Source organism: Panicum virgatum, chromosome 7K (assembly GCF_016808335.1).
Source record: "Panicum virgatum strain AP13 chromosome 7K, P.virgatum_v5, whole genome shotgun sequence".
NCBI lineage: Eukaryota > Viridiplantae > Streptophyta > Magnoliopsida > Poales > Poaceae > Panicum > Panicum virgatum.
Window position 1 is genome coordinate 22,121,603 of NC_053142.1, and position 72,089 is coordinate 22,193,691.

The 72,089-nt window shown below is 44.7% G+C and overlaps 1 protein-coding gene across 2 annotated transcripts; it reads left to right on the plus strand.

Moving 5' to 3' along the window:
- The first annotated feature begins 29,842 nt into the window (after positions 1 to 29,842).
- LOC120640537 (serine carboxypeptidase-like 51) lies at positions 29,843 to 34,637 on the plus strand. Of its 2 annotated transcripts, none has more exons than XM_039916404.1 (11): positions 29,843 to 30,083; positions 30,186 to 30,388; positions 30,500 to 30,743; positions 30,885 to 30,928; positions 31,027 to 31,094; positions 31,518 to 31,623; positions 32,132 to 32,313; positions 32,395 to 32,515; positions 33,884 to 33,936; positions 34,033 to 34,180; positions 34,270 to 34,637. In XM_039916404.1, the coding sequence occupies exons 1-11, from the start codon at positions 29,969 to 29,971 to the stop codon at positions 34,339 to 34,341; spliced, it is 1,356 nt and encodes a 451-aa protein (XP_039772338.1). In that variant the 5' UTR covers positions 29,843 to 29,968; the 3' UTR covers positions 34,342 to 34,637. The 2 variants fall into 2 exon arrangements, with proteins under 2 accessions (XP_039772338.1, XP_039772339.1); XM_039916405.1 differs by having other exon boundaries at positions 34,273 to 34,637.
- Positions 34,638 to 72,089: the final 37,452 nt, after the last annotated feature.

Here is a 72,089-nt window from a genome sequence, read left to right on the forward strand (position 1 = left end):
ATTTATTGGAGAAATATATGAGAAGTGGAATAGGTGTTTATTATTTAAATACACATATGCCTATCATATGCAGTACGCTCTTTTACATAGGTGTGTTACTAATTGGCTAACCAAATTAGGCATAGAGCTGTGGAGTATAATGATCATATTTATTGGTTCTTGTGAATGTGCTGCTAAATCTCTCTGATTGTGCTTGCAGAAAAGGGAAAAAAAAGAAGCAGAGTTATTTTCCAGGGGCATTCACCGTTCACCAATGAAATCAGTGTGTGGATATTCATCCTATGTGAAGACTGTCAAGTCATTATACAAATAATACTGTAAAAATTTAAAATTACTTCCTTGCTGATATTGTGGATATTACATTTTCTGTTGGAAAATTGCATCTTTGAACAATGATAATGCCAAACCATGATAAAGATAAATGCACTAAATTTCACTTACTTCATTAAATTTCAAAGTATGCTTCTCAGAATAATTCCAGCACTTACCCACACAAAAAAATCTCTAGTACTTAACAATAAAATGAAAATTACTTCTAGGGGTTGTGAGTACTTACAGTGGTTCTGAGTTCAAATATTTTCTTGTTCTCGGATTGATGGAAATTACTTGTTTAAGATTTGTAAAAATAGATCTAAAAATGCTAAGAGTTGAAGACAGCAAAAGAAACTGAATAAGGGCAGGCTGATTGAGCTAAAATTGTAGTGTTACTCAAAGTCTAAACTACGAAAAAAATTTGTAACTTGAATTCAGATTTCTACCTTGTTCAACCCTCATAGTTTAGAATACCTTTTCTTTTTTGCATTTGCATTTTCCCCCTTGTTTTTGACTGCCTTACGTGATGGAAAATATGTATGTGGAATGTAGAAAGGTGTACAATGATCAGTGTAGTTACTAAATAACTATTCATATACTAGATAAGCAAGCATGGGTTTGTTCTGATTACTTGCAGTGGCTTCACTAATTAGTACTTTCTCCTGCTTTGTTGTCTGAATTTAATACATGATTTAGGATGATTTAATTTCTCTGCTCTCAGTTTACGTCTCACTTGTGTGCAGTGTGAGGACACAAGGAGCTGATGGGCAAGCTGGTTTGTAACAGCTTACACCTTGAGCTCCAATAATGGTGTCTCCGTGAAGATCATGGAGACCATTGTTTGAGCCATGGTCGAGTCATTGATGTTCATCAGCTGGGGGCTGGGGAGGTGCGCCCCATGATCTTTTGTGGCATCTCCTCTATCCAATTGCTCGTGGACCTCGACAAGTTTGGCCATTGGAATCAGAGGTTACTACTCCTAAAGGATGCATTTGGACCTTCTTGGATTTTTGCAAGAATAATTTTCCATGATTATATCGTCTCACCACCAGTTTCTTAAATGCTAGTTTATTTTGATCTACTGTTCTTGATGCTCTATTTCGTATTTCCAACCGGATTGTTGAAGTGCATAATGGAGAATGGATAACATAAAGTAGAATTGATTCTTTTACTTACTGTAATTTCAACTGTAAGATATTCGTATGTGGAACTCCATGTATGCTGCCCCTGATTGAGTTCAGATTTTCCTAGATCTAAAAAAGACCAGGGCTAGGGATGGCGGGTTCTATTTTACAAAATAATAGGGACTGAAACAAAAGAAAAATGACTTTTCTGTAATTACTTTCGAACTAGCATGGACAGTAGGTTGATTTCCAGGAAACTGGGGGCTACATTGCAAAACTTAGTAGGGTTGACCGTTATAGGGCTGCTGACTAAGGTTAGATTGGATGTTGGCCCTTAGAAAACGATCGGACGGCTCAGAGCGGATCGGGGGTTTGGGAGGCGGCGTTGTGTGCGACCGGCGGCGGCGCACGGCGGCTCGCCGGAGAATCACATAAACACGATCTCGGCCACGGTTTTGGGTGCGGGTTGGCCTGGAAGAGAGAGGGCGCAATGGGGAACGCATCTACAGAATCCGGAAGGTGAGCTAGAGGCCGAGCAGGGGGCTTCGACAGTGAGCACTTCCGCACAAGGGAGAGTGAAAGAGAGGGAAAAGAAGGTGGAGCAGCGTTTCTCACCCCGCGGCAGATCACTGGGGACGGGCGGATGTCGAAGGGAGGCGGCGAAGGAGCGGGTCAACGACAGCCCTAGCTCAAGCAGAGCTCCAATGGCAGCCCGCTAGGGTTTGTGGGGGTGGCGGCCGCAGTTTCGGCAGGGTTTGGGAATAGGACGACGCATTATATATATAGGGGAGAGGGGCCGGCATCGCCGTGCGGGTGAAGGCGTGGGGCGACGGGGCACGGCCGGACTCTGGTTCGAGTCTGAGCCAAACACATGGAGGGAGAAGGGTCCAACCGGTGGGGCCCGCATGGCATAGAGGGAGAGGAGTGAGGCGTCAGTCTGGGCCGGGAGAAGTGGGCCAGAAGGTCTAGTATGGCAGGGAAGAAAAAGGAAAGGGAGAGGGAAATTTGGGCCGGGATAAAAAGAGAGAAAGGGGAGAGTGGAAAAAGGAATTAGGTTTTGAAATAAAGATCAAGTAAATTCAATTCAAATTTAAATTCAAGAAATTCAAATTCAAATTGCAACTCAAACAAATAAACAATGCAATGCACCATGACACAAGACAAATAGAAAGATTTTTTAAATTTAGAAGACAACAAATTATTTTTTATACTAAATTCCCCGTGAAGAAAACAAATGTTGGAACTTTTTTAAAATTAATATAAAATCGTTGTTTTTTTAGTTTTAGTTTTAGTCAGATCCTGGAATCCAACAATTTCAGAGTATGACACACATAAACCTAGCAAAGCATTTGGGGGTGTCAGTGATTTAATCTGTTTCTTATTCATTTTAAACATTCTGTCTTTCGTCTGATTCAGACATCTTGACCTTTCACATATGTTGAGGTTGGTGCAAAAGGTATCAATGCACGTGTAATTTTTGGTGATGGTTGGTGCATATAAATCATCCAACATCAAAATCCAGCAGTCTTGAGTTTATGGGTGGGCATTCGGGTAACCCAAAAATTTCAGGTCAGGTTTTTCAGATTTTGAAAATTATTACCCGAAATTTGTTCGAAAAAATGAAAATACGACATTTCGGGTACCCAAAAATTTGGGTTCGGGTTCGGGTAACCCCGAACTACCCGATTTCAATGAACTGATCCACCAGGACATGAGATCAGTGGCGGCTCTGCCAGGGCGCCCCGCGGCGGCAGCTCGGCCAGCGACGCGGTGACTGGCAGGGACGGGGGCGTTGGCGGCGCAGAGACCGGCGAGGGTGTTGGAGGCTCGGAGACCGGCAGGGGCGGGGGCGTTCGGCCGTCGGGGTTGGGGACGCAGAGACTGGCGATGGCGGGGGCAGCGGCACAGGCTGCACCCGCGGGGGCGGAGGAGTCAGGACTCGGGTGCCGGGGGACCAGGTCGCAAGGAGGCAGGCGCGTCGGGACTCGGGCGCTGGTGGGTGAGGTCGCGAACTCACGAGGAGGCGGCGGCCAGCAACCTGCGTGGGTGCTAGGGTTAGTAGGATGGGAAGATAAGGTTGTTTGGTGGTTTGAAACCCGAATTACCCATAATAATTTCGGGTACCGGGGGTTGGAACCCGAATTACGGTTCGGGTTATTCGAGTTCGGGTTTTTTGAGTACGGGTTCAAGTTTTTCTGGTTCGGACTTTGGGTTTCGGGTAATCTGCCCACCCATACTTGAGTTATAGGTCAGCATTGCATTTGCGCTGAGAGCAGTGGAGCCCCGGCGCCGCCGTCCCCGAGTGGAGCCGCCATCTGTGAGCCCCGGCGCCGTCCCCAGTCCCGGCACCGCCCCTGCGAGGATGGTAGTTGACTCTGCATCTTAGCCGGTTAATCTCCATTGGAACATTGTGCTAGCAGAAATTTGAGCTTTGCGAGTGCATACACGTGAAATGCCATCACATTGTGCTAGCAGAAATCTGCATGCAGAAATCATCAAGCGCTAGCAGATCACCTGAGCCTCTCAAGTTTTTCATTGCTGATTCCTTCTATTGTTCTGTATTTCCGTCCAACTTGCAGGTATGTGTCTGCTGGAACAAGCTGGCTGAATGGTGCTTTTAGCAAGGTCGCCAAGGCTGGTCATATTGCTGGCTCAAGAACCAGAGAGAAGTTCCAATTAGCGGTGACAAACCTAACAGCCAAAGTAAGTGGTAACTGATAATTAGGACTGTTGCTTACTAAGTCAGTATATACATTATAGTAAAGCATGCCGTATAGATTCAGATTATGGAAATATGTAATTTTGGTAGCTAAGCATCATTGTTTCACAGTCATGGCTAGTGTTGCATAATTCATTCAATCAGTTGACGTCCACTTTGTACATATGTAGTAGACCCAATCCTGATTTAGAGTTATTGCCAGGTGACCAGGTCACTGGCTCTTAATAAGCTAAATAAAATGTGACCTTGAAATGTCAATGTATAATATCTTATAGTACATGAAAACACTTCTCTTAGTCATATTCTTCTAGCTACAAAATCTAATTTATCACATTAGTATTCCTCACCATTATAGGGCATGAGTTATCATAGCAATATAATACCATTTTACTGATAGTCTGAACTTTAAGTGGCTCATATTGTTTCCTGAATATATTTCAGGAATGGTTGGTTACCTAACTTCTTTGGTTCTATGACTTCAGTTAATTCTTGAAATACCAAGGTAACTGAACTTATATTCAATTTTCCCTTTTTGCCTAGCTCAAGCTTTCAAAGCTGCAGGTAGAGAGCATAACGCTTAGGATCATTATTAATGCATGGTGAGCTTGGCAGTCCGGAAGATCGAATATTTCATTCTTTCTATAGGTAAATGGGATAAAGATAAATCTGGTTGCATGGTGAGCTTGGCAGTCCTACTTAAACCATCCTTCTTTCTTGCATATTCATATAGGTACTACATCACCAATAGGATAGTTGTAAGCCTACCAAGGATGCTACTTGCAAATCACTTAATAATGAACAAGGATAAATACAGTTGTAGTGGTTTCAGACCTTCACAGTGATAAACCATATCGAAGTAGCGAATAAAATGGATTTAGCTGTTGCTGCTGCTCTCTTGCAATTTTGCTTTGTAATTGCTCAACTGTTGAAAGATAAAATTTTCAAAGAGGAAGCTTTTTGTTAAACTTTATTTTAGTAGTTCATGTCATTTCTCTTTGCTGATTTAAGGTTATGAATTCACAAGTATAGTGTTCAAATTATATCTACGAAATGCTACCTTTGTGTCATCTATGATGTCATCTGAAATAGATACCCAAATGACTAATTACATGTCTGCACTATTGCACACATCAAAGCATTATGTGCCATGGCAGCCATAGGCCATAAGCTGTTCCTTTTTATGTTATTATGCCAGCAACTAGATACCTGAAAATTATTTTTACTTATCCTTTTGAGAAAACCAAGCTTCTTTACTTAGATGCAGGAATAATTGAGTGATTTTCACGATTCAAGTCTTGTCGTGGGAAACAAGCTGAGAACAATGCGGGGAATGATAGAGGGACCCCTGGTAATGTCGAGTACATCATATTTGTAATGCATAGATCATATCATTCTTATCAAACATTGTAATATATTTTGTGCATGGACTCTTTGTTTTAATTTCGATGTATATGAACTCTTTGTTTTAATCTTGATGTATGGACTCTTTCATTTAATCTCGATGTATGATCTGATATAGTTGAATTCTGCTACTGTAATTATATATTATATATGTTGTACAAATGATGCAATATTATTATATGAAAATATTTTTTTTGATAGGAAAAAGGTCTTCACCGCCGGTTCCAAACACAAACCGGCGGTGATGGGTGCACATCACCAACGGTTGGCGCATGCATCACCGCCGGTTTATGAATCGGCGGTGATGAACCCCTCCATCACGGCGGTGATGGCCCCGCTATCACCATCGACTTAAATCCAACGGTACCCAAAACTGTTGGTGATGCACTTTTAGAACCGGCGGTGATAGGGGTGGCTGTAGTAGTGCCATTAATAATTTGGTGGATGGCAGAGCAGTACACCAACGATATCGTGTTGTTTCACATTTGCACTATTGGCAAGCTTTGTAGCTTTCATGCATCCTAGACCGCTCAAAGAGGGCAGGCGAGAGAGGAGATTTGATACAAAGTTTCCATGTGTCCAAGCCCTGGAAAAATCGCACATGGAGGTCGGGAAAGCACAATTGTTATTTTCCACGGGAGATGACCACTGTTACAAGTGGAAATAAGTTGCCCAAGTGATATCACCGCTTCCTGTTACCGGCGTGTAAATTTAATCTATACTATTAATTGAAACTCTTTTTTACCAAGATTAGGCCCATCGTACCTCTCACAGAGATCTCACTTTTCAGGCCAAAAGGTTGACGAAAAGGGGAACACACTGCTAATACTTTTTACATCAGAAACTTCATATACCCACCTCTTGTACCCATCTATTACATTCCTTTGGTACACACTTTACTTTTCTTTGCACATGCATTCATCCATAATTCACATCATTACTTATTTTCGAAGGATAATAATTGACACATTGTTTTATGATACGAAAAGACGTGTATTACTTCTGGAACAAAAATAAATGACAGCGTTGCTTGATGCAAGCAAAACTAAATATGTGCCTTATGTATGTAAACCAAATCAGGCTCGATCAGGCTGCAATCATGCAAGATACACTCGACGTTGTAAGCATCACTTCTTCCACGACCTCGTGATGCATGGATCGACAGCTAGCGGCGACATGGAAGGAGGCGGCGGCATCAAGGCAAGTGCCAACATGTGGAATCTCCTCTCCGATCCCTAACACAGCGAGGTGGCAGCGGTCAAGAAGAGGCTTGACCATGGGATGCCCAAAGACAAGGGACCTGCTGCCGGAATAAGCGGCAGGCTATGGCCAGCAGCGAGCCGGAGCGCATCGTGGTTGGTGGCGATGCTGAAAGGCACGATCGCGAGGACAAGAAGCAGAACAAGCCGTAGGCGGCGGCCAATGGCGAGGCGAGTACGGTCGTGAGTCGTGACAGCCAAGGAGCACCAGAACAAGGACCAAGAAAGGGCTGGTGTCGGCACCGGCGATGACGAGCACAAATGGGGAGGCCGAGAATGGAGACAACAACTACAACTTGGGCCAATCCGATAGCGATGAGGAAGACGAGGGCGGAGCTGCGGTGGCGGGTGGCAGCTATTGCCAGGAGCTGCTCGGCCGGCTGTTCCATGCAGCTGTTGTGATGGTTCTCATGGCCATCTTGTCAATGTCGTTGCGCCTGCGGGCACCGACGGCCCTCCAACTCGACCGCTGGTGCTGTCGGTGCATTCGATGGATTAAGAAGGATAATAATTGATATCATTATTTTACAGAAGGAAAAAGAGAAAGATGTATATTACTTTTAGAAGGAAACTAAATGACATCATTGCTTGATGGATGGAAAAATAAATAAATACGTGCATATGGCATGTACATCTCTACTAGTAAAACAAAAGCTTATGCAAGATGCTTGGTTAGCATGTATTGGATCACTAGGGTAAATTTCTTGTATGGACCTAAAAGATATGGCAGTCCCTTCTTTGGCCCTGAGAAGTTCAAACTCCCTATTGTGTGCTCCATTAGGGCGGTAGGCCACACTATCCTTCCTACGCGGCCACGATGCTCTTGGAGCCCACCTGGCAGGTGGAGTTCAGCCCCGTGCACCATGCCAAGCACCGGCCCAGCCGCGCCCCATGTCCCCGCGAGGTCAGTCCCACTTGGCTCGTGTGCACCCGCTTTGCACTAGTGCCCGGCCAACCGCCACACCTGCGTCCTCCACCAAGCGTCCGCGCGGGCAGCCGTGATGCTTAGCAGTCCCTCACTGATGAAGACATGACCTCCATGCCTACGACCATATTTAGAGGATGGAATTAACCCTACAACCTCTCCAGTCCCCTCCATGACTAATGCAAAGTGGTCTTGACTTGTTGAGAAGTGGTCAAATCCACACAATAGGGTAATTTCTCTTGTTGTTCTTTGAAATATGTACTTATGATGGAGACTAGCTAACGCATACATCTCATGCAGGGAGTCTCTTACCAGAACATGCAAATCGTAGTAGTCATGTGGCCTCAAGCAATAGGATCTCGCTCCTACGTTGCCTAGTTTCATGAATATGTAAGTGCCAACACTCTTGTAATGTAACCTTTTCATTTTTCTGCTTCCTTAATTAAATGAGTACATACATACACACTTGCGCTTTGGTTGTGTCATATAGCAAGTTTCATTCACTACTAGAAAACAAGCCTTAGGTTCACCCTAAAAGTATCAGTATGGAGATGAACCGGTACCTATGGTAGGATGGAATCTTTGAATGGGCCTTAGGCACCGGTTGGTATTATCAACCGGTACCTAAGCCTCTCCATAGATACCGGGTGGTAATTTTTATATTAGTACCGGGTGGTACCACCAACCGGTACCTATAGACGAGGCTTAGGTACCGGTTGGTGTTACCAACCGGTACCTTAGGAGCCTTTGGTACCGGTTGGTAACACAAATCGGTACCTTAGCCTCATCCATGAGTTACTTTAAAAAGAATATATCTCCTTCTCAATTAGAACAACTGTGTAGCTGAGATGGTAAAGGAGCAACGCACTAGGCTAGAGGTCACGAGTTCGAATCCCAACCAAAGAGAATATTTTGCATGAATTTTGGAGGCTTAGGTACCGGTTATTTTACCCGGTACCAAAGGCTCCAGGGGCGGAGCCAGGAAGTGTTTTTTTTCATTGTTAGGGGGGGCCAACCATATAAATTTCTATAAAAATTTAATCTAAATTCAAATTTGTAGTGTTAATTTAGAGATCATGGGGGGGGGGGCAGGCCCCTGTCCGCCCCCCCCCCCTCCCTCCGCCCCTGAAAGGCTCGAGCCATTGGTACCACTTTCGGGGTACCGGTTAAAAAAACCGGTACCAAAGGGCACATGCAACCGGTGCCATTAGACATTTTTCCAGTAGTGATTGTTAGTTTTCCTGTTTGATCATCATGATTTCGCTATTTGTGTGTCCACCATCACTACTAGGATTCGGGGCAATAGCAACCCCCCTTGCAACGGCACACCTGTGGATGCAATAGGGATTACTTTTGCATCGAAACCTTAAAATGGTGGTAATATGTTGCCATAATGCTACGACTTTTTTGTGTTGCCATATGTAGGGATTTCGGTTGCAAACGATTGTGGTTACTGCAACCATTCTGCTATGTGTGTTGCAATTGGTTGGGTGTATTGCCACAGCATTTGGACGTTGCGTTAGTGATTCTTGGCGTTGCAAAAGAGATGTGATATTGCAACCTCGTAACCTTGCGTCGCTTTAGTTGGCCACTCTCACAACCATTTTCTTGCGTTGCATTACTCTTGGGTGGGGTTGCAAGAGGGAGTTGGTTGTTGCATCCATGGATGCCACTGGATGCAACAACACGATAATAAGAATAATGACACCGAAGCTAGTGAAGTCAATGGGGAGGAACCCCAGCAGCCAGTTAGAGAATCTGTTGAAAAAATCGATGTTGTGGAAGCCTTCAAAGTCTGCCATACCAGCCGCAAGAAGGATACAAGTGATGCTGCTAGAGAAGAACTTGTAAGTTGCTCTTCTAGAATTTGGCTAATTTTGTTGAAATTTACAATTTCTATTTCTGTTTGTTGCCATGCTGAACAAGTTAGTAGCAGCAGCTAGACTTCCATGATTTAGTAGCAGCTATCAGTTAATTCTGTAAGGCTTTTATTCTTATTTTCCCAACACTCTGTACATGCTGCATCATATAATTTTAACATGCATGGCTACCCCTGTCATATGGTGGTGTGTTATATTAACACTATCTAGTAGCAGCTATCCAATCTGCCTTTGTTTCCAGTATGTTTAATACACTACTTTCGTTTACTATAATCAATAAAGTAATAGTTAATATATGCATTTTGTAGATGTCAAAGGAAACTATCCATGCAGAAGCTGCTGCTGATGGGCAGCAACCATTGAGTATGGCTCTATGCTATATCCGAACGTGAAGGATTAAGGACTGACAGGGCTGTCACCACCTACGCCCTACCTCTAACAACCGTGCGATATAAGGCAAACGAAGGTAACCTTTAGCTTAGAAACCACATCTATGCTACTAATTACTACTGTAGTCTAACTATGTCTATCGACCTGTAGCAAACTACAACACTCCATATAAATACGAAGCGATGAACCCGTGAGTAAGAGAACTGATCTCACTCATACAAAAGTACTATGCAAGACAGGAATCATAAATACCAACTTACTCATACTAGAGGAAGCCAGCATCCGTAGAGGTACAAGATTAGAGAAGTCAGCCGACAGGCCCAGCGCTTTCTCGAACTACTCCTCACCCTCCTACTCTAAGAGCTAGCCTAGGCAGGGTCTCACCTTTGCATTGGAGCACTACATCTTCAAGTGAAGGTGTTGGAGAACATGGTGGTGTGTCTTGAATGAGTAGGGGGAGGCCCCCTTTTATAGCCCAAGGAGGAGTGGCCGCCAAGGAATCACATACGGAAGTTGAAGAGGTGGAGTAGGGGCTACTCTTCCCCGAGGTGCACTTGGACGGGAGGCCGTCTAACAGGTCGGGCAACCCCACTTGGCAGCCTCCCTGGTAGATCCTTCGTCAGGAAGTAGGTGTCAGACTGCACGAGAAAGATGGGCCTGGTTGGGCTCAGTAGGGGTTCGGCTACACCCTTGTTGACACTATTTGGGCCTATCTTTGGTCGGTATACTCCTTGTGGGTTTCTGATGGGACCGTGGGGTGCACAGGATGAAGTTGAGTTGTTTTGGCATGTCATGTGGGCTCCCAATCATTGTGTAATGCAAGATGCAATCTTCTATATGTTTCTGTTGTGTTCTCTGCGTATTTTCTTCGTATTCCGGACTTTTCTACCTGCAATCAACAATTCACCAAAACTTGAGGAAATAGATAGAATTAAAACTCCTATTTTTTAGTTTTGGTATTTATTGTGCCATTATTATACACAATAGTTAACGCTGAGGTTTGACTTAAGATCTGTCAACAGTATCGTCCTCATCAGCGTAGAACCATGCCGGGTGGGGGCGGGCCTACAACGGCGCGAGCCGGCGCACGTAAGAACTCCGCAGCACCATCGCGGTGGAAATCCCGGCTTGACAAAGCGATTCAAATCACTCTAGCACTGGCCTCCACGCCGCTCCCAGCACCGGCACCTCGGTGCACCGCGAATTGGACAACGGCGGACCTTGGGGAAGGTGGAGGAGCTCAGACTCGTTGGTCACCTCCATGTATAGCCGCTGCCGCTCCTAGTTCTCCCACTTCTCCCGTGGGGCCATCTAGATGAAGCTCAAGCCGCGTCGCCTGAAGAAGACCCCACCCACGGTGCAGGGTTGATGGGCGATGCCCAGGCCAAGAGAAGCCGACGTGGATCAGCGGATGCTGAGAAGTGGTGGAAAAGCTCCACCGACAGCCGCACCACCATGAACATCTCGCAGGCATGGGCGAAGAGTGCCAGCATGAGGAAGGTGTTGGGGGTGAGGTGCACCAGATGGATGCTGAACTCCTCCAGTGCCACCACCAAGAACGGCAAGAATGGTGACATGAGGCCCGCCAGCACGAAGGGGAGGAAGATGACCACCTCCTGGAGATGGCGAGGCGTGGGGAACTCCTCCCCCAAGAGAAGCACGATGCCAAATGGCACCAGCTTCATGGCGGCGGACACCCCGTCGTCGTCCACCATCGACGGCACGAAGTCTAGGACTCGGTGGCCACTCGCTTGGGCACCCCGACGAGCCATGGCGAATGCGGCTAAGTGCAAGAGATGGGAAGAAGGAGGCGAGAAAGAAGAACACTGGTAGGAAGGTGAGTGAGTGTGGCCGCGAGCCGTGCCTCCCTCTTCCATTATATACTTATGGTAGGGAAGAGGACGAACCGCTAAGAGGTATGGCTGTTGCAACGCCTAGTTTCTCCCGGTCAGCCCAGCATGATCTCCCACGATAGCGACGTGGGGAGATTGACCGTCGCAAAGGTGGCGGATTAATTCTTGGCCCCACCACCAACCCGAACTCTCGGGTTCGCGGTGGGCCTGGGGGCTACTGTCAGCGTACCATAACCCTAGACAAAAACAATATTAGTTGGGCTTAGGCCCACTAACCCAAACAAGAGTGGAAAGCCCATTCCACCAAGGAACACTAGAGCGCGGGCCACTCCACCTAGCGGAGCCTGCGATGTAGCGTCTGCAAGGACCCCAGGAGGAGGACTTTCCTTCTCCTGGAAGCAAGTCGCCTAGTAAAAATCATTTTTACCAAGCTGGAACCCATAGCGCCACACTGCCACACAGGCGTGGGGCTCGACAAGGGCGCGGCTTCCCCATAAGAATATCATGATTACAGGAGAGCCGTGTTAGCAGAAGGCGGAGGAACAAACTTGGCGGGACGGACCTCTGAGTCGCGTCCCATCAGATGGCAATGGATGGTGGCGAGGGGCCCACCCCTGTCACTTCACGTCACATCAAGGTCATCCCGAGATGGCTAAAGTTGCCACCCAGGGTTGACTCAGGGCATCCCGGGCGGGAGTCCCCACTACACGAAGACAGAGAACATCCCGGGGCACCCCCTGGAACCAGCGGGATGGGCCCGACATGCTATCCCCCTCCCTCCCCCCCCCCCCCCACCTAACAGGATTCAGTTCAGTAACTGCAGGACGACGCCCCCGTTTGGGGCGAGCGTTCACTCCAATGGAAGAATATTCTATAGGCCTTCGATCGGCTATAAATAGAAAGGGACTAACATATGTAATAAAGCGATTGGATCCCGATCTTGGATAATAAACCACCACAACATACAGGTCGTAGGGTGTTATACCTCAGAGCGGCCTGAACTTGTCAAAACCACTATCTCAATCCTCTCCACCACAAGGTGGGATCTTGCTGCGTGTTACACCCTGGCCGAATCTCTAAATGTGGTTTCCCACGAATCTATGCTTGCAGCACTCGTCCACCGTCACATACTTATTGCAACAATTTATATGTTGTTGCAATAATTTTGGTGGCAAAAGCCTATTTTTCTAGTAGTACACATGGTAACATGGGAAGATGACACGCCACCCAACACAGAAATTACATGAGGCCTTCACTCGTCTAGCCACGTGGCCTTGTACCAGCTCGCCAAGTTGCTATCCTCTTTGCGACTCGTGCTTCTCAACATATCACCTGCCAGAGTGGACAAGCCACATGAAGCGCTAGTGTGTCCTGACCATGTCGCTTAACGGCGTTGACGGCATGCTATGGCGCTTGCCAGCGCGGACATGTACACGTGGATTCGGGTGTCCTGTGACATTTCAGCGACACGTAAACGAACCAAAAATGCTTCTGTGACAAAAGCAGGTTCGTCAACGTAAAACCAATTCTACGATGTTTGCGGCCATTTCGTCATGGGAAACCAAACTAGATGCTCCATTTTGACGAAATGAAATTTGTGACAGGTTCGTTACATAACTTTCTTTATGACCAATTTAAGATCTACAGTGACGAATACCGTTCGTCACCGATACATCAATTTCCACAAGTGTTTTTATCGCACTGGGTGACCATGCACATGGAACCAATGCAAGTCATGGGTGCTTATTGATCTCCTCACTTATTGAAGAATTTTGATCGTTCAGTATGTCTTTTTAATTTGTATGACATATATATCTTTAGTTTTCACATATATGGGATCTTTATTTTCGTGGACACATATAACAGATCTTGAGATCACATGTGTTTGTAGATAGTGGTTTAGTGGAATATATGTAACACTTTGTATATCTGATTGTCCTACTGCTAACATTATTGGAATATCAGGTTTTAAGGAAAATAATCTGTGTTACCATCATGCAAAATGGAATAATTAAACCATGCTATATATGTCATGTTGCACGTGTGCATCCATGCATGCATATCAAACAATTCCTTTGTTTAGTGCTTCTTTCGCCTGTAATAATTGGATTATCAACGTAACCATCCCACTTGAAAAGGTTCGTACAAATATCATTTTCCGTACATGCATGCTCAAGTGCATTCAGGCCACCTTTCCGTGTTATTATAGCATCTCTTTTTTCTTCTCCAGTGCATGTACAGGCAGACCAAAGTAGGAAAGTAAACAGGGAGATCATCATTTTAAAATCGAATGTTTCCGTACCTTTTATGAATCATTTTTCCATCATGGGACAGGCACATGACATAATGAATTATATTTGTCTTTCTCGTGTCAAATTAATCTAATGAAAGGCAAGTTTCTCGACTAAAGCTGACATGCTTACTTTCGAAAGTAAGCATGAACATGTAAATTAGAATATATCCAGAAACATTGTTCTTAGATAGAAGTGCATGGAAATCAACTATGGATGAACTTTGTTTGGGACTGAATGGCTTTACTAGATGTTGTCCTCCACTGCAGGCCACTACTACAAAACAGGCCTTTGTTCCTGGCCATTTGTCCCGGCAGCCTTTGGGCCCGGGACAATAGGTGGCTTTTGTCCTGGGTCCAACGGCTAGCCGGGCCAGCGGGGGGACGGGGGCCTTTTGTCCCGGTTGGAGACACCAACCGGGACAAAATGGGAGCCTTTTGTCCCGGTTGGTGGTTCCAACCGGGACAAAAGGCCCGCGTAGCCTTTTGTCCCGGTTGGAACCACCAACCGGGACAAAAGTCCCCCCTTTTGTCCCGGTTCGTGCCTCCAACCGGGACAAAAGGCCTTGCGCCCCTTATCCCCTTCCCTCTCCCCCCGCCCGAGCCATTCAGCTCACTTGTTTTCTTGCTGTTCTTGGCTCGGGATAGAGGAGTTCTTGCTCATTTCTTCACCACATTTGTGAAGATCTTTGATTCCCCGTCCATCCATCTGCTCTAAAGGTTTGGGGCTTGTTTTTCTCTTCTTCCTTGGCTTGTATAGCTCATTTCATACTTTAGAAATAGAGAAAATGTGTAGCTAGCTCATTTCTTGGACATTTAGCTAGCTAGATTGCATATGTAGGTGTAATTTTCTTTTAGATTTAGATGAGTATATGGATAGTAGAAATTTTTAGAATGAGTGTAGATACTTCATGTGATGTACTTGTATATATGACCATATTGTGGATAGTTGATTTTTTTATTCGTGAATGAATTAATGAAATGAGTATATTATAGAATTTTTTGTATTATGAATGGATTATTTTGACACTCTAGTGATGTATTTAATCAGGCTCACATTGAAACCATCTAGAAGCTAAAAAAATCTTTATTTCGAAACAAGTATACGTCGTTAATCTCCATCCAACGGTGATGGCACTACCTTTCAGGGATACACGATGCGCTATAAGGACGTCGCAAATCGGTTGGTCGCATCACCAGCACTTCCGATTGATAAGAAGACAGCATTTGACGCAGTCAGCATGCCCGTTGTTGTACTGAGAGCATATCAACGAGCATGCTGCCTGTGCCAAGTGCTGTGCCTATTAATCGTAAATGTTGGTGCTGCGACTAGCCGATTGGTGACATCCTTGTACCGCACCGTGTCCCCCCGAAAGGCAGTGTCATCACCGCAGGGTTGAGGTTACTGACATATACATTTTCAGAAATAAAGGTTTGTTTTTCTTCTAGAGGGTTTCTGGATATTGAAAAGAGTGTACTCCTGGAACTGAAGGGTGTCAAAGTAATTAGAAGTTATAGAGATTTCTTTCAATTAATTAGAGATTTCTTGAGGATTAATGATACATTTCGTCTTTTTTATATAATTTCATTGTTATTTGCAAGAGTTATTAATCTGATCATTGTAATTGTAAAAGTAAATAATTTTTACTTTGTAATGGTAAGAATTTATAATTTTGTGGAAAATAAAGGTATTTTTCAGTAAAATATGGCTTCAGCAGCTGGAGGGAGTGGCGCTGGTGGGGGTGATCGTTGTCCTTCTGGAGAGAAGGGCACAACTCGAGTAGGTCGTCGGTCCAAAAAACCTAGTGCTTTTCATAGGGCAGCGCTCCGTTATTTGGAAAAAGAATATAGAGAATGCATGGCAAGGGGCGAGGAACCTCCGTTTGATCTTGAGGATTTATTGCGGCGTTACGGTTTGTCACCACCAAACTCGGAGGTTTCAGCTCCGCCATCTTCTTCTGCGCCAGCAAGAAATCCGTTAGAACATTCTGCGTTCCAACGCAAGGACGGTTAAAAACCTATGTGTTGTTGACCGAATTTTTAAATTTCATGTATAGTACTCCTTTGTTAAGTTCTGTAATGGATTAAGTACCCCTTTTAATTAATCAAGATGTATGATGGATATTGCATATCTTTTAATTATTCATGTTATGTTACATTTAGTTTAATTTAGGTTTGATATATTTTATTTATTCGATACGTGTAAAGAATTCAAATCGATTTATTTAAAATGCAGATGGACCGGCAATGGATGTACAATGCTGACCGACGTTCAAAAGAATTCATTGATGGCCTGCATTATTTTTTGTCTGTGGCTGAGGCAAACATGAAGAATGGTTTTATGTGCTGCCCGTGTGTTCATTGCAACAATAACAAGGATTACTCATCTTCAAGAATCCTACACAGCCACATTTTCGCAAATGGTTTCATGAAAAAGTATGTTTGTTGGACGAAGCACGGAGAACAGGGGGTTACCATGGAAGACAATGAAGAAGAAGATTTTGACGACCACTTTCCCGGGAATGCTGAAATCGGTGCATTCGATGACGATATTCCCATGGAAGAGCCCGAAGTAGATGTAGCAGAAAATGATCCCAGCGACGATCTGGGGCAAGCATTGCACAATGTGCAGGCAGACTGTGAGAGTGAAACGGAGAGGTTGAAGTTCCAGAAGTTGTTAGAGGACCACCATAAGTTGTTATACCCAGATTGTCAAAATGGATTTAAGTAACTTGGCACCACCTTGGAGTTGCTGCAATGGAAGGCGACAAATGGTGTATCCGACAAGGGATTTGGTGAATTACTCAAACTTGTTAAAAAAATGCTTCCTAAGGACAATGAATTGCCTGCCACAACGTATGAAGCCAAACAACTTGTTTGCCCTTTGGGACTGGAAGTGCAAAAGATACATGCATGCCCCAACGACTGCATCCTCTACCGAGGCGAGTACGAGAATTTGGATGCATGTCCCGTATGCAGTGCATTGCGTTACAAGATTAGAAAAGATGATCCTAGAGATGTCGAGGGGGAGCCTCCCCGGAAGAGAGTTCCTGCGAAGGTCATGTGGTATTTGCCTATAATACCACGTTTGAAGCGTCTGTTTAGAAATAAAGATAATGCTAAGTTGATGCGATGGCACAAAGAGGAATGCAAGAAAGACTCGATGTTGAGACACCCCGCTGATGGGTCACAGTGGAGAAAAATAGATAGAACGTACCCTAAATTTGATTTGGATGCGAGAAACATAAGGTTCGGTTTGAGTACGGATGGCATGAATCCTTTTGGTTAGATGAGCAGTGGTCATAGCACTTGGCCTGTGACTCTTTGTCTGTACAATCTTCCACCATGGCTCTGCATGAAACGAAAGTTCATCATGATGCCAGTGCTTATCCCGGGTCCAAAGCAGCCCGGAAATGACATTGATGTGTACCTAAGACCATTGGTCGAAGAACTCTTATTGCTCTGGGGCGATGAAGGTGTACGGATGTGGGATGAATACAAACAGGAAAACTTCAACCTACGAGCATTGCTGTTCGTAACGATCAATGACTGGCCTGCTCTTAGTAACTTGTCAGGACATTCGAACAAGGGATACAAAGCATGCACACATTGTTTAGATGATACCGATAATATATGGTTGACTCACTGTAAGAAGGTTGTATACATGGGTCATCGTCGGTTTCTTCCCATCAGGCATGCGGTACGAAAGAAGGGCAAGCATTTCAAAGGCCAAGCGGACCACCGAACAAAACCGATGCACCGTAGTGGTAAAGACGTCTTCAACATGGTAAAAGATCTAGAAGTTGTTTTTGGAAAGGGATCTGGTAGCCAACCTGTTCCGAACGAAAACGGAATAGCGCCCATGTGGAAGAAGAAATCTATATTTTGGGAGCTACCATATTGGGAAGTCTTAGATGTTCGTCATGCAATTGATGTGATGCACCTCACGAAGAATTTTTGTGTCAACCTGATAGCATTCTTGGGAGTGTACGGAAAGACAAAAGATACAGTAGAAGCACGTCAAGAATTGCAACGTATGGAAGAACGAGATGCCTTACATCCACAACAGCGAGATAATGGACGACAATACTTAAGTCCTGCCAGCTATACTCTTAGCAAGGAAGAGAAAGAAACCATGTTTGACTGCTTGAGCAGTATAAAGGTTCCATCTGGATACTCATCCAATATAAAAGGAATCTTAAATTTGGCAGAGAAGAAATTTACAAATCTCAAGTCCCATGACTGCCATGTGCTTATGACCGAACTTCTTCCGGTTGTGCTGCGGGGGATTCTGCCTGATAACGTCCGGTTAACCATCGTGAAGATATGTGCCTTCCTCAACGCAGTTTCTCAGAAGATAATTGACCCGGAGAATTTGATAAAGCTGCAAAATGATGTGGTACAATGTCTTGTTGGCTTTGAGCTAATATTTCCACCATCTTTCTTCAACATCATGACACATCTTCTAGTGCACCTTGTCAAAGAGATTGATATTCTCGGACCAGTATTTCTACACAACATGTTCCCATTCGAAAGGTTCATGGGGGTACTCAAGAAATGTGTTCGTAATAGAGCTCGTCTAGAAGGAAGCATCGCCAGTGCCTACGGAACTGAGGAGGTCATTGACTTTTGTGTTGACTTTATTGATGACCTTAAACCGATTGGAGTCCCTGAATCGCGATATGAGGGGAGACTAACTGGAAAGGGTACATTAGGAAAGAAATCTTATGTCTGCACAGATGATTTCTCATTCAAGAAAGCGCATTATACGGTTCTTCAACAATCATCCTTGGTTGACCCATATATCGAGGAACACAAGAAAATTCTGCTCTCCAATTTCCCGGAAAAGTCTGAGGCATGGATTACACGTGAGCACATGAACACTTTCTGCAGCTGGTTGCGGAAGCATCTAATGCATAACATGGATATAAGTGAACAACTGTTCTTATTGGCTAGGGGACCATCTTGGAATATCTTAACATACCAAGGGTACGAGATAAATGGAAACACATTTTATACGATAGCCCAAGATAAAAAGAGTACCAACCAAAACAGCGGTGTTCGTATGGATGCCACGGACAATAATGGAAAAAAAGACACATATTACGGCTATATTGAAGAGATATGGGAGCTGGATTACGGTCCCAATTTCAAGGTGCCTCTATTTCGTTGCCAATGGGTTAAGCTATCTGGAGGAGGGGTAACAAAAGATGAGTATGGGATGACAATAGTTGATCTCAACAATCTTGGGTATAGAGACGAGCCATTTGTCCTAGCCCAGGATGTCGCTCAGGTTTTCTACATTAAGGACATGTCCAGCAAGCCAAAGAAGGGGATCAACAAGCAAAAGGATGAGCCTAAGCGACACATAGTTCTATCAGGAAAGAGAAACATCGTTGGAGTGGAGGACAAGACAGACTTTTCAGAAGAATATAATAATTTTGTTGCCATTCCACCTTTCGAAGTAAATGTTGATCGATGCATCCTGCTAGCCAATGATGATGCTCCATACTTGCGCCGTGATCATAATCAAGGGACATTTGTGAAGAGAAAGTCTGTTACCGCTAATCCTTCATGTACTTGAATCATTTTATATTATTGTATAAAAACATAATCGCAATTCGAATACTTTTATTATATATGTACTGTACAATTATACTTTATCTGTTATTTATATTATTTTATATATTTTTCAGTTAATTACTAGACTCAATTATAATTTTCATTCAATAATGGATTACTCAACTAATTTTATTTATTTCATGAAATTACATTCACATTAACACACTATACTCTCTCACTAACACACACTATCTCTCAAACTCACACACTACTCATTAATATCATGAAATTGCTTAATTTTATCTAAAATTCACTTTTTAAACGTTAATATCGTGATAGAATCCACTTTCTATCGAAAAGCAACAGTTTGAAAAAAAAAATCACCTAATATATTTTTGCATGGTCAAAATAACAAATATGATTTCAAAAAAGTTAGATATTTCATTGACCCAATCACTTGAATGAAAATTAATTATTTTTGTTGCGTGTATCAAGTTTATATAGAGATAAGAAATTTTGTTCCATAATTTTTGGAATCATAATTTTATTAACTGAATTAACAAATGAAAGCCAATTTTAAAAGAGAAGTAAAAAAGAAACAAAAACAAACATAACATTAGGCGGGAACGAGGGAAAACAGGCCCCTTTTGTCCCGGGTGGTAGATCCACCCGAGACTAAAGGTGGGCCGTGGGCTGGGAATTTTCCCGGCCCGCCCAAAAACCCCTTTTGTCCCGGGTGAAGCCACCACCCGGGACAAAAGGTCCTTTTGTCCCGGGTCGTGGCTTCACCCGGGACAAAAGGCCCCCCCATATATTTCCTTCCTCCTTCGCCCTTCTCCTAACACTTCTCATCTGCGCCCGTCCTGCTCCCCCCACCGCGCGAGCCGAGCACCGCCGCCATCGACGTCGCCGCCGCCCAGAGCCCGCCCCGACCTCACGCCGCCGCCCAGAGCCACCGCCGCCGCCGTAACGCCCTCGCCACCATCCCCTGCTCGCCGTCGACCCGCCGCTACAGGCCATCCCAGCCCACGCCGCGTACCCAAAGGTAGAGCTCGATCTCGTCCCCTCCAACACTAACAGAATCACCATGCATGCTTGTCTCTGCTGCTCTCAAATGTAGGTGCGTTGATGCTTGGTCATCAAATAGGAAATGAGGCTTCACAAAACTATTATAGTGTTCACCCTGAATCTGACTTAAATCATCTGTCACAAATAGGAAATGGAAGGAAATAAGCTCACGGATCGACACAAATGCACCGTGTAAATCATCTGTCAAACTTACAGTACCACAACAATGACTAACATAACTTTCTAATTATGATCTGCATGAGAGAAAAATTATTGATAAGTAATTGACATGAATCTATGAATTTACTATAATAACATTCAGGGTCCAACTTAATTGACGTAAATTGCTGACTTCGATTTACTAGAAAGAAAACTCTTGGCAAGTAAGTAACATGGATCCATAAATTTTCTATAACATTTACTAATAAAAAACTTTTAGTTTCGTGCTACTTAGACCTAAGTCCATAAAATCAACCACAACAAAAGAACCTGATGAAATCGGCACAATTCAAAGAAAGTAGCAAATTATATGGTTAATTTAGCATTGTACAGGATCAATGAAGGTCTAGAAAATTACGAGAATTGTGTACTAAGAAGCATGGTAAACTAGTATAAGAGCGATCAATCATTCAACAATACATTTGTTATACCTAAAAGGTAAAAGTAATGCAGCAGCCTGGTAAATAAACTACTAAAGCTGCCTATACCTAAAAATAGATGGAATCATACTGGCCGAATCCCACTGCATTTGACACCGAGGTTTCATCTCCTAAAAGATCGTCCTACTACGAGAGTCCCCTCAACACTTTCTCCATTCCATTGAACCCCAGAACCTCTCGCTACGTTGGGAAGCTCCTGCCTCTGTATAGTTCCCCAATGTTCTTTAATTTTTAGTTTTCAGAGTGTGTCGAGTGTTTGCAGCACTGAGATCGACATCGTCGACCAATTATGGCTCATTTTCAGTAGCTAGGAAGCTACACTCATGTAACTTTGGGACATGCTCATAATTTGAAATCATAATTTAGAGTTCATGTTATTTAGAGTGAAATCATAATTTGTTGTTAAGAGTGAAATCATAATTTGTTGTGTAAATAAAGGTATATTTACAAATTTTTAAATGTATGTATGTATGTATGTATGTGTAAAGTGAGTTTACAAATTTTCTATAACATTCAGGGTTCAAGTTCATTTCTTGAATTACTTAGAGAATATTACTCGACCTCGTCCATCGATCGGTACTTAGTCAAATGCTCGCAAATATGTGGATTATTTAGATAATTTTTTAAGGGTTTTATTTGTATTCATATTTTAGTTACGATGGACCCGCGACACACAGACGCGGAAGACGAACAGTTCTTGTTGAATATGATTGGCGAAGGTCAAGGAGATGTCGCTGAACAACCTGATGATGGCAGCAATACCGACATATATTTGAATATGTCCGGTGATGGAATTGAGGCACCATCTATTCAGGATGACGCTGCTGCTGAACAAAGTGCTAATGTACATATCACAACTATAATTATTTGTAGTGACAATCATATTTTCATCTGAATTTATATGAATACTATGAATGTTTTTTATAGCCGTTTGGATCATCGTCGCAGCAGAAAAAGACGAAGCGAGGCCCAACAAAAAAACTGGAAGGGCGGTTCATTATAACGGAAGTTGGTCCAGATGGCGAACCGATCGCTCCAGAAGCTGCCACCAAAAAATTCATAAGACAATCCAGATGTATTGTCAGGGACCACATCCCGATCAGCTTTAGGCTATGGAAAGCTTCCAATCCAAGCGAGGAACGGGATGCGGTACCCGAAAGAGAAAAAGTATGGTGCTGGCGGGAGCTTAAGAAAAACTTCACGGTTCCAGCTGAATCCGAAGAGATATGCAAGCGCTGGACCCTGAGTAAGATGGCCGAACAACTGTGATCATTCAAGAAAATTTTGATGAAGAAATATATCAAGACCGGGACCACACCCGTATTTACCGGCAAGCTCGAAAAGCTTAGGGGTCACTGGGATGCATTTGTGGAATACAAGTCTTCAGAGCTTGGGCTTCAGAAGGTGCAGAAGGCCAAAGACAACGCCTCGAAGAAAGTGTACCATCACACTCTAGGCCAAGGAGGCTACAAGCTTGCAGTACCCAAATGGGAGAAGATGGAGCAGGATCTGCTTGACAGAGGCATCCGACCTACGACCATGAACTGGCCTGAAAGGTCAAGGACCTGGTTTTATGGTCACGGGGGAAGCTTGGACCCATTGACGGGTGACTGCATCTATGGGCCAAACATCCAGCGAGCAGCCCAGAGACTACAGGAGGCCATACAAGCAGCGGCCGAGGGAACATTCCAGCCGGATAGAGAGAGGGACGAGCAGACTTACGCCCTTGGGAATCCAGAGCATCCGGGCCGCACAAGAGGCAAAGGCGTGGTTCTGTGGAAGTATGGGTTCAGGGATTACATTGATTCATATAGAAGCCGGCAAATAAGAAAGAATGATGAGCGGGAGCACCTGCGAAGGCTAGAGGAACGGCTCATGTCACACGATCAAAGACTGGAGGAAGAAGTTCAACGCCAAGTGGCCGTAGCAATGAGCCAGCAACAGCAAGCGCAAACGTTGCCTCCAGAGCCTAGTGTCGCAGCCGATCACCTGTCTCAGTGGAAAAGCAGCTGCGCTTCCACAGACGTCGCCGCCGCCGAGCCCACGGGGATCCAGGCCGCAGTTGAAGCGTCGGCCCCGCAGCGATTTCCAGTGGATGAGATCACCCACCGGACACCTTGTGACCTGCAGACTGCCGTTAAGAACTTAATGTTCACTGTTGCGTACGGTACCGCCATGCCAACCGAACCAGGCGACGTGTACCACGGGCAGCAAATTCCGCCTAGATACACAAGAGTTGGCGTGGAGCAGGTGTGCCAGGGTTGGGAGACGCTCGAGCTTGATATTCCTGGAGGCGATGGGGAGAGGACACTAGCAGAAGCCATTCATGGCTACATCCTATGGGATAAGCGTTACATTGTCCTAAAGTCGGATGATCAAACACCAAGACCGGCATCTCAGCATGCCTCTCCAAGACCGGCATCTCCGCAAAACTCCCCAAGGGCAGCACTGTCTCGGCAAGGTTCACCGGCACATTCTCCATCACCATCATCTCATGCGCCGATGAACACTCAAGCGTCACCGTCGCCTCCATGGTCACCCCCTCCGCCGCCGGCAAAGAAGCAGAAACGGCCGCCGGCAAAGAAGGTAGCTGCACCGGCTAGGGAGCCTCCAAAGAAGAAGGAAAAGAAGAAGAAAACCAAGGAAGCTCCTATTAAACCCTGGGACATGAGCCTTGAAGAATGCGATCGGATAACTCAAGAAAGAGTTAAAGAGCACTTCAAACCGAAGCCGAAGCCGGAGCCCGAGAAAGTCATAAATCCGATAGATTTGAAATTTTTTAAGGGAATGTGCGAAGCAAATAAGAGAAAATTCATTCCGAGAGACCCCCCTTTAGACTACGAACGCACAATTATCAAAACTACCGAGAAAAAGAAGAGACAATCAAAGTCGTCGTTGTCCGACGTTCCACAGCTCGGAGCCCAAAAGAAACAATCAATAGAGCCTCTCGTAGTGGGACAGACGACGCAAGAACAAGACTTTGTTACATTTCTGAAAGAATCAAACCTGACGGCCGCTCAGATTGCAGGGGGAGAAGATATTCCAAAGGCCGATGTGGTCGTCAAATGGACGTTTGAGATCGGCAAAACTCTTGTACCCCCCGAAGTAGTGTCTGTGCTTCCAACGCAAATGTATAAGCTGCACCAGCACTACATGCGTGCGATGGCCGATTGCATCTTCATGCAGGGCGCAAAGATTAAAGATGACGATTTCTTACGGGAGGAGGCCATTATATGGATAAACTGGGAAGAAATTTACCAACTATTCCATCAGGAGGCCCTCGACATCTCTATGGTCGGCTTGTGGGTTCTGTAAGTATTTTACTCTCCTTACGTATTGTTTTGCATGATCTCAACATACTGATCTCTTGATTTATTCGGTATCATGTAGAATGGAGATACATACTTGCAGAAGAAAGGGATACTCTCACCTCGGCTTCATCGACCCAATTACTTGTAATTGGAGGCTTCTACGGGACAATCCCGATGACATATTCCAAAACTTGTTCAAGTACATAAGCGTTCATCACAACAAGCAAATGATATTGTTTCCTTACAACTTTGCGTGAGTGATTCCTTCCGTCTAACTCTTTTTATTCTATAATCGAATTGTTTAAACCTTAACTACCAAGAACTGCCTCCGTATAATCTTGCAGTGAACACTTTGTCCTAATTGTCATAATTCCCGAGAAGAGCCTACTCGTGGTTATGGACTCATTGAGGAGACCTCCAGAACAATACGAAAATCTTCTTAACATGATGAAAAAGTAATTCTACCACTACTCCGTCCATGACCGATAATTTGAATCACTTTGTTACTTGACTATAATTGTTCTAATCATGCACAGGGTTTGGAAAGAATTCGCTAAAAATCATCCAGGCAAATTTGATAAGGAATTGAAGATCAAGACAGATTTTCCGGTACGCGCTTGGATGATTCGTTGCACGATTCATTAGTTTTATTATATATTCATGTAAATACCTGATAATTTCTTCTCTCTTAAAGTGTATGAGGCAGAAACCAGGCACTGTATTGTGCGCATACTATGTATGCGAGAACATCCATGGTCTGGTAGGTCCTCCAAAGGGCTGGACAGATTGGGAGGAGGAAGTAAGTAAAAAAACTTGTTAATATTTGAACTCGTATTTTAATTAGTCGAAATTAATTATCCCCTTTTTTCCATAGGTCGGGGAGATGCGCGATAAACTCATACCGGAGGAAAAGATTATGGCGATTCAAGAACAATTCTCCGGATTTATTGTTGAGCAAGTCCTCGATCCAAAAGGCGAATTCTACTATGATGGAATATCTAATATTGACAATCACAGTAAATATGACAATATACGCGTATATATGTAATTAAGAACGAATATAACTATGTAAATATATATGTGTGTCTATGTATTAAATTTCTATTTATGAGTATGTATGTATGTATTAAATTTCCAAAAGGCGAATTCTACTATGTAATTAAGAACGAATATACCTATGCAAATATGATGGAGTATGTATGTATTATATATATAAGCACTCCAATAATATATATGTGTATATATATATTTATATAATATTGGTCCTAGACATTTTCATATGTAAAGGAATTCACATGTATAGATATGTGTATACATATATATATATAAGTGAATTAATTTATATATGAAAACTATCTAGGACAAATATTATATAAGTAACTATATATATATGTATATTAGTGGAGATTATACACACTGAATTCCAATACATAAGTTTAATTAAAATGCAAAAGTATAATTGAAATAGAAAAAGAATTGAGAAAAGAAAAACATGAAAAAAAGAGACCTTTTGTCCCGGTTGGTAACACCAACCGGGACAAAAGGGTGCGCCAGCCACGTGGGCGCTGGCTGCACCTTTTGTCCCGGTTGGTGTTACCAACCGGGACAAAAGGTCCTCTTTTGTCCCGGTTGCCACACCCGGGACAAAAGGGCACCACCTTTTGTCCCGGACAGGCGTTCTCGGTTGGGAAATCGGGACAACAGCGGTTTCCCAACCGAGACAAATCAACGTTTTTGTAGTAGTGGGCGAACCAGGGTCCAAGCACAGAAAATGATGATCTTCCCATCGGGAAAAGAGGACCACTTTTGTTGACAGCATGATCGACATGAGCAGCATGCTTCCTCATGACGTGACAACAGCATACACCATGTGGCATACAATTTTCTCACTCTTCACTATAAGTGATCGACCTTGTCATCTGCTTTGATCCCATAAATTGTTGCCTCTCTCACACACACACATACTCTTGAAATTATGTATGAAATCAATTTACTTTGTCGTATATTTGCTTAGAAAACCAGGAAGAATTTGTTTCGCAAAAAATAAGGAATCTGCTGGTATGTTCATCACTACGGGAGACTGCTGCTTTGCCGTGTGCCAAAGCACACGGCAAAGCCCTATATGCACACGACAAAGGCTTTGCCGTGTGCCGCACACGGGAAAAAGCACACGGCATTCAGACATCGGCAAAGGCGTCATTTGCCGTGTGCCATTTATCAGGCACACGGCAAAGAGTTTGCCGTGTGTGTTTTGTAGCACTCGGTAAAAATAAATTCAAGGAATAAAAAAAACAGCCGCGCCTTCTGCCGCCGCCGGCACCACTGTCTGATTGCACGCCAACGCCTTGCTCTGCCCCTTGCCCTTGCATGCCGACGCCGTACCCTACCCTTTGCCCTTGCACGCCGTCGCGAAGCCGCCTAGTAGTGCCGCCGCCGGAGCCCGGAGCTCGCATCGCCGTACTGCTGGCGGGATCCATACCGGTGCCGCCCAGATCCACACTGCCGGCGATGAGATCGACATCGTCGCCGCTCGGAGGAGCCGTAGCAGCCGCCGTCGTGGTCCCCGCCATCACCGCTTGGAGGAGCCGCCGCCACCGCGCTCTTGGTCCCCACCACCGCCGTCGTGGTCTGCAGCGGCGCCTCCTTTTTCGCGGCGGCGCCGGAGTGGGAGGGATGGCCGCCGCTGGTGGCCCCTGTTGGCCGGGAGCCCTGACCGGGGTGCGCCGCAGCAGGGGCACCTCGGCCTCCTCGCCGCGCTGGCGATGCACGAGGGGGATAGGTCCATCGCCGTCGTGCCACCCCCGCCGCCGCCGTGTGCTCCGCTCGTGGCGCCGCCGCCACCGGGCGCCGTCCCCACGGGCCATGGGCGCCGCCGCTGGCCAGCGCCCCTGCGTGCTCAGCTGCCGCAGGCCCGCGCCCCCGCCGCCGCAGGGCCGCACCCCCTCGGGCGGAACGCCGCCACTGCCGCAGGAGGACGCTATGGATCTTGCTCCGGGCCGCCACTGCGCCCCCACTCCGCCGCTGGATCCGCCCGCGCCAGGGCTGGATCCGGCCTCTCCGAGCGTCGGTCGAGCTCGAGGCCCACGCTGCCGCCAGATCCAGAGCGGACGCGCCCCGCGCGGCGGCCAGAGCAGGAGGGGAGGGGCGGGAGCGGGAGGGCGGCAGAGCGAGGCTCGCGGATGCCGCGGCTGCGACGTCTGCGATGGCATCGAGGCGGAGGATAAAAGGTAGCGGTGGGAGAGAGAGAGGGAGAGGGAGAGAGAGAGAGGGGGGTGAGAACCAATAGGAGAGCTCCATTTGAAGGGGTGGATTCATGACATGGCATTTTTGCCGTGTGCCCAATTCCAACCCACGGCAAAATTTATTTTTTCAAAATTATTTGAAATGTATTTATTTAATTAAATATAGCAAAAATATACAAAAATATACCAAATTTTAATATGAACTACCACATGTTGTATGTGAAGAGTAGAAAAACTTTCAAAGTCGAACTCAAATTCGACCATCACTTTCATTCCAAACCTAACCACATCTTTCTCAACTCTCTGATTGTTCTCCGGAGATGTTTTCGTTTGTAAACATTGTACGTAAAAAAATTACGAAACCTACTCAATTTTTTACCACTGTCTCCACATATGATATAACGAGGTATTGACAAATCTCATGATTTTCAGACTTCACTTGTTTTTTTTTTAGAATTTTAAAATCATTCGGATACACGTTCGTGGGCGTGTTTCCTGAACAAGATGTTGAAAATTTCTTTTGATTTCACGTGTAAGGCCTCAAACTGGGCTAAATAACATGAATATTATTTTTCACTCATTTTATTCTATTACTTCAACCACTTGTAGTTCAAATTTGACTTAATTCAAAAACTTGCTTAAAATGCAATTAATTTGTTAAATATAGCAAAAAAATTTAAAAATATGTCAAATTTTAACAAGGAGTACTACATGTTGTATGTGGAGGGTAGAAAAAGTTTCGAGGTGAGAAGAGAAAAAGAAAATTATGACTTTGCCGTGTGCCGAAAAAAACACACGGCAAACTATATACTTTATCGTGTGCCAAAAAAATAAACACACGGCAAACTGTATACTTTGCCGTGTGCCAAAAGAAAACACACGGCAAAGTCTTTGCCGTGTGCCAACACACGGTAAAGCGTGAATTTTGCCGTGTGTTTTTTTTGCCATGCGTTTTCATCGTGGCACACGGGAAAGTGGCTCTTTGCCGTGTGCCCGACAAAAAACACACGGCAAAAACTTAGGCACACGGCGAACTAGCGATTTCCGGTAGTGCATGATGCGAATAGTGTATGCAGCCATACACGCACTAATCTGCATGGATGGGGCTGTTCAAGCATTCGGTACACGATTTCCTAAGCTACCAGAGAAGGAATTAGAGAGATGTGCTTTGGAAAAAAAACAGGGTCATCCATTATCTGCCAACGGTCCTTTGGGCCACACTTAGAAAGGAAACAGATCATATACTAGTACTTTTAATGCCGACATGTGAAGGCATGTTTTATATTTTTCTTGATTTTTTTTTGAAAAAGGGATTGTTTCCGGCTTTGTTCTTACATTATTTTGGATACAACTTTATTAGTCTCTCTAGCATTAAGCACATGTGCATGTATATGAAAAAAAGAAACCAAAAGGCAAAAAAGAAGAAAGCATGTAGCTGTGGCTGTGGCCGGCAGTAGTGATTATACATCATTTGTCTACACGGCCTACATGTCCTGCCGAAAGTAGTGACAGGAAAGAAAGCGACACAGATCGATATACAATGACTTGCACTGTGAACGTAGAAAACTAATTTATCAAATATCGATAATACATACGACAAGAATAATTAAAATTAAATAAATATCTTGTGACAGTATGCGATTGTTTGTTAAAATTAAATAAAGATCTTTTTTAATCTGGTTGTTTCTTGTTTACTTTTGGGTTTTTCTCTGCATGTGGCCATGCACCTCAAGCCATATAGGAAAAGCTGGCGTGAAGCATCATGTGCTTTTTACGCATGGTGGCATAGTGATTTTTATATCTATGCAGTGCAGCGCAGCCATCCACTCATCGACAGCTAGCCCAGCCAAACCACTCACACTTTCTAACCCATCATCTTCTCTCTCTCAGCTCGCTGCGCAGTTCATCCTCACCGGCAGCTGAGCTGCTCACTTCCTCCTCCCAAGGCTGCAGCCACGTTGGGAGGCTGCGCAATGGAGACCTCCGCAATTGCATTCCTTTGCCTCCTCTGCATTCACGGTGCAGCAGCCATCACGGCTGGAACCCAAGATGGGATGCAACTTTGGGGATACGCAACGCCGAGGCCAAGTATGTAATGATTATTCTACCTCTCATCCTGAGCTTGTCTACTAAAAATCTTACTTGTTGATAACGTTCCTCTCTGCTTGCAATTTGTCACGTGCTTCGCAGAGGTGAACATATTCTGGTGGTGGTATAGGAGCCCGAATAGGGTTTCGTCAGTGGTAAAGCCATGGCCGACGATCTTATGGCTGCAGGGAGGCCCCGGAGGGTCCGCATCCGGCCGTGGTAACTTCCTTGAGATCGGGCCGTTGGACCTCAACATGAACCCTCGCAACTTTACCTGGCTGAGCGTAGCGGATATCATTTTCGTGGTGAGTGAGAAATCTGCAGGCACCCTTTGTCTTCTCTTCTTCCTGGTCTTGCTATTGTATGATAGTACTTCCGTGCTGATCAACTTCACTATGGCCGAATAATGCCCTCAGGACAGCCCTGTAGGCGTCGGGTTCAGCTACGCAGACGACCCAAGTGCGTTGGTGAAAACGGATTCCCAGACAGTCGTGGACCTGGTTGGCGTCATCAAAGTGCTCCTCAAGAAGCTGTCCACTCTCAAGAGCAGCCCTCTCTTCCTCGTTGGAGAGTCCTATGGCGGCAAGATTGCCGCCATGGTTGGTGTCTCTCTGTCAAGAGCCATCCGCAATGGAACCATCATCAATCTCAAGCTCGGAGGTAAATAAAGGATACATCGCCTGTGCCATTTGACACTCTTGCATTAATGGACAAAATATCTAGAAAGAAGCAGCACCTACATAAGCAATATATGTATATATATTGTTTGGAATAATTTTTGACCGGTCAATAAAGTAACAGGTGTTGTGATTGGAGATGGCTGGATCTCGCCGGAAGATTACGCGGTACTTGAGTTCATTGTGTCTCTAATCTCTAACTATGATTATTTCTGGTAGTTAAGTCTTTTCTAATGAGTAGTTCTGATTTTGATCCATGTGTGCAGCTTTCTTACGCGCAGCTGCTTCACGATGTGTCCAGGCTTAACGACAACGCTGTCGGAGACGTCAACAAGTAAGTGAACTCATTCTCGACTTGCACATTTAGTTTAGTTTCAGACAGCGTAGATGGATCAACTTCGTTCATGCTTGACATGCTCATACAGGCAGGTTAGTTTGCTTAATATATCTTCCCTTTCGCATAAAAAAAGGTTAGATCATGATCAGGTTGTTCCTTCATCTCATAGGTATTGCAAGCATTGATTTATTGTCATAGTGTTTGCAAATATTCCTAACTATGGAAAGCAACATGTAGTTGTCGCCACTATTTTCTCTTGTGTGTTCCTCACTCCTTTCTAGTACTGTATTCGTTCTTGCATTGCGTGTGAGCTTGTGTCTTGAGAAATGATGGAAAAACATAGACACCTTACCTAAGGAACCGTCTCCAAAAAAAATTCGCTTTTGGACAACCCTAATATAATTTCTCATTTATCCCCAGAATGGCAGTGACGGTGAGGGAGCAGGTGGCAGCGGGGCAGTTTGCCACAGCACAGAAGACATGGACCAATCAACTAGATCTGATTGACTCCAGGAGTGATAGTGTTGTAAGTACTTGTTTAACCATCACCGCAAAAACTTTGCATCCGAGATTTCATGGGGCAGGGCGCCACAGCCTCCCCGCGCACACGAGCTCCGCCACCACGCCACGGCCTCCTTCTCGCCCTGTGCTCATGCTCTCCTCGATTTGAATTTTAAACGATGGTGGGTCGGTGGAGAGCCATGGGGTTTTATGAACGATGGTGGGTCGGGGGGGGGGGGGGGGGGGGCGCAGGGGCATGGGAGATGGCGAGGACACTTTGTGCTTGTTAGTAATAGAGATTTACCACATTCACATGCAGACAAGCATGCTCGTGCTTTTACTCTCAACGTAGACACAAATTCTCGTACATCAGCTTGCATTTCTAACGATCTTTTACATTACACATGTAACCATCTGCGTGTGTGTGTATGTCTAATAGTTTTTCCATTAGTAAGTAATCAATTGTTGATTGTGAAATATTTCAATGATAAACTCCACGTATACATCAGGCTAGAGTTTCTGGTTATTTGCAGAACATGGACAACTTCTTGCTTGACACCGGCATGAACCCGGTGTTGGCAAACTGGCAATCGATGACAAGCAGCCAGTTGATGTGTCGCAACAGCCAGCAATCTCAATCAGCCCCAAACAACATCGACGATGTCATAAACAGAGTTATCAAGCCAATGCTCAAAATCATTCCCAAGAAAATAGTGTATGGCCATATCTTGCATTCGATCTCTTTCTCTTTTTTTGGCAGTACTGTCCTCTGTTTTCCGATATAGTTGTACTGCAGATGGGAAGAGGCAACGCTTCAGGTCTATGAAAACCTAGCCAACGACTTCATGAAGCCTGCAATCAATGAGGTTGATAAGCTGCTTGCCGATGGCGTCAATGTTACTGTGTACAACGGACAGGTTAGTATAAGAAAGAGAAAGTCTATATTTCCCTCCTGCTCCCCCCCCCCCCCCCGCCCCCTTCAACTTGTCACCGAATTTTAAAAATCCCCTTGACTCCAAAACCGAACATCCTACGTCCCAAATTCTTGAAACCGTTTGATCTTCCCCCAACACCCCCACCCCAAAACCACCCTTGTTTCGCTACAGTATAGTGGTTTTTTGTTTTTTTCTTTCTCCAACTTTCATAGAAAGAAAAAAAATAGTTAGATGGGTCTAAAAATAATGAACTTTTACAAAGCAGTAGAGTAGGTGATAGAGAGACTATTTTAACTATTGTTTTTAGTTGGAATGCAAAGAAAAGTTGAAATATAAAAATTTGAATATGTGTAAAATTTAAGTTTCATATAATTTTTAGGGCAGCAAAACACATCCAGACAGCTGACATCTGGGTGACGGGGCTCTGGCAATATTTTGAGTGGTATACACACAACAAACTCAACCCACGTGTTCTCGAAGATGATTAAGAAAAGGGATATCCCACATCAAGCTGGAGAAGATTTTTTCTTTTTGTCTCTTTCTTAGTTTGGATTTTCATTAGGACACTTGCGAGATAGAGAGTTTCCTTTTCTTTTCATATGCACTCTGTTTTCTCTTAGGATGAAGTTCAGATTACTCTCCTCAAGTATCGTAAAGTATGGATAACCTTCTAAAACTATGGTTCACTTTACCACCTAAAATATATCATTTGGTCCAATTTACTCTTAATAAAATTTATCTTCTTTTATTTATCTACGCACAAGCAAAGTCATGAGATAAAATTTTGCAGGACGATAGCACACTTCATAGCATATTTTAGAAAAATATGATAAGATTTTTTATCATTATTTTGATAGGGTATGATATTTAATAATAAATTAACCCATATGATACAAGACGATGCAAAAAATAATAACATAGAAATGGAAATTATATTTTTTAACATACATTGTGATGCCCACCACTACCCTACAAAATCATAAATTAAGATTCCACTTGTATGTTGCGAAATAGAAAACGGTAAATTGTATTAGGAGGTAAATTGAACTATAACATAATCTAGGGGCCAAACTGAACGAAGAGATAGTTAAGGGGGGCTATTCATACTTTATTTGGCCATACTTGACCGGAGTAATTTGGACCTTTGTCTTTCTCTTATGCCTTGTAAGTCTAATTAGATGGAGTTGTCTAGGTTATATTGTCTCTCTTTAAGCCAACTTGGACCCCTTAACAGATACCAGATACATTTTCTCCGATTAACATAGATATAGAGTTTCCTCAAAATAAAAACAATATGCTTCTCTCCAACTATTTCTGAGTACTAAACAAAGAATATGTTTTCTTTTCAAGCTCGATGTGATCTGCCCTACAGTCGGAGTAGAAGCATGGGTTAACAAGCTCAAGTAATTAAGAAATTTTCCTCAGCCCATTTCGATAGTCATCATTGCAAAAATCTGGTCTCGTTGCCTCAGAGTCTCTAATTTGGTGATGCATTACAGATGGTTTGGTCTTAGCAAATTCTTGAGCCTGCCAAGGCAGCCTTTGCATTACTGTGACTCGGCAATATACTGTTCGAAGCAGATCAGGGCCTTTGTTAGGTCGTACAAGAATTTTACCTTCTACTGGATTCTTCAAGCTGGACACATGGTAAGCCTCAATCAATACATGTTACTATCGGATATTAGATTGATAGCAAAGCAGAAAATGATCACTTATTGTGATGTGTTTTTCCTCAGCAGGTCCCTGTTGACCAACCTTATCCTGCTTTAAGAATGATCGCTAGCGCCACGCTCTCTCCAGGCAACTAGATGAATAACATATGTCATATGCAAGTAATCTAGAGTAAATCGCACCATTAGCACACAACATTGACGGTGTGAGCTGCTTTATTAGGTCATGTGTGAAGGGAACTTATTAATAATTCACTCTAATCATTTAAGTTGACTAGCTTGTAAATTGTGCATTGCCACTGAAAAAATACTCTAGGTGCATGCTAAATGGACTGACTGTCATGGTTAGCCGCAAGCATCAAAGTGAGGTGATGAAGTGCGTGTTCCATCCAAATGGATCGTTAAATTTATGGAATCATATGCATGGTTATTTATTTCGTATTTGTTTTTATTGTTTCATCTTTTTCTAAAATTAAAAGATTGTTGCCAACTTGTCCATTTGAGAACCATCACTAGTACTAAGAGCATCTCCAAGAGTGCCCAAAATGAAGTCTTAGAAACCAAATTTAGGAAGAAATTAAACGAGAAAAATTAGCTCCAAAAGTAGCCCAAAACAGTGCCCAATTTATTCGCACGCCTAAAACTAGCAGCAAACGGAGCTGAATTTGCACCCCTCCCACGCCCAATCCCGCAGTTGGTGCCCATCTCAGCCACTTCGCGGCAGTTCGCAGCTAGGCGCTGCCCCTGCCGTGTGACCACATCACTTTTCTTCGCTAGAGATCACGGTGGCGATTTTTTTCCCCCTAGCATCTTCTGATTAGTCTAGGTGATGGCGATCAAGTAGAAAACGCCATCCACTTTTTTCACAGCAGCAGGGGGCTTGGTCACGGTGCTTCTTTTTCTTTTTTATGGAATCTCAGATTAGCTTCGTCAAGGATAGCAGGAGCACGGCCTTTGGTAGATCCTATACAAAAATTCATGAGCTGGTAGTGAATTATGACGTGCCAGAAATAAAATTTATTTTGGGAATCAATTTTTGGGAACTGTTGGTGGAGAACTTTGTTTTAGCTCCCAATAACTTTTAGCAAAGCCTTAAAAGTAGGTTTTTAGGACTTTATTTTTTAGGCACTCTTGGAGATGCTCTAACTGATAGGAATGGAGGTTTGTTGATACCTCTTATGCACATGATTCGGCAGATGGTCAAAACCACCACCAATACTAACCCAGAGGAATGGAGGTTGTTCGTCAAGTAGATGATCTTAGGTCCCATGAATATTGTACAAAGTTCTAGCAAAGCAAGAAATAGAGAAAGAAACAAGGGTTTTCGCGAAGTCGCCAACATGAAAGGAAGGTGCGATAAATGTAAATATTTTGTTTGGATGTGGTTGACCAAATTTTATAATGACGGAGGTATGCTATTTATAGCCTAAACCTAGAACTTGCCTAAACAAATGACAAAATCTAAAAGATAACTTGGCAACACAATCTCGTCGGCTCTTTCCTTCTGCTCCACTGGCTGCGACACCCATTCTTGCCCAAAATCCCAATGTGTTTCTTTCTCCTTACTTCTATAGGCGCCGGTCGATTCTTCTATCGACTGTCTTCCCATCATATTGACACGTACGAAAAAAACATTGTCAACACAAGCCAGACGATACCGTCGCGGTTGTCGAGCGCAACCTGCGAAGCAATAAGCTGAGCACTCAGCAGGACCAGTTCAAGAAGATCCTATGCAAGCAAATGCCCAATGCACCCAAAGTCCAAGTATATGCTCTTCGACTGCGTCTCTCTCTGTAAGACCCTCAACGCACCTAATCCTGACCAAGACGGGAAGAAGAAAAAGGACAAGGAGGGCGAACAAGACAAGGATGATGAGCAAGGTATCCAGCACCCAGCAACGTGATCAACGTCATCTTTGGCGGTGACCCTAGCTTCTCCAAACGCGCACAGAAGCTAACTCTATATGAAATCCTATTAATCCTATTGATCGAGCTAGCCATACAACCAGGGGCATAGCCAAAAATTCATTTTTTTTCCATTGTTAGGGGGGCAACAATGCTAATTTATTTGATAATTTGACCAAATTCAAAAAATTTAGTGCAAAATTTCGAATCATAGGGGGGGGGGGGCAAGGCCCTGCCTGCTCTCCCCGTGGCTATGCCCCTGCATACAACGTCCACTCAGACACAGCAAGGTCCCGATCTCTTTCTCTTGGGAGGATTAATGGACCAGCTTTCTCCAAAGTTCCCACTCGTACTGGACCCTGTAGTGGCCGGATCGCAGCTACCTCGGGTACTCATCGACGGCGGGAGTGGTTTCTTCCTGCTCTTTGCGAGTATCCTGAAGAAGATGGGGCTAGGCATATCCAACATGCTCTCCCCTAGCAAAGCCACCTTTCTACCGCATTGTTCCCAAAAACTCCTTTACGTCGATCGTCTCTGTTACTCTCTCCTAGTTACTTTTGCACCAAGGAGAATTTTCGCACTGAATACATGAAGTTCGAGGTGGAAAACTTTAAGTCATCGTACCATGCCATTCTCAGAACACCTCCCTCACCAATTTTTTGGCCGTGCCCCATTATGTGTACCTGCAACTCAAGATGCCCGGCAAAATAGGAGTACTCAGCCTCCATGATGATGTCAAGAAGTCTTACTACTGTGACCAGATGGTGATCAAATACACATCAACCACTCGCATGCCGAGTACTTCAAAAGAAATACTCTCAGCAGCACAACAGCTTGCCCAGTCTGGAATTGAAATCCGGTCCAAGGAGTCATGCCAATGCTTGGTCCAGCCATCAAGTGACGTCAGCGTCAAGACCCATCCAACAGCTGATTGGAACAAACTTAGGCGACAAATAGCAAAACGCGCTCATCAGTTTCCTTAGGGCTAAATAAGATGTTGTCGGCGATTATGAGCATCACCGCTAGGATGGGGGCCCCTAGGCGGCTCCGCCCACGAATGCCAAGGGGGTGCAGGTATTTCGTAAACAATATATAAATCCGCAAGCACACGGAATGCCGATGTAGCATTTTATCTGGGAGTATTCTGGGGTGTCGTTTATATTACCACTGGGGAGGCGGCGGTTAAAGTATAGACAAATTGATGAACTAATCTTTATTGGATATTCAATTACATAAATATGGGTAAAATAAATGGTAGATAGTGGTAGTGTGACACAAGTTTCATACTCAACTCAGGATAAGATAAAAGGCAGTGAGATAGGAAGAAGTTAGCAGCTCGGGTTTCATGTACTTTGGTTAATTATATAGTTTATATGATAATTTACAACATACACATGATCAAACTAGCTCTAGTCAATCTAGCACTACCGGGAGACCTCTTACGACTGTTGTCAACTATTATGGTACTTTACGGACCTCCTACCCCCAATCCGAACGTAGAGGATTTTGATGGCACTAATAGGGCTGTCACCATTTGAAGGCTACCTCTACAAATTGTGGGAAAGGGAGACATCCATCAACACTTAGTTAACCCAGACACCACGTCTGCGCTAATAAACGATACTCTAGTATCCCGCGGAGCCCCATCCTTCGTATGGACAGACATCCTACTAGAACAAACATACGAATACTGGAACGGGTGCCGGTGTACTAAAGCTAATTGACTAATCATGTCAAGCATAGAATAAGTATACAAACTAATTATGAAGTACATGTTAGACATCGTAGGATATAAGTCATGCCAATATAAGCAACATAATGATATGTCTAATACAAATATCTGAGAATTACAAAGGAGAGTAAGAGACGAACCCATACCGATTCTCCTAGGCAACCTCGGGGACTTGACGACTACTACTTCAGCCTAAACTCAACTAACCTATAGAGCTAAACAAGTGAGAAGCTTGAGATTCAACTTGAGGTGAGAACTTGTGGTGTATCTAATCTCACCCCCTCTACATTTTATAATAGGGAGCCATGGGGGTGCACGGCGTCCTGCAGCAGCTGAGCATTGCATAACCAACATCAGGAGCCAATCAGCAAGTACCACGTCGAAGAAGTAAGGCGGTGGTGGCTAAATGGGCTCGGTCGACCGAACTGGTCGGCCGATGGGCCAACGGCTCCAACCACCCCAGCTTCGGCTGGGGGGCTGCCAAGTGGGCCCTCGTTCCAAATCCAGGTGAGAGGCTTCTTGTCTTAGACCCGCAGGTGGGCCCTATGATCCGTGTGAGCCTGAATTCTGTGATCTGATTGGTCGACGTATTTTTACCTTGGATCAATAGGTGTTTGTAGCTTGCATTTTAGCTCAAATACCAATATTGCATATTTTCTAGAGGCATAGTGGGTTTTGGCCTTATTTTGGATATGGATACGTGTAAGAAATGCAAACTCTCATGATTTTTTAATCAAATTGATGCTTGAAAATGGTCTTTATTGAGCGTCAACAGACATATTTGCATGGAAACCAGCACATATGCCAGGGTTGCCAATGGGATGAGCACTCTCTGAACATTGAGCCCAAAGCAACACCCAAGAAACAATGCCTACGGCAATTCTTCCAGGACAAGCGGGAGGCGATCAAGAAAGAGTTAGCAAAACTACTCATGACTGGTTTTTATCAAAGAAGTGTACCACCTAGAGTGGCTAGATAACCCTGTACTTGTTCTTAATAATGATAATAATAATAATAATAATAATAATAATAATAATAATAATGAAGGATGTGTGTAGATTATACCGATCTCAATAAGCATTGTTCAAAGGATCCCTTCGGGCTCCCTGCAAGGTGGTACTTGCTGATTCACATGGGATTCCATGTGCCCCATGCTACTCAGGTCAGAACGTAAGCTAGCTATGCTTTCGGCTACTAGACTTTAGCAATCTAGGGTGCAGCACTCAACCGCTTCGCCTAGCAGGACAATGCTTGTATTGCTGTCCCACAGCCCCATTTTCATGGTTTAGGCTGCTCCCATTTCACTCGCCGCTACTACGGGAATCGCTTTTACTTTCTTTTCCTATGGCTGCTGAGATGTTTCAGTTTGCCTGGTTGCCTCTTGCCTACTCATAGATTTAGTAGACAGCTCAAAAGGTGGACCTATTATGGAATCTCCGGATCTATGCTTATTTTCAACACCTCGAAGCATTTTGTCGCTTGCTATGCCCTTCCTCGTCTCTTGGTGCCTAGGTATCCACCGCAAGTCTTTCCTCTTTTGAACCTCGCCATTAACATTAAGGCTATGTCATCCTAAGGTGCTACTAAATGGAAGGATCTTATCAACATCCATGAATGCGAAATCATTGATCAAACTGAAAAATTGGTAAAATTGGTGCTATCATAGTGTCCACTAAGTTCACAGGCTGGAGATAAGTGGACTCGAACTGTTGACATCCGCCACAAGGAAAACCACCACCTATAAGGCCTCCCCGACTGGTTCTACCATAGAGGACAACGATAGGCAATAACTCCCCCCCCCCACAACATAGCTTAAAACATTCATAGTACTATGCTCTCCAAGGTCTCTTCTCAAAATCTCAAAACAGAAGGTGTCGAGTAGGAATCCCATTCTAAGGATTCTTGTGGTTCTCGAAAATCCAGCTCTCCCCTTTGTTCGCTCGACTCTTAGATCTTAACTTAAGAATACTGGTTTAAGAACAAGTGATTGCCCTTATTTGACCCTTACTGTCCAACTAGAGAGCGGACGGCTAATGTGTTCCACTTGTTGAATAGGGTCTATGGTCGGTATGTGACCCCTAGACACCAAAGGCGTCCTTGGGGTGATCTCGTTGTTCCTATGGGGTGGAGACGATGGGGTCGATCCATCGATCTTCCTTCCTTTTGCCACATTTCGCTCAAAGGGTTGAAGGGAGATAGTGCATCAAGATTTTCGCAAGGTCCAACTTGATCCTCTTCCCTAGGGATCCCAGATGAGGGAAGCCTAGGAGAGCCATCGACTCTAATTATCGTGCATGTACGATCTATGCTAGATCTGACCAACTACCCATCCTAACCCCTCTACCTTTTTGACAACCCATCTTTGAGTGGCATGTTTCCATCCTTTCCCCCATTACTTATAAAATGTGAGCCACTAGTTCGGGTAGAATATACTATCATTACCGCCTGGAAAATTTGACAGCCAACCCATAATTGCGACGACCCAATTACAAGAGCGGACCTCTACCAATTGAGCTATATCCCCTCCCCCTCCCCCCCCCCCCCCCCCCCTCGAGCCAAGTGGAGTATGCATAAAACAGTCAGATGCTTCTCATCATCGACTTGAATGCTGATTGCACTCTGCTATCCTTCCTTGATGGTTGCTGATGTTTTCCAGTATTAAAAAAGAATACACCAGTGCAAGGATATTATTGTAGCTTTCACACAAGAGTATTCTAGGGTATCATATGCACTAAGGAATGTGACTAATTATCTGAGGCTTGGTCCAAGGATACCACACTACGGAAGAGGTAAGGAACATAGAGGATTTCTGAGGCCAAGAATCAAAGGTAAGGTAGAGGTAACTAGTCGTTTACTTCGGGCTACCAGCTTCCCAGGATAAGAACACCAAGCTCTGCTAAAATGGCTACTATGATATACCCGAGTATGGAGGATTTTGCTGGCACAAAACAGGGTTGTCACCACCTGCAGGCTACCTCTACAAACCGTGAGCTATATCACAACCAAAGGTAGAGTCTAGTCTAGACACGATGTCTACACCATCTTTTACTAACTCTAGAGTTGTACAGAATATCCATCTCTATATGGAGTCTTACTCTAGAGGCATCCACTAAACTAGTGAACGATGGTCCTATAACCAACTAGGGGACCAACACTACTTAACTAAGAAGTTAAAGCACAAAGAAGATCATGAACACTTACTATGATTGATAAGCATCCGTTGAAGGTACAAGCAGGCGGAAGGTGCGGTGCCGACAAAACGAGCGCACCGTATGAGTGCCAATTGGGTTCGGTACAACGGAGCAAAGTACATCTCCCCGATCCTAGCATACGTGGAGTGCGAGGATCCCACACGATGGGATTTTTGCGTCAACACACTTCTTGGCACGCATGGTGGGACACGTCATCAACATCCACAACAACATCATGTATGGCTACATCGACATGGTCGAGGTTACATTAATTGACGAAGCCAAAGTCACTGATGATGAAACTCATGGAGAAGTCCACCATGACAACACAGTCAAGGTCACCAAGGAATAGCTCAGTGACGAGCAAAAGCAACAGCTTGCTAAAGCCATTGAGGACTGAAGATGAATGCCTCTTGACATTCAGCATGCTCGACAGAAGGGGCAAAGTGATTCAGAAAGGTAACTTCCCCACGTTGTGCCATATTACCGTCACAGAAGATTCTGTTAAGTTCCAAGAGATGTTCGATCAAGCCAGGCATCTTGTTCTAATCAATCATTCAAAGTTCATGACGAGCTCAGTCCAGAATGCTATCTATGAGATGATGAAGAACATCTGGACTCCTGGATACACAAGGCCGTGTTACTCCCAACTAGAGTCCTCAAACACCGCGTCAGACAAGGTAGTAGCATCCGCTGCAGCGACCATCGACTCCCAACTGATGGCACCCAGTATAGCCCGGCAAGCGCAGGATCCATTATAGGAATAGTGGGAATCTAGCGACCATCGGCTCCCAACTGATGGCACCTAGTACAGCCCGGCAAGCGCATGATCCATTATAGGAACAATGCGAATCTCATTAATCTATTCATGTGTGTCACTAATTAGATGATGAGGCATTTGTCTACCTTAAGAGAGTCATAGTTACTCCCGCCGTTTACCTGCGCTTGGTTGAATTTCTTCACTTTGACATTCAAAGAACTAGGCAGAAATCACATTGCATCACCATCCGCAGGGACCATTGTAATGCTTTGTTTAAATTAAACAGTCGGATTCCCTTGTCCATACAAGTTCTGAGTTGGTTGTTCGACGCCTGAGGAAGGCCCCCAAGAAGGCCCTTCCTGGTCTGTCCCCCAGCCGGCATGTGGTGGCCCGCTCTCGCTGCTTGAGCAGCTCAAGCAGTCTGTTGGCAGCCGACGGGTTCGAGGCTGAAACACCAGAGCCCAACCCTCAGAGCCAATCCTTTTCCCGAAGTTATGGATCCATTTTGCCGACTTGACTTGCCTACATTGTTGTTCCATGGGCAGAGGTTGTTCACCTTGGAGACCTGATGCAGTTATGAGTATGGTCGGGCGTGCACGATACTCGGTCCTCTGGATTTTCATGGGCCGCCAGGAGCGCACCGGACACCGCGCAACATGCGGTGCTCTTCTGACCACTGGACCCTACCTCCGGCTAAACCATTTCTAGGGTTGGCAGGTCGTTAAGCAGAAAAGATAACTCTTCCCGAGGACCCCGCCGGCGTCTCTGGACTTCCTAACGTCGCTGTCAACTGCCACATTCCGGCTCCAAAAATCTTAACTCGATTCCCTTTCTGGCAACACGCATGATCGTGCTCTCTGCCAGGGTTACCTAGTCCCTTAGGATTGGCTTACCCATTTGCAAGTGTTGTTCACATGGAACCTTTCTCCTCTTCAGCCTTCAAAGTTCTCATTTGATTATTTGCTACTACCACCAAGATCTACACCGACGACCACTCCACCCAGGCTCATGCCCCGGGTTTTGTAGCGGCCGCCGCGCCCTCCTACTCATCAAGGCATGGTGCCCTAATAGCCGGGTGTGCATTACGTGCTTCAACACCATCCATTTTTGGGGCTAGTTGATTCTTGTTGTTGTTTCGTAGTGTCACAAAAAAAATTCGCAAGCGCACGGATATCATCATAAGCTTTCACTCGAGAGTATTCCAAGGTACCATATCTACAAGGGAATGTGAGTATACTATCTAAGGCTCTAACTCGTCCAAGGACATGGCACTACTGAAGAGGAAAGGGGTTGAGAAGATTCCTAAGGCTCAGAACTTCGGATAAGACAAGATCTAGAGTCGTCATTTACTTCGGGCTAACGGTTTCCCCTGGCTAAAAGCTAGACACTCCAAAATCCGCGCACTGTTATGTAACTGATCATGGAGGATTACTGGGAAACGAACAGGGCTGTCACCACCTGCCAACTACCTTCACAAACTGTGGGGATACACAACAACCAAGTGGTAAAAGCTAGCCTAGACACCACGTCTATGCTAGTAATCACTGGATAATAATTGTCATATTTCCTGACAATAGCTTAGAGGTAGTTATGGACTCAATGAGGAAAGATCCAGAATTATACAAAGACATGACCGACATGTTGAAAAAGTAATTAATTCCGACCATACCCCCTAAGTCACCATTACTTTGAAATCATTCGATATATTCATTTTTGATCATGCACAGGGTTTGGAAGAAATTTGTTCACAAACATAGAGGTACTTTTACAGCCGAATTAAAATTTAAGAAAGACTTTTCGGTACGGACTAGATTCTACTTTACAGGTCCCATTTATTTTATTATGTATTTAAATGGATTTATGATGACTTTATTTTCTCCTGAAGTGTCTGCGGCAGGCACAGGGCAACAATATATGTGCATACTATGTTATGGAGAACCTTTATTGTGTAGTTGGAGCTCAGAATACGTACACCAAATGGCAGAAGGAAGTAAGTAAAAAACTTTGTCAATATTTCTACTCGTTTTGTAAATTGTTGTAGCTAATATTCTCACTTTTCCATGGATCGCTGCAATGCGAGGTCAGCTCCTTCCAGAGGAAAGGGTTTTGGTGATTCAAAAAGCCCTGTGTGGATTCATTAATGAGCAGGTCATCGACAAGAAGGGAAAATTCTACTATGATGGAGTGTCTAATATGATAATATTGTGTAAAACTTTTGTTGCACTTTGTATGTAATTAAGTATATGTTTATATCTATATATGTTTAACTTCTTATGTAAATAAGTATATGTATATATCTCTGTATATCTCATATCTATGTATGAGCTCCAATAATCTTGTTCAAGATCTCCTCTAACTTGCAGAATCGAAAGTAGACTATCAGCCAGTCCACAATTCATCTCTTATGCTGGTAGATTACAGTTGGTCAAATCATTAATTTTTTCTCTTCAAACTTATTACATGTGCTCTCTAAAGCTCCCTGTTGCTGTGATTGAAATCATTGACAAGCATAGTGAAATTTTTTTGCGGCAAGGAAGCGACTTCAGAAGGAAAGGATATAACTTGGCAGCATGGAATTTGGTTCAGAAACCTAAATGCTAGGGGGGCTAGGAGTCATCAATCTCAGTCTTCAGAATGATGCTTTATTAATCAAGCAACTGGACAAGTTTTATAGAAAAGAGAACATCCAATGGATCAAGCTAATTTGGCAAAAGTACTATGTGGATATTGTTCCTCACCTTGCCAGGGAGAATGGTTCCTTCTGGTGGAAGGACATCTTGAGACTACATGTAAAGTATAGAGGAATTACCCATTGTATTCCCAACAAAGGACATGCAATAAGCTTTTTGGATGATCTGATTGATGGAAGAATCCACTCTCAATCCCTACCAAGCTTGTTCCAGTATGCCAAGAATCCAAAAATTTCCCTTTGGAAACTAAGGAATGAGGAACTTCTGCTGGACTGCTTCAATATCCCCATGTCCAGACAAGCATATGACGAATTCCTAGTCCTGCAGCAATATTTTTCAAAGCTGCAATAGGTCACTGAGGGGCTTAAGGATGAATGGACCTTTCACTACTGGAAAATAGGCTTATTGTACTGGTTGTTGAGGCTCTTGGGTACCGGTTTTTCAAACCGGTACTCCGTAACCGAGACCAAAAGTTTGGGCCTTAGGCATCGGGTAAAACAACCGGTGCCTAAGGCTCTCGTCAAAAAAATATTAACACGGTTGAAAGCATCTAGGCCCTCAAGGTATGTTTCGGTGATTAATGACAACCATTATTGTGACTAATGAGTTTGTGCAGCTTAATGAAATCTTATCGCTCATTGGATCATATGTTAAAGAGGCCCCTAAATTTCATTATTCAAAAAGGCGATCTCGGTATTCAACTCAAGTATATAACAAGACTAAGGATCTTTCTAGTCCTAAGTGTCGCAAGGTTGAGAAGGACACTTAGGTTAGTATAGATTTTATAGTTTTGTAGAGGTCGCACTATTAAGAGGGGTTAAGGCCAAGTAACTTGAGCATGGACATGGTCAATCAAAAATAATGGATGCACACATTGGTCACTCAGGTTCTTGGAAGCTCAAACAAGTGCTATTCAGCTCATATCTCTAGAATATTTGGATTTCATTCAAGACTCAGATCAGAAAAAGCAAAATCAAGAAAAAGTCTTATCACTGGTTTAACCGACGACATCAATTTTCTATACATCGGTTAAATGCAGTTGCTGAAGTCTAGACACAGTGTTCACCGGATTAACCGACGATGTTTAAAATTAACGTCGGTTCAGTTGTCCAGAGAGTCAGTTTTTCAGGAGTTTTCAGGCTTACACTCACCGGTTAAACCGATGAAGGATTTGAGTTAGCGTCGGTGCAGTTGTCCAAAGAGTTGGTTTTTCAGTTGATCAGTGGACAACTACACTCACCGGTTAAACCGATGATACATCGGTTAAATTGCCAGAGCAATAACGGCTAGTTTTTCAAAAGGGCAGTTTACATTCATCGGTTAAACTGATGATGACTTTTGGAGGGCCGTCGGATTAACCGGCGTTGCGTACTTTTCTGGCAGCTTTACTCCAACGGCTCTATTCGCGTGAGCTGCCTATATATACCCCTCCAATGGGTTATTTTGAAGACTCTTGACACCAGGCAATACTCATACACTCATTCTCTTGTTGGGAGCCACCTTGAGCTTCACGTTCCACTCATTTGATCATCCAATGATCCAAGAAGCAAGGCTAAGGACTTGAGTAGAGAGAAGCTTGTGTGCATCCGTTCTGGGTGATCGGTTCTTGCTCAAGTGAAGGCCCTAGCTTGTTACTCTTGGTGATTGGCATCACCTAGGCAATCTTGGTGATTGAGGTGCTTCTTGCGGAGCTTGCCAAGTTGATTGTGGGAGCCCGAAGAAGATTGTACGTGGCTTGAGTTCCACCACGCCGGGATGGTGAACGGAGACTCTTAGTCAGCACCCACATCTTGGTGACATGGGAGGTGACAAGACTGTTAGTGAGTGTCACAATGTGGATTAGGGGTGTGTGCCAACACATCGACACCACAGGAAAAAAAATCCGCTCGTCTCTTGCCAACTCTTTACATTCAAGCACTTACTTTCATGCAATTTATTCATGTGCTTGACCCTAGAGATCATAACTTAGCTCTACCTTGCTTAGCTTTATATCTTGTTGTATCCTTTATAGCTTGTGTAGGTTGCTTAGTTAGCCGGTTGGTGAATTGAGCCTTACTAGCATTGCATAGGTTAAGGTTGATTTATTTTGTTTTAGAAATTTGAAAAAGGCCCAATTCACCCCCCTCTTGGTCCATCGATCCTTACAATTGGTATCAGAGCCTCGTTGCTCATTTGGATCATTAGGCTTCGCCACCTAGAGCTATGGCCAAGATGGGATGAAGATAAAGAAAAAGATGATCTACAATCTCAAGAAAGTGTTCTAACGCCAACACCCCAAGTGCAAGAACAAGAAGAGCAAAATGTTCCATCACAAGCACAAAGTCATCCATGATCCACCACAACAAACATCCACGCATGTACCGCTAGTGAAGCATGGTGGTATCTCCAAGGATCATCCAATTGATCAAATCATTGGTAGTCATTCCAAGGAAGTAAGAACTCGTTCTAAGCATGCTTCATTTTGCGAACATTAATCATTTGTTTCTTGTATTGAACCCACTAGCATAGAGGAAGCGCTTGAGGACTCGGATTGGGTGATGGCCATGCAAGAAGAATTGAACAACTTCACCCGCAATGGAGTTTGGGTCCTCGAAGCTCCTCCGAAAAACAAGAACATCATCGGCACTAAGTGGGTCTTCCGAAACAAGCAAGATGAACATGGGGTGGTGGTACGCAATAAAGCAAGACTTGTGGCAAAAGGGTTTTCTCAAGTCGAAGGTTTGGATTTTGGTGAAACTTTTGCTCCGGTTGCAAGACTTGAAGCTATCCGCATCCTTCTTGCTTACTCTTCTCATCATAATATCAAATTATATCAAATGGATGTGAAAAGTGCTTCTTAAATGGCTTTATTAACGAACTTATTTATGTTGAGCAACCTCCCGGGTTTGAAGATCCGAGGAATCCTAACCATGTTTATAGGTTGCACAAGGCACTCTATGGGCTCAAACAAGCTCCAAGGGCTTGGTATCAGAGGCTTCGTGACTTCCTAATCATGCAAGGCTTCAAGATCGGGAGAGTGGACACCACATTGTTCACAAAAGACGTCAACAGGGTTCTTTTCATTTGTCAAATTTATGTTGACGATATTATCTTTGGCTCAACTAATGATTTACTAAGCCATGAGTTTGCTACCATGATGTCTAGGGAATTCGAGATGTCCATGATCGGCGAATTGACCTTCTTCCTTGGTTTTCAAGTCAAACAATTGAAAGAAGGGAGATTCATCTATCAAGAAAAATATACTAAAGATATCTTGAAGAAGTTCAAGATGGATGAATGCAAGCCGATCAAGACACCCTTGGCAACCAATGGGCATCTCGACTTGGATGTGGACGGTAAACCGGTTGATCAATCCCTCTATCATTCTATGATAGGGTCTTTGCTTTACCTTACCGCATCTAGACCCGATATAATGTTTAGTGTGTGCTTGTGTGCCCGCTTTCAAGCAAACACAAAGGAATCACACCTCTCGGCTATGAATAGGATCCTTCGGTATCTCAAACACACCCCAAGCTTAGGCTTGTGGTACCCTAAGGGCGCTAGCTTAGATCTCTTGGGATACTTGGATTTTGCCGGAAGCCGTGTGGATCGCAAGAGTACCTCCGGGGGTTGCCACTTGCTTGGGCGTTCCCTAGTTTCTTGGTCAAGTAAGAAGCAAAATTCCGTGGCTTTGTCCACCGCGGAAGCAGAATATATAGCGGCCGGTGCATGTTGTGCCCAAATCCTATATATGAAGCAAACCCTTTTGGACTTTGGTGTGAAACTAGATAGGATTCCACTCCTTTGTGACAATGAAAGTGCTGTAAAAATTGCTAAAAATCCGTTTCAACACTCTCGCACAAAGCACATTGATATTCGCCATCACTTATTGCGTGATCACGAAGCTAAAGGAGACATATCTCTTCAAGGTGTGAGATCCAAGGAGCAATTGGCGGATATTTTCACAAAACCTTTAGACGAGAGTACCTTTGTTAGGCTAAGAAATGAGCTAAATGTTTTAGATGTGGCAAACATCATGTAAAGTTGCTATGCCATATAAAATGCATACATATTTATAGGACACTTGTCTAACCATGGTAAGATAGTGATGAGCATGAGTTTAGCTAGAGGTGGTGGTTCACTTGTTTTCCTCTAGGATTGTAGAAAGGCTCATCATGAAGAAGCTTCCCATGGGTTCAAACTTGACAAGTAGAACTTAAATTCTTGTTATGCATTTCTTGTCATATAGATGTGCACTTCATGTTTACACTTCTCTCGCACGTGGTTATAGCTTGCACCATCATTGCATGTGTAAGCGTCACAAAGGAGATCACTTGATGAAAATGAGACTTGTTTCATATGCAAGATCTCAATTCATGAGAAGTGAATAGAGCAAAGTGTTAGGTGCATTATTTCCTAGTGAGTCATGTCATGATGAGTTTGAAGCTCTCTATCTTCAATATTCCTATGACATGGCTCATATATTTTATTTGGTGCTTTGTCTCGCTTCGCGGCTTTTCCTTGTGTTTGAAAAGAAAAACTATTAGGCTTGTATGCTATCCTAAATATTTTGAGGGGTAAAGTCGCCTATGCAAGTCCATTAACTTTAGTTTAGTTGAATTTTATAAGTTTATTGGACTTAGCATTGAAGAGTGAGCTGAGTGAAGGTTTTTCGGGTTCACTGGTTAAACCGACGTTTAATGGATCTTCACCATCGGTTTAACCGGCGTTACTAAGTTCTGTCTCAGCTCAGTCAAATCTAGGCATTCAACCGGCGTATGCAAATGTCACAGCATCGGATCAACCGGTGAACATAATACAGTTTTGACCTAGCAATCAACCAATGATTTCAGTGTTCAACTGGCGGGTTCAAACTTCACATTATCGGTTCAACCGGTGTTCAGATGCAGATTTGCTGGAGTCTCAAATGAACTGAATCGACGCAATCAACCGGCATTCAAAACCTAAGTGTCGGATCAACCGGTGTTAAGAAAAATGGCGGGGCCAACATGTCATATAACTCTGAAACCGCCGGCCGCCGCTCTCTCTTCTCCCCGATCTCATCTGTTCCATCGCCCACGCGCCGCTGCTCACGCACCCGCTCGCCACCACCTCTTCCACGCCACCTGCACCGTCACTCGCCGCTCCACGCCGCCACTCCACTCCGCCGCTCTACGCCACCTGTGCCATTCATGCATCGCGCAGCCCGCTCCACGCATCCTGCGCCACCGCCATGCCACGTCTCACCGCTCACGCTCCGCAAACCCTACCGTGCATCATTCGTGCTCATGCCGCCGAGATGGGTCGTGAGAAGAGAAAGGGGAAGGAAGTTGTCGTTGAGCAGCCAGTCCACAAGCGGACCCGTGCAGAGAGGGAGGCCAAGAGGGCTGAGATGGTGGCCAAGGCCGCCAAGGAGTAGGCTTCGGGGCGTGCTCGTTCGTTCCGGATCAGGGAGCAGCCCAGCAGGGACAGAGGCAGAGGCAGAGTAGGCAGGGCCACCAGGGCCACGGCACAGCAGGCAGAGAGAGATTCATCTGAGGTGGAGCCATCAACTGAGTTAGAGGGGCAGAGTTCTCCTACTCCACGACGTTCTGGCCGCACTCGGCAGACATCAGCAGCGGCAGAAGAGTCGCCAGCGACTGAGCGTCACACCAATCCTAGGACACGAGGTGGACACCAGCCTCAGCCACCTCGGAGGTCCGCCGCCACAGTAGCAGCAGCAGCATGCAGAGCCGAGGCCCTAGAGGCCGAGCGCATAGTGTTTCGTATGGACACGGTCGTGCGTCTGGAGCTAGGGGTCCTGCTCCAGAACTTGACCAGAGCCAATGCGGCCAAGGTCAAGAGGCTCAAGTGGAGCGTTGAGGAGGAGGATTGGTTCCCAGTTGGCCGTGACAGCCGTGTTGATAGGAGGTTCTGGAGCTTGTTGCAGGCCAGTTTTTACGAGACCTATCAAAGGATAGCAGCAGCAGGGGCAGATGTCAGAGAGCATTTTTCTCACTTCAGAGGGCTTCCTAGACTGCTTGAGATGGGGCAGAATAGGTACATTGAGGACTGGGTTCGAGTGTTCTATGCCACAGCCTGGATTGCTCCCAAGCGCAGAGCCGTGCATTTCATGTTTGTTGGCCAGGTCTTTGGTTTGACGAGGGCGACGATTGCAGGAATCCTTGGAGTCAACTTGGTCGATGTCTTCCTGCATGAGAGAGTTTACGGGGACGCAGATCCACCTCGCAGGGCATTGATTGGCGGGATAGCACCTCCTCACGAGGTGATCTCTCGGTGTTTCCGTTAGTCATTCCCTGCTACCTATGCAAGAGTCCCCTGCCTGCTGACAGCCGAGGCTTACACAGTACACATGGCCCTCCGGAGGACCTTGTTACCAAGGAGTGGCTACCTAGAGGGGTTCACAGGACTGCAGCAGCTACTTTTACTCCACATCCTCACTCATGAGCCTTTTGACATTGTGGACTTTATTTTGGCTGAGATCGAGGATGTGATCACTGACGGGATGGGGGTCGCGTGGCAGTTTCCTTATGCACATTGGATCAATTATATTTGTTCTATGATCGTGCCCACTGACTCGCCAATCAGTGCTGTCTACCACCAGGATGAGGCTCCTCGGTTCCCAGTCTACCGTCCCACTATTCCACAGGACCGAAGGAGGGGCAGACAGGCAGACAGAGCTGCAATGGCACAGCTACCAGCTGAGGTGCAGGCCCGAGTGGCAGAGGAGGACGAGGCACTACTTGAGGCAGAGGCACAGCATCCCGGAGGAGACGACGAGATCCACTGGTCAGACATCGAGACCGACTCCTCTGAGGACTCCTCTCAGGTGACTCAGCCGTCCGAGCTCACCTCTCTACTCCAGCAGCTAGTCAGTCAGCAGAGAGAGGATCGGCTCGCAACAGAAGCCCGGCTCACTGCCATCCAGAGGGAGGCTGCTCTAGAGCACGCTGCATCTGAGGAGCGGTTTGTCGGCCTACTTGACAGAGTTACTCAGAGGATAGACGCTCAGTTTCAGCAGATGCAGCAGGGCATGATGGCTATGTTCGGCATGATCACACAGCTATACACTCACTCCGGACTACCCCCACAGCAGCCAGGTCTTCAAGGTATGGGAGCACCTACACTTACAGTCACTCCAGTTCCAGCCTCTACTGCAGCTCCAGCTTCTTCGACGACACTGGAGACCACATTCTCGTTGTCCGCACTTCTTGGGTCTGCCGGTCGTCAGATCTTCTCGTAACTGCCAGCGACTACGCTTTTTTAGGACCCACCGTCAGTGGTTCAGTCAGTCGCCCTCCCCATCGTACCACAGGCACTACCTTAAGGGGGAGGAGGAGGAGAGGAGTCCCTACTTCCACAGTTGACACAGCCAGCAGCCTCAGCAGTCACGTCTTCAGATGCTGACACCTCTTCTGCTGACCCGATTATGACTTCTACGGATCCTCTCCCAGGCAGTGCCAGCACGAGAGCCTCCACGACAGCCACACCTCCAGTAAGCTCAGACCCGCAGCTCCCGTCAGTCACCGAGGGTTCTCCGTCTGACAACGACGACCTGGACCATTTCCTCGCAGTGCCGCGATAGCAGGACCCGTAGCTCGCCTTTTTGGTGCTTTGATGCCAAAGGGGGAGAGAGTTAGGGGGAGTCACAGAGGAGTTGGAGTTAGGGGGAGGGTAGAGCTAGCAGAGTGCTCGTAGATTCCAGGACTTGATTGGTGTATCTTCATTGGATTTTGGTTCATGGACATGTATATTAGACTCTTGTGCGTGTTGCTCTTTATGACATGTCCATGGATTCTGTTCGAGCCTTCGTGTTCTTTGTGCTTTTCTTTTCGCGCGTTAATTTTTCTTGCTTTACTCATTTAAATTATTATTTGTGGTGTCATCAATCACCAAAAATGGGGAGATTGAAAGCATCTAGGCCCTCAAGGTATGTTTCGGTGATTAATGACAACCATTATTGTGACTAATGAGTTTGTGCAGCTTAATGAAATCTTATCGCTCATTGGATCATATGTTAAAGAGGCCCCTAAATTTCATTATTCAAAAAGGCAATCTCGGTATTCAACTCAAGTATATAACAAGACGAAGGATCTTTCTAGTCCTAAGTGTCGCAAGGTTGAGAAGAACACTTAAGTTAGTATAGGTTTTATAGTTTTGTAGAGGTCGCACTATTAAGAGGGGTTAAGGCCAAGTAACTTGAGCATGGACATGGTCAATAAAAAACAATGGATGCACACATTGGTCACTCAGGTTCTTGGAAGCTCAAACAAGTGCTATTCAGCTCATATCTCAAGAATATTTGGATTTCATTCAAGACTCAGATTAGAAAAAGCAAAATCAAGAAAAAGTCTTATCACCGGTTTAACCGACGACATCAATTTTCTATACATTGGTTAAACGCAGTTGCTGAAGTCTGGACACAGTGTTCACCGAATTAACCGATGATGTTTAAAATTAACGTCAGTTCAGTTGTCCAGAGAGTCAGTTTTTCAGGAGTTTTCAGGCTTACACTCACCTGTTAAACCGACGAAGGATTTGAGTTAGCGTCGGTGCAGTTGTCCAGAGAGTTGGTTTTTCAGTTGATCAGTGGACAACTACACTCACCGTTTAAACCGATGATACGTCGGTAAAATTGCCAGATCAATAATGGCTTGTTTTTTCGAAAGGGCAGTTTACATTCATCGGTTAAACCGATGATGACTTTTGGAGGGCCGTCGGATTAACCGGCGTTGCGTACTTTTCTGGCAGCTTTACTCCAATGGCTCTATTCGCGTGAGCTGCCTATATATACCCCTCCAATGGGTTATTTTGAAGACTCTTGACACCAGGCAACACTCATACACTCATTCTCTTGTTGGGAGCCACCTTGAGCTTCACGTTCCACTCATTTGATCATCCAATGATCCAAGAAGCAAGGCTAAGGACTTGAGTAGAGAGAAGCTTGTGTGCATCCGTTCTGGGTGATCGGTTCTTGCTCAAGTGAAGGCCCTAGCTTGTTACTCTTGGTGATTGAGGTGCTTCTTGCGGAGCTTGCCAAGTTGATTGTGGGAGCCCGAAGAAGATTGTACGTGGCATGAGCTCCACCACGCCGGGATGGTGAACGGAGACTCTTAGTGAGCACCCTCATCTTGGTGACATGGGAGGTGACAAGACTCTTAGTGAGTGTCACAACATAGATTAGGGGTGTGTGCCAACACATCAACACCACGGAAAAAAAAATCCGGTCGTCTCTTGCCAAATCTTTACATTCAAGCACTTACTTTCATGCAATTTATTCATGTACTTGACCCTAGAGATCATAACTTAGCTCTACCTTGCTTAGCTTTATATCTTGTTGTATCCTTTATAGCTTGTGTAGGTTGCTTAGTTAGCCGGTTGGTGAATTGAGCCTTACTAGCATTGCATAGGTTAAGGTTGCTTTATTTTGTTTTAGAAATTTGAAAAAGCCCCAATTCACCCCCCCCTCTTGGTCCATCGATCCCTACAATTGGTATCGGAGCCTCGTTGCTCATTTGGATCATTATGCTTCGCCACCTAGAGCTATGGCCAAGATGGGTGGTTCGCCTCCTCACTTTGAGGGCAAGAACTTTGCTTATTGGAAAGTTCGCATGGCCACATACCTTGATGCGATTGCCCCCGAAGTGTGGTTAGCAACAAAGACCGGGTTCACCGGAACTCCCACCTCAGAACAACTCAAGTGGAATGCCAAGGCTAGAAATGCAATTTTCGAAGCCATTAGTGAGGAAGTCTTTGGTAGAGCTAATGGCATGGACTTGGCAAGTGATATTTGGAAGGAGCTCATTGAAATTCATGAAGGCCCCACCAAAGTTCGTGAGCAAAAATATCACTTGTTTAGAGCTAAGTATGATTCTTTTAAAATGCTAGCTCATGAAAATTGCAATGATATGTATTCTCGCTTGAATGTCATTGTCACAGACATTAATGCGCTTGAAATATCTAAAATTGACAGTGGCTCCATCAACCGCAAGATACTCATGCTCCTTCCGAGGCCCAAGTACAACATCATCAATGCTATGCTTCAAAAGGAGAATCTTGATACGATGGAAGTGGGAGAGCTTGTGGGCGAAATTCGCGCTCATGAAATGGGTATTCTTGGTATGTCCGAAGAGCCAACTTCAAGCAAATCAATCGCTCTCAAGACCAAGGTCAACAAGCACCGCAAGCTCAAGATGATCAAGCAAGAATCATGCCCAAGCGATGAAGAAGATCATCATCAAGAAAGCACATCCGATGATAAAGATGATGATGGAGAATTTGCCCTCATGATGAGAAAGTGCACACGCTTGAGCGACAAGATCAACAGGAGGGGTTACAATTTTGACCCTAAAAGAAAGATGTTCCGGCCAAGGGGAGATTCCAAGAGCAAAACTTGCTACAATTGTGGAGAAAAGGGTCACATCTCTCCAAATTGCCCCAAGCCGGACAAAAGAAAGAAAGAAAACAAGAACAAGCATCGCCATGATTCGAGCAATGATGAAGAAGATGAGATGAAGATCAAGAACAAGAAATATGGGAAGAAGAAGAGCCATGAGAAGAAGACCAAGCTCTTCCCAAAGAAGAATGACAACACCAAGAGAAGCTTCTTGGTGGAAAAACAAGAATGGGTGACCGATGTGTCATCAAGTGAAGAATCAAGTGATGAAGAAGACATCGTCACCATTGCTCTCACAAATGAAGAACCATTGCTACCTCCACCTCCTATGTGCCTCATGGAAAAAGGTAACATAAAGGTATATGAGGAGGATAGTGATAGTGATAGTGATGATGAGCTTGATCCAAATGAATTTGCTAACCTCATCAATGAGTATACATCCGTCATCAAGAGGGAAAAGGGCAAGGTCAAGCACCTTGAGAGCACTCATGCCAAACTAGAGTTAGCTCACTCTGATTTGCTTGGCAAGTACAATGACTTGCTTAAAGAGCACAATGAGTCATTTGCACTTGCTAAGCAAGTTGAAGAGAGTCACAAGAAACTCAAGCAAGAGCATAGGGAGTTGGCTCACAAATATCAAGAGCTTGAGTTTGCCTATGAAGCAATTGACCCGAGTCTTGAGAACTCTATCAATGAAAATGTTGAAAAGGTCAATGCTTCTACTTCATGTGATGACCTACTCATTGATGCAAATGCTACTAATATTTTGCCTGAGCTTGCTCCCTCTAGGGAAAAGGAATTGATGGATCAAGTGGCAAGCCTCAAGAGTAGTGTGGAGAAGCTCTCACGAGGAGAATACATCCACAAGGAAATTCTCTTCAACAATGCTCGTGACTATAGCAAGAGAGGTCTTGGTTCATTTCCGGAGCCAAACCTGGGCACTACTCCTTCTCCGGAGATCAAGACTAGCTTCATTAAAGAAGTTGGATCATATTGTCAACATTGCCAAGTCACTGGGCACGACACTAGGGAATGTCCCTTGCCATCACGTCCTCTCCCTACTTTACCTAAATATTACTCATCTATACATTAAAATAACCATTTTCTTTTGAGTAAGGTAAAGGGCAAGGTGAAGGCTAAATTCATTGGCAAAATCACAAAGGAAGCAAAGAAGAAGCTCCCCAAGCAACTTTGGGTCCCCAAAGCTCTTGTCACACATGTGCAAGGCCCAAAGCTCATTTGGGTTCCAAAAACTCAAAAATGATTCTCATTTGTGTTGGTGAACTGCAAAGCCGGTGGAAAACATTGGGTACTTGATAGCGGTTGCTCTTAACACATGACCGGCAATGATAGCATGTTCACCTCTCTTGAAGACCCCGGCGATCATGAACATGTCACCTATGGTGATAACTCAAGGGGGAAAGTTTTAGGTTTGGGTAGAATAGCAATTTCTAAAGATTTATCCATTTCTAATGTCTTATTTGTAGAATCACTTAGTTTTAATCTTATTTCAATTGCTCAATTATGTGATCTTGGACTAACGTGTACCTTTGACAAGAATGGTGTTGTAGTAACTCTTGAAGAAGATAAGTCATTGGTATTCACGGGGTTTAGGCATGGCAACATTTACTTGGTGGATTTCTCTTCAAAACAAATAAGCCCCATGACATGCCTCTTCACCAAGTCGTCTCTTGGGTGGCTTTGGCATAGAAGAATTACTCATATTGGCATGAGCAACCTCAAGAAAGCCCACAAGAGAGGGATGATCACCGGCTCGAAGGATGTCACCTTTGACAAGAATAAACTATGTAGTGCATGTCAAGCCAGAAAGCAAGTTGCAACACATCATCCCATCAAGACGATGTTGTCTACCTCCAAGCCGCTCGAACTACTTCACATGGATCTCTTTGGTCCAACCACATACAAGAATATTGGTGGTAACCTCTATTGCCTAGTGATCGTTGATGATTTTTCACGTTACACTTGGGTCATGTTTCTAGGCGATAAGAGTGAAACTCCGGAAGTCTTCAAGACATTTGCAAGAACAGCTCAAAGGGAGTACAACTCCCCAATTGTGAAGATCCGGAGTGACAACGGCACCGAGTTCAAGAATATGAAGATTAAAGAATGGTGCGATGAAGAGGGTATCAAGCATGAGTTTTCGGCCACCTACACGCCTCAACAAAATGGATTGGTGGAAAGAAAGAACAAAACACTAATCACTCTAGCAAGAGCAATGTTGGATGATTATGGCACATCCGAGAGGTTTTGGGCTGAAGCAATCAATACGGCTTGCCATGCATCCAACCGGGTGTATCTCCACCGACTCCTCAAGAAAATGCCATATGAACTCATCACCGGGAAGAAACCAAACATCTCCTACTTTCGAGTCTTTGGATGCAAATGCTTCATTTATAAGAAGAAAAGGCTCGGTAAGTTTGAGAGTAGATGTGATGAAGGATTCTTTCTTGGTTATGCATCAAACTCCAAAGCATATAGAGTATTCAATCAAACCTCCGGGTCAGTTAAAGAAACATGTGATGTGGAGTTTGGTGAATCTAACGGCTCCCAAGAGGAGGTTATTGGCTATGACAATATAGGTGATGAGGAGATTGAATAAGCTTTGAAGAAGATGTCCATTGGGGATATCAAGCCGGAAGAGGTGCATGAAGGCAATGATCAAGGGGGAGGACCTTCCTCGACTACACCAAGCACCTCCATGGCACCCCAAGTGGATGAAGATAAAGAAAAAGATGATCTACAATCTCAAAAAACCGTTCCAACGCCAACACCCAAAGTGCAAGAACAAGAAGAGCAAAATGTTCCATCACAAGCACAAGTCATCCATGATCCACCTCAACAAATATCCACGCATGTACCGCTAGTGAAGCATGGTCGTATCTCCAAGGATCATCCAATTGATCAAATCATTGGTAGTCCTTCCAAGGGAGTAAGAACTCGTTCTAAGCACGCTTCATTTTGCGAACATTACTTGTTTGTTTCTTGTATTGAACCCACTAGCATAGATGAAGCACTTGAGGACTTGGATTGGGTGATGGCCATGCAAGAAGAATTGAACAATTTCACCCGCAATGGAGTTTGGGTCCTCGAAGCTCCTCCGAAAAACAAGAACATCATCGGCACTAAGTGGGTCTTCCGAAACAAGCAAGATGAACATGGGGTGGTGGTACGCAATAAAGCAAGACTTGTGGCAAAAGGGTTTTCTCAAGTCGAAGGTTTGGATTTTGGTGAAACTTTTGCTCCAGTTGCAAGACTTGAAGCTATCTGCATCCTTCTTGCTTACTCTTCTCATCATAATATCAAATTATATCAAATGGATGTGAAAAGTACTTCTTAAATGGCTTTATTAACAAACTTGTTTATGTTGAGCAACCTCCCGGGTTTGAAGATCCGAGAAATCCTAACCATGTTTATAGGTTGCGCAAGGCACTCTATGGGCTCAAACAAGCTCCAAGGGCTTGGTATGAGAGGCTTCGTGACTTCCTAATCATGCAAGGCTTCAAGATCGGGAGAGTGGACACCATATTGTTCACAAAAGACGTCAACAGGGAACTTTTCATTTGTCAAATTTATGTTGACGATATTATCTTTGGCTCAACTAATGATTTACTAAGCCATGAGTTTGCTACCATGATATCTAGGGAATTCGAGATGTCCATGATCGGCGAATTGACCTTCTTCCTTGGTTTTCAAGTCAAACACTTGAAGGAAGGGATATTCATCTATCAAGAAAAATATACTAAAGATATCTTGAAGAAGTTCAAGATGGATGAATGCAAGCCGATGAAGACATCCATGGCAACCAATGGGCATCTCAACTTGGATATGGACGTTAAACCGGTTGATCAATCCCTCTATCATTCTATGTTAGGGTCTTTGCTTTACCTTACCACATCTAGGCCCGATATAATGTTTAGTGTGTGCTTGTGTGCCCGCTTTCAAGCAAACCCAAAGGAATCAGACCTCTCGGCTGTGAATAGAATCCATCGGTATCTCAAGCACACCCCAAGCATAGGCTTGTGGTACCCCAAGGGCGCTAGCTTAGATCTCTTGGGATACTCGGACTCGGATTTTGCCGGAAACCGTATGGATCGCAAGAGTACCTCCGGGGGTTGCCACTTGCTTGGGCGTTCTCTAGTTTCTTGGTCAAGTAAGAAGCAAAATTCTGTGGCTTTGTCCACCGCAGAAGCGGAATATATAGCGGCCGGTGCATGTTGTGCCCAAATCCTATATATGAAGCAAACCCTTTTGGACTTTGGTGTGAAACTAGATAGGATTCCACTCCTTTGTGACAATGAAAGTGCCGTAAAAATTGCTAAAAATCCGTTTCAACACTCTCGCACAAAGCACATTGATATTCGCAATCACTTATTGCGTGATCACGAAGCTAAAGGAGACATATCTCTTCAAGGTGTGAGATCCGAGGAGCAATTGGCGGATATTTTCACAAAACCTTTAGACGAGAGTACCTTTGTTGGCCTAATAAATGAGCTAAATGTTTTAGATGCGGCAAACGTCATGTAAAATTGCTATGCCATATAAAATGCATACATATTTATAGGACACTTGTCTAACCATGGTAAGATAGTGATGAGCATGGGTTTAGCTAGAGGTGGTGGTTCACTTGTTTTCCTCTAGGCTTGTAGAAAGGCTCATCATGAAGAAGCTTCCCATGGGTTCAAACTTGACAAGTAGAACTTAAATTCTTGTTATGCATTTCTTGTCATATAGATGTGCACTTCATGTTTACACTTCTCTCGCATGTGGTTATAGCTAGCACCATCATTGCATGCGTAAGGGTCACAAAGGAGATCACTTGATGAAATGAGACTTGTTTCATATGATAGATCTCAATTCATGAGAAGTGAATAGAGCAAAGTGTTAGGTGCGTTATTGCCTAGTGAGTCATGTCATGATGAGTTTGAAGCTTTCTATCTTCAATATTCCTATGACATGGCTCATACATTTTATTTGGCGCTTTGTCTCGCTTCGCGGCTTTTCCTTGTGTTTGATAAGAAAAACTATTAGGCCTGTATGCTATCCTAAATATTTTGAGGGGTAAAGTCGCCTATGCAAGTCCATTAACTTGAGTTTAGTTGAATTTTATAAGTTTATTGGACTTAGCATAGAAGAGTGAGCTGAGTGAAGGTTTTTCGGGTTCACCGGTTAAACCGACGTTTAATGGATCTTCACCATCGGTTTAACCGGCGTTACTAAGTTCTGTGTCAGCTCAGTCAAATCCAGGCATTCAACCGGCATATGCAAATGTCACAGCATCGGATCAACCGGTGAACATAATACAGTTCTGACCTAGCAATCAACTAATGATTTCAGTGTTCAACTGGCGGGTTCAAACTTCACATCATCGGTTCAACCGGTGTTCAGATGTAGATTTGCTAGAGTCTCGGGTGAACTGAACCGACGCAATCAACCGGCGTTCAAAACCTAAGCGTCGGATCAACCGGTGTTAAGAAAAACAGTGGGGCCCACATGTCATATAACTCTGAAACCGCCGGCCGCCGCTCTCTCTTCTCCCCGATCTCATCTGTTCCATAGCCCATGCGCCACCGCTCACGCACCCGCTCGCCACCACCTCTTCCACGCCACCTGCACTGTCACTCGCCGCTCCACTCCGCCGCTCTACGCCACCTGCGCCATTCACGCATCGCGTAGCCCGCTCCACGCATCCTACGCCACCGCCGTGCCGCGTCTCACCGCTCACGCTCCGCAAACCCTGTCGTGCATCGTTCGTGCTCACGCCACCGAGATGGGTCGTGAGAGGAGAAAGGGGAAGGAAGTTGTCATTGAGCAGCCGGTCCACAAGTGGACCCGTGCAGAGAGGGAGGCCGAGAGGGCCGAGATGGTGGCCAAGGCCACCGAGGAGCAGGCTTCGGGGCGTGCTCATTCGTTTCGGTTCAGGGAGCAGCCCAGCAGGGGCAGAGGTAGAGTAGGCAGGGCCACCAGGGCCACGGCACAGCAGACAGAGAGAGAGATTCAGCTGAGTCAGAGGGGCAGAGTTCTCCTACTCCACAACGTTCTGGCCGCACTCGGCAGACGTCAGCAGCGGCAGAAGAGTCACCAGCGACCGAGCATCGCACTGGACATATGACACGAGGTGGACACTAGCCTCAGCCACCTCGGAGGTCCGCCGCCGCAGCAGCAGCAGCAGCAGCACTCAGAGCCGAGGCCCTAGAGGCCGAGCGCGTAGTGTTTCATATGGACACGGTCGTGCGTCTGGAGCCAGGGGTCCTGCTCCAGAACTTGACCAGAGCCAATGCGTCTAAGGTCAAGAGGCTCAGGTGGAGCGTTGAGGACGAGGATTGGTTCCCAGTTGGCTATGACAGCCATGTTGACAAGAGGTTCTGGACCTTGTTGCAAGCCGGTTTTTACGAGACCTATCAAAGGAAGGGCCACCGGATCTTCCCTCACCGTGTGCTTGACTGGGTCTCTCTGAGGATAGCAGCAGGAGGGGCAGATGTCAGAGAGCATTTTTCTCACTTCAGAGGGCTGCCTAGACTGCTTGAGATGGGGCAGAACAGGTGCATTGAGGACTGGGTCCGAGTGTTCTATGCCACAGCCTGGATTGCTCCCGAGCTTACTGGGAGGCCAGGTCTTTGGTTTGACGAGGGCGACGATTGCAGGAATCCTTGGAGTCCACTTGGTCGATGTCTCCCTGCAAGAGAGAGTTTACGGGGACACAGATCCACCTCGCAGGGTGTTGATTGGCGGGAAAGCACCTTCTCCCGAGGTGATCTCTCGGTGTTTCCGTTAGCCATTCCCTGCTACCTATGCTAGGGTCCCCTGCCTGCTGACAGCCGAGGCTTACACAGTACACATGGCCCTCCGGAGGACCTTGTTACCGAGGAGTGGCTACCCAGAGGGGTTCACAGGACTGCAGCAGCTACTTCTACTCCACATCCTCACTCATGAGCCTTTTGACGTTGTGGACTTTATTTTTGCTGAGATCGAGGATGTGATCACTAATGGGATGGGGGTCGTGCGGCAGTTTCCTTATGCACACTGGATCAGTTATATTTGTTCTATGATCGGGCCCGCTGACTCGCCGATCAGTGCTGTCTACCGCCAGGATGAGGCTCCCCGGTTCCCAGTCTACCGTCCCACTGCTCCACAGGACCGGAGGAGGGGCAGACAGAGCTGCAATGGCAAAGCTACCAGCTGAGGTGCAGGCCCGAGTGGCAGAGGAGGACGAGGCACTACTTGAGGCAGAGGCACAGCTTCCCGGAGGAGACGATGAGATCCACTGGTCAGACATCGAGACTAACTCCTCTGAGGACGATGAGTACTTCCCTCCTGCACCAGCTACTCATGATCATGAGGCAGAAGGATCCAGAGAGCCAGCTGAGCCAGCAGTCACTATTGTCTCCGAGTCTCAGGTGACTCTGCCGTCCGAGCTCACCTCTCTACTCCAGCAGCTAGTCAGTCAGCAGAGAGAGGATTAGCTCGCGACAGAGGCCCGGCTCACTGCCATCCAGAGGGAGGCTGCTCTAGAGCATGCTGCATCTAAGGAGCAGTTTGTCGGCCTACTTGATAGAGTTACTCAGAGGACAGACGCTCAGTTTCAGCAGACGCAGCAGGGCATGATGGCTATGTTCGGCATGATCACACAGCTATACACTCACTCCGGACTAGCCCCACAGCAGCCAGGTCTTCAAGGTATGGGAGCACCTACACTTACAGTCACTCCATCTCCAGCCTCTACTGCAACTCCAGCTTCTTCGACGACACCGGAGACCACATTCTCGTTGTCCGCACTTCTTGGGTCTGTAGGTCGTCAGATCTCGCCACTGCCAGCGACTACGCTTTTTCAGGATTCACCATCAGCGGTTTAGTCAGTCGCCCTCCCCATCATACCACAGGCACTACCTTCAGGGGGAGGAGGAGGAGAGGAGTCCCTACTTCCACAGTTGACACAGCTAGCAGCCTCAGCAGTCACGTCTTCAGATGCTGACACCTCTTCTGCTGACCCGATTAAGACTTCTACGGATCCTCTCCCAGGCAGTGCCAGCACGAGAGCCTCCATGACAGCCACACCTCCAGTAAGCTCAGACCCCCAGCTCCCGTCTGTCACCGAGGGTTCTCCTTCTGACAACGATGACCTGGACCATTTCCTCGCAGTGCCGCGACAGCAGGACCCATAGCTCGCCTTTTTGGTGCTTTGATGCCAAAGGGGGAGAGAGTTAGGGGGAGTCACAGAGGAGTTGGAGTCAGGGGGAGGGTAGAGCTAGCAGAGTGCTCGTAGATGCCAGGACTTGATTGGTGTATCTTCATTGGATTTTGGTTCATGGACATGTATATTAGACTCTTGTGCGTGTTGCTCTTTATGACATGTCTATGGATTCTGTTCGAGCCTTCGTGTTCTTTGTGCTTTTCTTTTCGCGCGTTAATCTTTCTTGCTTTACTCATTTAAATTATTATTTGTGGTGTCATCAATCACCAAAAAGGGGGAGATTGAAAGCATCTAGGCCCTCAAGGTATGTTTCGGTGATTAATGACAACCATTATTGTGACTAATGAGTTTGTGCAGCTTAATGAAATCTTATCGCTCATTGGATCATATGTTAAAGAGGCCCCTAAATTTCATTATTCAAAAAGGCAATCTCGATATTCAACTCAAGTATATAACAAGACTAAGGATCTTTCTAGTCCTAAGTGTCGCAAGGTTGAGAAGGACACTTAGGTTAGTATAGGTTTTATAGTTTTGTAGAGGTCGCACTATTAAGAGGGGTTAAGGCCAAGTAACTTGAGCATGGACATGGTCAATCAAAAACAATGGATGCACACATTGGTCACTCAGGTTCTTGGAAGCTCAAACAAGTGCTATTCAGCTCATATCTCAAGAATATTTGGATTTCATTCAAGACTCAGATTAGAAAAAGCAAAATCAAGAAAAAGTCTTATCACCGGTTTAACCGACGACATCAATTTTCTATACATCGGTTAAACGTAGTTGCTGAAGTCTGGACATAGTGTTCACCGGATTAACCGACGATGTTTAAAATTAATGTCGGTTCAGTTGTCCAGAGAGTCAGTTTTTAGGAGTTTTTAGGCCTACACGCACCGGTTAAACCGACGAAGGATTTGAGTTAGCGTCGGTGCAGTTGTCCAGAGAGTTGGTTTTTCAGTTGATCAGTGGACAACTACACTCACAGGTTAAACCGATGATATGTCGGTTAAATTGCCAGAGCAGTAACGGCTAGTTTTTCAAAAGGGCAGTTTACATTCATCGGTTAAACCGACGATGACTTTTGGAGGGCCGTCGGATTAACCTTCGTTGCGTACTTTTCTGGCAGCTTTACTCCAATGGCTCTATCCGCATGAGCTGCCTATATATACCCCTCCATTTTGTCATTTTGAAGACTCTTGACACCAGGCAACACTCATAAACTCATTCTCTTGTTGAGAGCCACCTTGAGCTTCACATTCCACTCATTTGATCATTCAATCATCCAAGAAGCAAGGCTAAGGACTTGAGTAGAGAGAAGCTTGTGTGCATCCATTCTTGGTGATCGGTTCTTGCTCAAGTGAAGGCCCTAGCTTGTCACTCTTGGTGATCGGTTCTTGCTCAAGTGAAGGCCCTAGCTTGTCACTCTTGGTGATTGGCATCACCTAGGCGATCTTGGTGATCGAGGTGCTTCTTGCGGAGCTTGCCAAGTTAATTGTGGGAGCCCGAAGAAGATTGTACGTGGCTTGAGCTCCACCACGCCAAGGAGGCTCCTATTAAACCCTGGGACATGAGCCTTGAAGAATGCGATCGGATAAATCAAGAAAGAGTTAAAGAGAACTTCAAGCCGAAGCCGAAGCCGGAGCCCGAGAAAGTCATAAATCCGATAGATTTGAAATTTTTTAAGAGAATGTGCGAAGCAAATAAGAGAAAATTCATTCCGAGAGACCCCCCTTCAGACTACGAACGCAGAATTATCAAAACTACTGAGAAAAAGAAGAGACAATCAAAGTCGTCGTCGTCCGACGTTCCACAGCTCGGAGCCCAAAAGAAACTATCAATAGAGCCTCTCGTAGTGGGACAAACGACGCAAGAACAAGACTTTGTTACATTTTTGAAAGAATCAAACCTGACGGCGGCTCAGATTGCAGGGGGGAGAAGATATTCCAAAGGATGATGTGGTCATCAAATGGACATTTGAGATCGGAAAACTCTTGTACCCCCCGAAGTAGTGTCTGTGCTTCCAACGCAAATGTATAAGCTGCACTAGCACTACATGCGTGAGATGGCCGATTGCATCTTCATGCAGGGCGCAAAGATTAAAGATGACGATTTCTTACGGGGGGAGGCCATTATATGGATAAACTGGGAAGAAATTTACCAACTATTCCATTAGGAGGCCCTCGACATCTCTATGGTCGGCTTGTGGGTTCTGTAAGTATTTTACTCTCCTTACGTATTGTTTTGCATGATCTCAACATACTGATCCCTTGATTTATTCGGTATCATGTAGAATGGAGATACAAACTTGCAGGAGAAAGGGATACTCTCACCTCGGCTTCATCGACCCAATTACTTGTAATTGGAGGCTTCTACGCGACAATTCCGATGAGATATTCCAAAACTTGTTCAAGTACATAAGCGTTCTTCACAACAAGCAAATGATATTGTTTCCTTACAACTTTGCGTGAGTGATTCCTTCTGTCTAACTCTTTCTATTCTGTAATCGAATTGTTTAAACCTTAACTACCAAGAACTGCCTCCGTATAATCTTGTAGTGAACACTGGATCCTAATTGTCATAATTCCCGAGAAGAGCCTACTCGTGGTTATGGACTCATTGAGGAGACCTCCAGAACAATACAAAAATCTTCTTAACATGATGAAAAAGTAATTCTACCACTACTCCGTCGATGACCGATAATTTGAATCACTTTGTTACTTGACTATAATTGTTCTAATCATGCACAAGATTTGGAAAGAATTCGCTAAAATCATCCAGGCAAATTTGACAAGGAATTGAAGATCAAGACAGATTTTGCGGTACGCACTTGGATGATTCGTTGCACGATTCATTAGTTTTATTATATATTCATGTAAATACCTGATAATTTCTTCTCTCTTAAAGTGTATGAGCCAGAAACAAGGCACTGTATTGTGCGCATACTATGTATGCGAGAACATCCATGGTCTGGTAGGTCCTCCAAAGGGCTGGACAGATTGGGAGGAGGAAGTAAATAAAAAACTTGTTAATATTTGAACTCGTATTTTAATTAGTCGAAATTAATTACCCCTTTTTCCATAGGTCGAGGAGATGCGCGATAAACTCATATCGGAGGAAAAGATTATGGCGATTCAAGAACAATTATCCGGATTTATTGTTGAGCAAGTCCTCGATCCAAAAGGCGAATTCTACTATGATGGAATATCTAATATTGACAATCACAGCAACGAATATACGTATGTAAATATATATATGTGTGTGTATGTATTAAATTTCTATTTATGAGTATGTATGTATGTATTAAATTTTCAAAAGGCGAATTCTACTATGTAATTAAGAACGAATATACCTATGTAATTAAGAACGAATATACCTATGCAAATATGATGGAGTATGTATGTATTATATATATAAGCACTCCAATAATATATATGTATATATATATATATAATATTGATCCTAGACATTTTCATATGTAAAGGAATTCACATGTATAGATATGTGTATACATATATATATATATAAGTGAATTAATTTATATATGAAAACTATCTAGGACAAATATTATATAAGTAACTATATATATATGTATATATTAGTGGAAATCATACACACTGAATTCCAATACATAAGTTTAATTGGAATGCAAAAGTATAATTGAAATAGAAAAAGAATTGAGAAAAGAAAAACATGAAAAAAAGGGACCTTTTGTCCCGGTTGGGAAACCGGGACAACAGGGGTTTCCCAACCGGGACAAATCAACGTTTTTGTAGTAGTGTGCACCTGCACAAATTCTAGATAGTTTGCTTTGGGGATTGTTCAGAGAGATGATGGTAACATCCATGAAAAACTATCTGCTGCTAAACAAAACTCCCCCTGTCCGTTCTTCATGGAGGTGGTTATGATAGGTGCCTGGTACATATGGAATGAAAGAAATGCTCTTATTTTCAATGGAAAGGCTCCAAGCTTGCTCGCTTGGAAGGCTTCTTTTAAGAAAGAAGTGGGTGATCATCTGTGTAGAATCAAACCTTCTCTTCGTGAGTCTATTTCTCTATGATGCCCTGTAATTTCCTAGCTTTGTTAGCTGATTAGCTAGTTTCTTTCTCTTTCTTTAGGCTAACCTCTAACCTCTAGTTCCCCGGTGAGTGCAACTTCTTCGTCACAGTCGTCGGCAAGCCATTCAAGTTTCGGTATGACAGAAGCGTCAGCGGGATCCTCAAGTCTGGTTCCATCAGCCGTGTCTCCGGCGTGAGGTTGCAGGTGGAGTTCGCGTGGCTCGGGTTCAACAAGGTGAGCCGCGCTGGCAACGAGATCAATATCCAGCTAGAGAAGTCGACTCAGTCGTTCCCAGTCAGCGCCTTCGCCCAGAGCCCCCGCTGCAACTGAGGCTATATATTAGTCAGGAACCTACGGCCATTATACTTGGGATATGGAGTGTGTGTGCTAGCTCCTTGCCATACTTCAATTTTAATTCGTTCGTGCTAAATCTAATGCCTGTTTTATGAAGTGACTATAATAAAATAATTTTGTTCTTTTCTGCACGTGAATGCATCTGTTACATGCTTTTCGTAATAATAATAATGTCTATCCGGTCTGCATGAATCTTGGAGACTCTCAAATGCTATTTAACTAGTTTTTTTATGAAATTTTACCAATATCCAAACAAGAGATTGATGAACTATATATATCGATGATCCATGTATCCAATTAATCAGCACAGAATTGATATTGTGAATCCCCGACGTTCTGTAACCGCACTCGGTATTGTGAAGATTTGCTGGCTGGCGCCCGTAGCTTTTTCCTTCCACCTTGGGAGGGTTTTTCACGTTAAATACCCGTGTCCTCAATGATTGATTTATGTTTTGCGTTGCTTATTTACCGTCATTTGGGTAACATGAGGCACAGTGCCGTTGGTTGAGCAGCGCTGCTTGCATTTAATTGTTGCAGCCTGCCCGATGTGTGGCAGAACCACCTGAATTATCCCGGCTCAAGTGCGCAGGCCATCACCATAAAGGCAACACTAGCTCAAACGCACTTCAAACGGAACAATTCTTGGTCTGTCGGGTAACGTCCCGATACAACCACCGGTTCTCGGATCGAACAAACATACCCCGCACGAAGGCGAGTCCAGAGATATTACAACCACAATTTTACAACACAGGCAAAGTAATGCTTACAACCTAGTTCAAACCATTATTACAAAACCCAACTTAGTAGAACAGTTATACAAGCCTTAAGTGTAAAGATTCAGAGTTTAAACAGCGAAAGATAACACACGACGGCTACAACACATCGCAAAAGGTATACCAAGCTAGCCCAAGCAAGGTATCACTCGTCAGGGTCATTGCCGGCCGAAGACGTATCCCACTCTACAGGCAGCCAGGAGGTAAAGAGCAGGGCCAAGGCAAACTAGCGACCTGGTCCTCAAAACTCATACCTGAAAAAGGGTTTCAACAGTGAGGCTGAGTATTTTAATACTCAGCAAGACTTAACCGTCAATGGGTATACGTAGCCCACTTTAGCTAGACTATGCAAGGTTCTGAGAGGCTCTGGTTTTCCTTTTGCTGAAAAGCAATAAAGAGTAAGTCCTTACTTTCAAGTTTTAGCTTCCAAGATTCTAGTTGATTAACCATTCTATGTAAGCAACTACTATCCAATCATGGTAGAACTCTAAGCAAACATCAAGATTGATCATAATATTATTGCTCTTATTACTCTGTGTGGCAAAGAGATCAAGCAGTCCCAAACTGTGGGAAGCAGACGATTCGAATCGAATTTGTTAACCTGGCCAGGCAGACATAACACACACGTTTGGAACACCGTCGGGTCGTTCCCAAACAACCGTTTGCCTTTCTTTCCGGCTTGTGGATAGGAACACTCTCCCCAACTACAGGGCACCAACTTCCTCCTTGCACCCGTGGTGTTGATCAACATAAACATAATTAAAAACCTATGTCTAAGAGAGAGTGTCAGTATATCCACTCCCCGGTCCAATCGGTTACTAGGCTTACCGCGTACCATATTTACGGCATGTGGCTAGTACGTTCAAAAACTTAACCAGCACTACCACAAACCGCGACCTTAGCAAGTTCATCAACACAGACGGGGTCTCACAAAAGGTCATGATATCAAACAGAACCCCGTCCGTCGTCCTTATATTGATAACAGAAAGTAAACAAGCAGTTCCTATAAAGCTCGCGAGTGACAGGCAATCACTCGACTTTTACCGGTCCTATAAGCTTAGCAATTATTCGAACTCAGTTCTAGTGTTCAGTACATAGGTTCCTAGGATCATGCATCTAGGGATTCAATTCAAAACCTAAGAACTGTAAATGCATGAGCAAGTAATAACAGTAAATGATAATAATTTGAAATATAGGTTATGTCCGGGGCTTGCCTTCTCGGTAGTCGCTAATTATTCCAGCCCTAGGCTCTTCCGAACTTTGGTCCGGGGCTTCAGTTAGTACGGCAGTGTTCGCTTGAGCTTCGAGATCACCTCCTTCGAAATCCGGGATCAGCTCGTACGTCCCGTCCGACAAAGCAGTCGTATCTATATGTAATGCAAGAACAGTATTATAAACACACTCACGATGAGGTGAAGCTAAGCAAACAAAATTAATACACACATGGGCAATCGTTTATAGAGTAGTAACTCAACATAACTAACTACATAAGGCATCATGATCAATAGCACAACAATGCTATACTAACTTCATAAAGTGAGTGGTGGTTGATTCCTATAGCAATTAAATCAAGGTTTGCTAATAAATAAACAACTCAGATCACAAACAATAATAAATTTAGCAAAAATTACCCTAAACAGAATATGAACAGTGTAAGCTATCCTGTATAATTCATTCCAAAACATGTAGCCAATTATTCATAACAATTCAATCATTCATACCACACCTAGAACAAGATTTAATTACACAGGTTAAGCTAGAGCAAAACAGAAGCTCAAAATTTAACAGAAGACCTAAACAGGGATGAGTTAGCTACTGTGAATTTTTCATGATTTTATCTATAAATAATTAATTCTGATAAAATAAACAAAACAGACAACAGATTAGAAAGATCATTTTTAGCTCCTGTTCTATTCATGAACTAGGGCTCAAACTTTATTTCAAAGCCAAACCATTCAAAAAGATCACTCAGAAATATTTTCATGATTTATCATCAGCATAAACTATTTATCATAATTAAAGTATACTAAACAAGGATTAAATCAAATAAACAGCTACACATGAGAACTGACCACGAAATTTTTATAGCAATACTAGTGTCACAAGGTTAAATCACCACAAAAATTTCACTGCAAGACATGGCTTCAATCATCAGTTAAGAAAAAGATAAAATAACTAGTCTTTATTTACCTAGTGACACAAATCAACTTGTACAGAAAAAACTTGCAACAAACAACCATCATATTTTGATTCTAATGCAAAGAGCTACTCTCAAGGATTCCAGAACAGCTGGATTTGCTAATTTACGAATTTTATACGAATTTCTATTGAATTTCAAAGTTCACTGCAAAAAATTACAAAGGAGTCCCTAAAGCACTATTCAACTGAGTCTACGGCTATTCAAATAACCCCCTGGGGTTTTGTTTCTTTCAACCCCGAGGTCCTTGGCCGGGTCAGAGAGGGGGCGCGGGATTTGACCGGGTCAGAGAGGGGGCGCGGGATTTGACCGGCCGAATCCCGGCGAGGGGATCACCGGCGGCGAGGGTGGAGGGGTGTAGGGGCTTCACTGGTTCAAGCTCACCTCAGGGTGGTCTTGGAGTGCGGGGAGGGGCTCGGAGGCGACGGCTCGGCAGAGCAGGGCGGCGGCGGTGAAGGTTTAACGGCAGCGGGGTGACTCCGGTGAGGGTTGGGCGACGAGAAGTGGTTGTCTGGCTACGCGAGGGCGAGATGGATCTAGTGGCGGGGTCAGTGCGGGCAGAGGAGGGGCGGAGCTACGAGTTCCACTGCAGACTGGCGGCGGCGGAGCTCGGGCTACGACGGCGAGGGGGCTCCGGTGAGTTCGGGCGAGAAGGAGTTGCCCGAGAGCTGAGCGGGGATGAGGCGGAGCGATTGACGGGGTTAATTGAGGGCAGGGAAGTACGGAGGAGTGGGTTCGATGGTGGCTTGAGCTCGCCGGTGTTCAAGGTGGAGTGGCGCCGTGTTCTGGGGCGCGGAAATGCGGAGCAAGCGAAAGAGCGAGTAGAATGGCTTTCTGGGGCTTTTGTAAGGCTCTGTGCGCGCGCTAGGATGGAGGGCGGCGGCCCTCAGCCTTGGCCGGGCCACGGCGATGGCGAGGTGGCGACCGTGCGGCGGCTCTGGGCGGTCGTGGCGAAGGGAGGGGGCACCAGCGCGAGGCCAAGGGCGGTGGAGAAGCTCCGGAGCGACGCGTGGGCGCCAGCGCGAAGCAGAGGGGGCCGGCTGGCTCTCCACGGCGGGCGGGCGGCGCTGCACAGCGGCGGCGGCAGCCGGGCTGAAAAAACAGAGCAGGCAGCCTAGCTGGAGGAAGGGGAAAAGGACCCAAACATCATTTCTGAAATTTCCAGGGACCAAACTGTAAAGCAGAGATAACTTTTAAAATATGGCTCAAATGAAAAAGTGCCAACATGAAAGTTGTTCAACTTTTCAAGATCTACAACTTTGATGTTGTGCAAAAAATTATTTGATCAAAGATTCAAGAGCTAATTTTGAAAACATAAGAGGGATTTTGAATTCCAGGAATTTTGTCTTTTTCAAAGCAATTTCACTTCAAACTTAGGCTGAATTGAAAATATTCCTGCCATGTAATGATTACACTACATTTTGCAAAAACACCCTCCACAAAAGCTATAATTTCACAACCTATCACATATAACTGCAGAAAGGACCTTGCATAAAATTATAATTACACATCTAACCTTTATATTTACAAAAAGATCCTTTTTCAAGCAATTCAAGCACATGATGCATACAATAGATACACAACTACTGTGCAGACACCTAGGGTGTCACAGCTTTCCCCCCTAAAAGAAATCTCGCCCCCGAGATTA

What these genes read in the sequence shown, in the direction of transcription:
- LOC120640537 (XM_039916404.1), top strand. Translation starts at nt 29,969, where the DNA reads ATGGAGACCTCCGCAATTGCATTCCTTTGCCTCCTCTGCATTCACGGT. An exon ending in TAGCGGATATCATTTTCGTG is followed by an intron (nt 30,389 to 30,499) that starts GTGAGTGAGAAA and finishes TAATGCCCTCAG; the next exon opens with GACAGCCCTGTAGGCGTCGG. An exon ending in ACTCCAGGAGTGATAGTGTT is followed by an intron (nt 31,624 to 32,131) that starts GTAAGTACTTGT and finishes GGTTATTTGCAG; the next exon opens with AACATGGACAACTTCTTGCT.